This window comes from Gigantopelta aegis, chromosome 2 (assembly GCF_016097555.1).
Source record: "Gigantopelta aegis isolate Gae_Host chromosome 2, Gae_host_genome, whole genome shotgun sequence".
Classification (NCBI taxonomy): Eukaryota; Metazoa; Mollusca; class Gastropoda; order Neomphalida; family Peltospiridae; genus Gigantopelta; species Gigantopelta aegis.
Genome location: NC_054700.1, coordinates 29,762,348 through 29,834,436, shown reverse-complemented (window position 1 = coordinate 29,834,436; position 72,089 = coordinate 29,762,348). Strand labels below are relative to the sequence as shown.

Sequence of the window (72,089 nt, the reverse complement as noted above, 5' to 3'; positions counted from 1 at the left end):
GGTGATCTTAACGCTAAGATAGCTTCGTAAAACAGTGCCCTGGTGTTTAAATAATTCCCTTATTCACTACGCTTATTTTCGTGCTTTTAAAGGTTAAAGCACACTATCCTGGGCACACACCTCAGCTATCTGGTATGTCTGTCTAGAACAATGGGTTAGTTGTTAGTTTTTAGCGAGAGAGAAGAGGTTGTAGTGGTCTTACACCTACCCACTGAGTCGTTAAAACTCGCTCTGGGTGGAAGCTGGTACCGAGCTGTGTGTAAATTATATTCACAACGACGTACAATTAAGGTTTAATTAATCAATGTAATCATGTCTAACACGAAGAACCTTGTTATTAATTTTTAGGGTCGTACCCAGCAGCGCCGTGTCCCTGATGATGACGAAAACATCGGCGACGACGAAGTGTCGGTCGTGTCTCACCACGGCGTCCACCACTACCCCACACACAGCGAGACGCACGGAAAGCAGGTGGGTGAGGCAGGGTATGGTCAACTTAACGCGAACACCTAACACCATCACTTAGTTCGAGTCACCTCGATATTGATATGAAGGGGAAGGCTAGAGGAAACGTTATGTAATGTTTTGGCAATCGTCAACAACAAAATGGTCGCAGGCTTCTGTGTCTACAATACAAATTTTTCACTAAATCTGATGCCACAGAGCTTTAGTTTGATTATTCCAGAGTCCAGTCATGACATTAAATTTACATGTTGTTAACCAGTACCAACGTGTCACGTGGGCTCTACGTCACCACAAGAAAGTACAGCGCAAGTTAGTTTCGCATAGAGGCGTCGGGTTTCTGCATGTAACGTTGGTACTGGTTAACAACATGCAGGTTTATGTCATGACTTGACTCGAGAATAAATTAAAGCTATGTGGCATTCCTCTAGCCTTCCCCTACATATCAATAGCACTAAATGGGAGGGGTGGACGTGACTCGAGCTAACCATCGCTGTGTGGTCAGCGATTCATGACTGAATGCCACCACAATTAACTAACCACTCTCAACCAGTGAGCTCTTTCGGGGCCAAACTTAGATTTATTTCTCAAACCAGACATGTGACTAACAGATCTCCCACAAAGTAGGGAGAACGCAGTGATCCGTGGAATGACAGACATCCTGTTGCAGCTGACAGTGACCTGGTTAACATCCATGATGGATATATCTGTGGAATGACAGATATACTGGTGCAGCTGACAGTGACCTGGCTAACATCATGATGGATCTATCTGTGGAATGACAGACATCATGTTGCAGCTGATACTGACCTGGTTAACATCAATCAGGATCTATCTGTGGAATGGCAGACATCATGTTGCAGCTGATACTGACCTGGTTAACATCATGATGGATCTATCTGTGGAATGGCAGACATCATGTTGCAGCTGATACTGACCTGGTTAACATCATGATGGATCTATACCTCGGGTCGACCTTCATAAAAACCAGTGGTAATGTAAGGTCAATCTAATCGATCGGATGATCACGCTAAGTTCCTCTTTGTACAACCTGTTTAAACTTACTGAGAAATGGCATTTTAAATTTGGTTTTTTCTTTGGCTTCTTTGGGTTAATTCATGGAGTTATTGTTTTATTTTCCATATATTCCTGTCACTGATGTCTGCATGATACCCGCAGTATCATATCTTCATGATGTATTACGTACTTTCAACACAGCTTCCAGATGCAGATAATAGTATCTATTATACCATTTGTTTTAAACGCAGCAATATGAAATAATTATATTAAGATTATCCTACTTTATTTATAGTAAAAACAAACTGTATTTTATTGAAAAATAGCACCATCCTACTAAAATCATTATAAGGGTTTGAGGAAGAGGAGTCCTGTCTTTCTGTCACTGTTTGTGTTTAATTAGGATGTTATCATGTAATCATTGGGCAGTCCTGTCTTTCTGTCACTGTTTGTGTTTAATTAGGATGTTATCATGTAATCATTGGGCAGTCCTGTCTTTCTGTCACTGTTTGTGTTTAATTAGGATGTTATCATGTAATCATTGGGCAGTCCTGTCTTTCTGTCACTGTTTGTGTTTAATTAGGATGTTATCATGTAATTATTGGGCAGTCCTGCCTTTCACTCTTTATGTTTAATTAGGATGTTATCATGTAATTATTGGGCAGTCCTGCCTTTCACTCTTTATGTTTAATTAGGATGTTATCATTTAATCATTGGGCAGTCCTGCCTTTCACTCTTTATGTTTAATTAGGATGTTATCATGTAATTATTGGGCAGTCCTGCCTTTCACTCTTTATGTTTAATTAGGATGTTATCATGTAATCATTGGGCAGTCCTGCCTTTCACTCTTTATGTTTAATTAGGATGTTATCATGTAATCATTGGTGAGTCCCGTCTTTCTGTCACTGTTTGTGTTTAATTAGGATGTCATCATGTAATCATTGGGCAGTCCTGCCTTTCACTCTTTATGTTTAATTAGGATGTTATCATGTAATCATTGGGCAGTCCCGTCTTTCTGTCACTGTTTGTGTTTAATTAGGATGTCATCATGTAATCATTGGGGAGTCCTGCCTTTCACTCTTTATGTTTAATTAGGATGTTATCATGTAATCATTGGGGAGTCCCGTCTTTCTGTCACTGTTTGTGTTTAATTAGGATGTTATCATGTAATTATTGGGCAGTCCTGCCTTTCACTCTTTATGTTTAATTAGGATGTTATCATGTAATCATTGGGCAGTCCTGCCTTTCACTCTTTATGTTTAATTAGGATGTTATCATGTAATCATTGGGCAGTCCTGCCTTTCACTCTTTATGTTTAACTAGGATGTTATCATGTAATCATTGGGCAGTCCTGCCTTTCACTCTTTATGTTTAATTAGGATGTTATCATGTAATCATTGGGGAGTCCCGTCTTTCTGTCACTGTTTGTGTTTAATTAGGATGTTATCATGTAATCATTGGGCAGTCCTGCCTTTCACTCTTTATGTTTAATTAGGATGTTATCATGTAATCATTGGGCAGTCCTGCCTTTCACTCTTTATGTTTAATTAGGATGTTATCATGTAATCATTGGGCAGTCCTGCCTTTCACTCTTTATGTTTAATTAGGATATTATCATGTAATCATTGGGGAGTCCCGTCTTTCTGTCACTGTTTGTGTTTAATTAGGATGTCATCATGTAATCATTGGGGAGTCCCGTCTTTCTGTCACTGTTTGTGCTTAATTAGGATGTTATCATGTCATTATTGGTGGAGTTTCTTTCACCGTTTGTGTTTAATATGAGTAGAGTGTTATGTTGTGTCGTTCTGTTTAATTAGGATGCATACAACGAGGGAAGTCTTCAAGCTGTTCTCGAACATCTGACGAGTGAAATCCAGTCTGAGGTATGAGACTTCTATTTTTGAAATATAAATGTGTATAAACGTTTGAGCTGTGATATTACACAATACATACAACTGTTGTGTTTATCAAACTAGTGTTATAATACTGTCCGCAAAATTTTTATATTTAAAAAGTATAAGTAAAAAACAAAACAAAAAACCAATCTAACCATTCATTCATTGTATTTCGACTAATACAGGATACACGGATTATCAAATCAACAGGCAGAGGCGGATCTAGGGAGGGGCCCACCCCGATACACTCACCGCCCACCCCGACACACACACACACACACCTAAATTTCGCGACAATTATAATTTTATTATATATTAATTTTCATTGTTTTTACGATCCCCCTCCAAACCTCCCCCAAAGTTCCCTTGACATTCCGCCTCATGCCATTGCCCTACCCCCCCCCCTCCTCCAAATGGATTTTCTGGATCCGCCACTGACAGGCATTTTTTAAATGTCAATATACCACTCGGTAAAGGTTCTGTGTGTTACATATAGCTAGTAGGCCTATCCTCGTTAATAGAAAAAACACGTGTCACAAAAGTTGTTAGCATTGAGTTCAACGTTGAAATATTTTTTTTAAAACATGCTTTTAGAGTAAGTAAATTATTTTGGCTTTCTTCGAGCAACAGCTGACATCGTAATACTTTCTAAACATAGTTTGGGCAACCATGAGCATATCGCACATATTTTCTACTACTACTGCTACTACTACTACTACTACTACTACTACTACTACTACTACTACTACTACTACTACTACTACTACTACTACTACTACTGCTGCTGCTGCTACTACTACTGCTACTGCTGCTACTACTACAACTACTGCTGCTACTGCTGCTACTACTACTGCTACTATTACTACTACTACTACTACTACTACTACTACTACTACTACTGCTACTGCTGCTACTGCTACTACTACTACTGCTGCTACTGCTACTGCTACTGCTACTATTACTACTGCTACTAATATTACTGCTGCTACTACTACTACTACTACTACTACTACTACTACTACTACCGGTACTACTACTATTTCTATTACTAATATTAGGCTATTATTATTACTACTACTACTACTACTACTACTACTACTACTACTACTACTGTTTTTATATTATTATTATTATTATTATTATTATTATTATATGAGGAGGAGAGTTCAAATAATGACAGTACTCAATCATCGGTTCCGAAGAGAAACACCAATAAACGGTTTGCTCCGAAAAATGAGCGTCACCTTTGGGATAAAGGAATTGTACCCTACGTCTTCACGACTCAAATCAGTGAGTAAATACTGTAAAAATATGTGATACTGATCAGAGAAAACAAGATCAGTCAGTTCCTAGAATTAGAAAATATAGGCAACAGAAAGTAAAATTTACAAAATAGTCACTCTAAATTATTTGTACGTACAGTATGTATAAAATTGTGAATACAATTATATAAAAACAATAATATAACATCTTCAATATTTGCTATGCATTTACAGTGTGTAGAACATCTTAGACTAGTACAAAAATATAATTATATGAGTATTAGCTCATTGTCGCGATTAAATGAAAAACGATAACATTTTTAAATTCTTTATTTAAATGACAAAGTTTGATATCTCTCAGCGAAATAACAAATGCAAGTTCGTTAGGCGGGAGTACAAACCAATATAACTGAGTTAATTAGACCATAAAACTATAAAACTGCTGAAATTATAATTAAAGGAGAGAGAGTGTGTGGGTCAGACACACTGACAGACAGCCATATATATATATATATATATATATATATATATATATATATATATATATATATATATACTGAACAAAATAAGAAACTTCCGCTAACTTTGCTTGAACATAACTTGATGAAAACAAACCGGGGGAATAATTGTTATATATGCGTTTAAAGAGTGTTCCATGATGCATCGTTTGGTGCAAAAATCATGGCCATAGGTTAACAGAAACCGGGAGAAATTTTGACCAAGTGTGGTAGGAGTTAAAAAAAACTCCACCCACTTAATAACGGGTATGACCACCTCTTGAATTGACCACTGCAGTGCATCGCAGGCGCATAGAATTGACTAAAGTGTTGATTTCTGCCTGTGGAATATTGTTCCATTCCTGAATGAGCGCTTGACGAAGTTCGTTGACGTTAGCGGGTGGGTTGGGACGACGCCTCAATGTCTGTCCAGACTATCCCAGACATGATCGATGGGGTTGAGATCAGGACTTTTAGCGGGCCAGTCATCAATGAAATCAATGTTATTTGTCCTAAGAAATTTACAGTGTCTCTAGCTGTATGAGAGGTGGCATTATCATGCTGAAAAATTGAGATGTTGGCGTTATTATGAAACAGAGGAATGACGTGATGAGCGAGAACGTCATCGCGGTAACGTTGAGCATTTAAATCAATGACGACTAGTGGTGAACGATAACCATGGACAATGGCTGCCCAGACCATGACACAACCCCCACCCCCGAAATAATCTCGTTCAAGAACACAACAGTCAGCATAGCGTTCATTTCTCCTACGGTAGATGCGCACCCTGCCACCACCACGTTGTAAAGAAAATCTGGATTCATCCGAAAAAAGAACGGCATTCCAGCGTCGCCGTATACAACGAGTGTGTACACGTGCCCAATTAAGACGATTTAGACGATGACGTTGCGTTAAAACGCATCCAACGTAAGGACGTCATGCATGTAAACCGTTCTCCCGCAGACGATTACGAACAGTTTGCCCACTGATTCGGTTATTATAAAGTCCTGGTGTGTTAGCAGCAGTAGCAGTGGCAGTTTGGAATCGATTGCGTAAATGCGTGTTCATGATATAGCGGTCTTGACCACGCGTTGTAACACGCGGACGTGGCAAGTTGTTGGTGCTTCCTGTCGTTCGAAATCTTACGCGAAGATTTCGTATCGCTCGACTAGAACTCCCAACATGCCTTGCAACGTCTTCTGTCGACATGCCAGCATCAAGCATGCCAATCGCCCGTTCGCGTAAATTATTGGGTATTCTTGGCATACTCAAAATGCTACAATGTAAAAAATTGACCAAATACTACACGGGAAATGTCGAACAATGCATGCACGTGCAAATTGAATTTCACGTTGTCGACGATTAACAGTGCATAATTAATCGATAAAATTCATGAATCCTGATAATACAGCTCAAGGCTAATACTACCTATATAATTTCATTACACAATGAATTCTTTAACACAACAAATACTATATGTACAAATTGGAAGTTTCTTTTTTTGTTCAGTATATATATATATGAAGAGTTCAGGCGCAAAACGCGATATAAACCATTTTCTTTCTTGTTTTTAGTTAAAGCCATTATTGTATGTCAGTAAGGGCTAATCGTAGGCCCGCTGATTTGGCGCAAAACGCGATTGATCCTTATGAGATTGCATTGGGTAAATCCCGTTTTTTCTTATCAAAACGCGATATACGTCAATTAAAAAAATCACTTTTACTGAAAATGAAAAATGGATATATCGCGTTTTGCGCCTAAACTCTTCATATATATATATATATATATATATATATATATATATATATATATATATACTCTTCAAAAAAAGAAACGCAAAAGGGTACAAATGGGTTATAACTCCGATTTTATGTTTCCTACCGGTTCATGCTTTGTGAATATAAGGTCATTGCATGTCCCAAACACATTCCCACGGTTACATTCGATAAAACGCAGCTACTGTACAATAAAGTTCCAAAATGTGAATATTCGCAAAAACGCAGCCACGTGCAAACCATGTCACCACTGCACGTGCGTTGTCTGCACGTGCAACATGAACACCGAGAGTATAAAAGTGCAGGGTGTTCGCTTGCCTGGCCTCTGTATCTGGCCGACAGTTGACAATCCAGGACATGCCACGTCTCAGTGAACCGCAGAGAAACAATGCCATCGGCCGACTAGACGCAGGCGAATCCAGAACGGCCGTTGCCAGGGCATTCCATGTGTCCCCAAGCACCATCTCCAGACTGTGGGACCGTTACCAGCAACATGGATCAACACGTGACCTCCCTAGATCCGGTCGACCACGGGTCACTACCCCCGGGCAGGACCGCTACATCCGGGTACGCCACCTTCGGGAACGATTGACTACTGCCACCTCCACAGCCGCAGCAATACCAGGTTTGCGCAGGATATCCGACCACACCGTACGGAACCGCCTACGTGAGGTAGGAATTCGTGCCAGACGTCCAGTTCGAGGTGTCATCTTAACACCACAACACCGTCGACTCCGACTGCAGTGGTGCCAGATTCATCGACAATGGCCTCAACTGCGATGGAGACAGGTGTGGTTCAGTGACGAGTCCCGATTTCTGCTCCGACGTCATGATGGAAGATGTCGCGTGTATAGGCGTCGTGGTGAACGTTATGCGGCAAACTGCGTGCAGGAAGTGGACAGATTCGGCGGGGGTAGTGTCATGGTGTGGGCAGCCATCTCACACACTGGCAGAACTGACCTGGTCCACGTGCAGGGCAACCTGAATGCACAGGGCTACATTGACCAGATCCTCCGGCCACACATCGTTCCAGTTATGGCCAACGCCAACGCAGTGTTCCAACATGACAACGCCAGGCCTCACACAGCACGTCTCACAACGGCTTTCCTACAGAACAACAACATTAATGTCCTTCCTTGGCCATCGATATCACCGGATTTGAACCCAATTGAGCATCTATGGGACGAGTTGGACCGACGCCTCCGACAGCGACAACCACAGCCCCAGACCCTGCCCGAGCTGGCAGCAGCCTTGCAGGCCGAGTGGGCCACCATCCCCCGGGACGTCATCCGTACTCTGGTTGCTTCAATGGGCAGGCGGTGCCAGGCAGTTGTCAACACACGCGGAGGCCACACCCGGTATTGACTCCAGATGACCTTGACCTTGGTGGTGTGTCCTATCACTTACTCACAATGGACTAGAGTGAATTGTGAACAATCCTGCAACATTTGGTAATTATCGGACTCGCCATTCAATAATTAAATCAATTCTCCAAATGTTACGACAATGTGGTTTTGCGTTTCTTCTTTTGAAGAGTATATATATATATATATATATATATATATATATAGAGAGAGAGAGAGAGAGAATATCAGAGAGAGAGAGAGAGAGAGAGAGAGAGAGAGAGAGAGAGAGAGAGAGAGAGAGAGAGAGAGAGAGAGAGAGAGAGAGAGAGAGAGAGCGACGGAGAGGGAGCCATCATTTTGTATAGGCTGGAAAGTACAAATACTCCGACAATGTTCTATCACACATTAGACAGATAATCTATCACTAAACTGTTCCCCACCACCACCACCACCAACAACAACAACAACAACAACTACCGCGCCTCCGTCCTTGTATAAGTATTAAATGATGAGTTTTGTGTTCACAGGTGAGAATGACATCAATGAAATTCTAGCCGCTATGAGAGAGTTGGAGAAACACACCTGTCTCCGATTTGTCCCGTGGGTGAAAAACGAAACGAAACACAAACACGGACTAGAAGACGAAAGTCATCTCAACTTTGAAAAGTGGCACAAGTATGCAGGGAACATAAATTAAAAAAAAGAAGAAAGAAATGTTTTATTTAACGACGCACTCAACACATTTTATTTACGGTTATATGGCGTCAGACATATGGTTAAGGACCACACAGATTTGGAGAGGAAACCCGCTGTCGCCACATAGGCTACTCTTTTACGACAGGCAGCAAGGAATCTTTTATTTGCGCTTCCCACAGGCAGGATAGCACAAACCATGGCTTTTGTTGAAACAGTTATGGATCACTGGTCGGTACAAGTGGTTTACACCTACCCATTGAGCCTTGCGGAACACTCACTCAGGGTTTGGAGTCGGTATCTGGATTAAAAATCCCATGCCTCGACTGGGATCCGAACCCAGTACCTACCAGCCTGTAGACCGATGGCCTAACCACGACGCAACCGATGCCGGTAAAAAAAATTAAGTTGAAATGAATAAATGAATATAATACGCTGTTGTCGCCTGTTACAACGTTAGAGGCCTGTCAAATAATATGTAACGCTCTAGGGTGGGTGTGAGTGTAGGTCCAAACGTTATGTCGCGTTACAGGGGGTGGGTGTCGGTGTATTTAACAGCGTTACGTAACGTCTTTTTCATTTTGTATTACTAAAATCGTTTCATAAACGTTGGTAGTTACGACTAGACGTATTACACAAGGATTATAAATCGAGTTGACATGTGTATAGATCTGCTCTTCGTTTTATTTCATATCTTTCTTGATGATTTAGGGGCAGGACGTAGCCTAGTGGTAAAGCGTTCGCTTGATGCGCGGTCGGTCTGGGATAGATCCCCGTCGGTGGGTCCATTGGGCTATTTCTCGCTTCATCCAGTACACCACGACTAGTATATCAAAGGCCGTGGTATGTGTTATCCTGTCTGTGGGATGATACATATAAAAGATCCCTTCCTGCTACTCGAAAAGAGTAGCCCATGAAGTGGCGTCAGCGGGTTGCCTCTCTCAATATATGTGTGATCCTTAACCATATGTCCGACACCATATAATCGTAAATAAAATGTGTTGAGTGTGTCGTTAAATGAAAAATGTACTTCCTTTCTTCTTGATTATTTGTATTATGGTTGCTTGTATTTTTCGTGTGTTTTCTCCTTACTAGTGTTACTTTGTTCTTTCGTTCCTGGTTTTGTTCTTGTAGTCACTGGTGTGTTTGTTTTCTTAGTCTTCTTTCGGTTTTGTCATATTAAGCATTAAGGAAGTCAGTCCATACATTTTTGAGTATACATTGTAGTATCGTATCCTCTGGTAACTGTACATCTGAAATATCAGCCATTTTAGGTTTGGTTTGGATGACGCAATATGACATCATATTTGCGTCATGACGTCATAGGTGCGTCATACTATATTTTTATTAAGATATTTTTATGCTTTGGTATCATATTTCTATCTATCTAGGATCTAAAATCAACCGTTTAGGAGATATAGGGTCTCAAATTCGGTGTTGGTGCCATATTGGATTTATGCTAATTAGCACCTTTCCCGGTGTCAGATTTGGGTCAGCTTAACAATATAAAACAAAAATACCTTTCTGTTGTAATTTGTTCTAGGTTCAGTCCTATTTTTACTGGACTATATTCCTATATGGGGCGAGATTTAGCTCAGTCGGTTGAGTGCTCGCTTGAGGTGATTGCGTCGCAGGATCGAACCATCTCTGCGGATCCATTCAACTGATTGGGTTTTCCTTGTTCCAACCAATTTACTATAACTGATCAAAGGTCGTGGTATGTGATTTCCTGTCTGTGGGAAAGTGCTTACAAAAGATCTCTTGCTGCATTAAAAAAAAAATGTAGCGGGTTTCCTCTATCGACTAGTCAGAATTACCAAATGTTTGATATCCAGTTGCCGATGATTAATATATCAATGTGTTCTAGTGGTGTCGTTAAACAAAACAAACTTTACTTTATATTTCTTTATTCTCGCCAAAGTCTTCTTTATGCTATTTATTTATTTTATTTTCGTTTTTTCTCTTCTCCTTCATATTCTGTTTTCAAGTTCTTCTCAAGTCTTCTTTTGCTGCTGCTGCTGCTGCTGTTGCTGCTGCTGTTGTTGTTGTTATTATTATTGTTATTGTTGTTGTTATATTACTATTATTAATTGCAGTTGTGCTTCCGTTGTTGGTAATGTTCACTCGTCTAAGGGACAGGGACTGTCCTGTTGCGGTAGGGTAAGTTTGTAATCCTCTTTCTCACACACTCGTTGGTAAGAACACCATGCATTAATTTTTATAACACATGGGTTGTTAACACACGTGTATTAACAATTTCAAGACTTACGACTGGCTGCTGCTAGGTGATGACCAGGTCACCAGTGCCATGCATCCAATAAAAACCGACACGGTTGTAATATATTACACTGTGACGTATATAGTAACCTGACAATCATGTGTCTGTGACGCGTAAGTTAGCTACAAGTGCAAATTTGATTAAAACCTGGTTTTTGAGGATATGTCAGAAATAAAATAATGCATTCGTGTCCGTTAGATACCATTTATCTCACAACTCGTTGTTTAAAAACGTATCAAACTCGCTTTTTCGCTCGTTAGATACATTTTAAAACAACTCGTGAGATAAATGGTATCTAACGGCCACTCATGTTCTATTCTCTATTTATGTACAGATTATTAGTGAACCTTATAAACAGGACACTGTTAAAGTTAAAGTTTGTTTTGTTTAACGACACCACTGGGGCACATTGATTAATTAATCATCGGCTATTGGATGTCAAACATTAGAGGAAACCTGCTACATTTTTCTATTATCAGCAAGGAGTGTTTGATATACACTTTCCCCACCAACAGAAAAAACACATACCACGGCCTTTGACCAGTTGTGTTGCTTTGGTTGGAAAGGGAAAACAGCTGAATGGATCCACCGATGTGGTTCGATCCTGCGACGCAAGGACCTCAGGCGAGCACCCAACCGGCTTAGCTAAATCCCGCCCCCGAATACTGTTAACGTTTTACAGATACTCACACTAGGGCCTCCACAAGTCCAAAATATTGGACTCGACTACTTGAGGGTCAAACTCGACCCGGACCGGAGTACCCGACACTAGATAATAACGAGACTACGGAATAAAGTAAAATAGTACTGTGCAGCTTAATTCCAACGCTGAATATGGATGCCAAATCATGCCATTGATACAATGGCCCATTATATTGCATTCCACACTGTGACATTCTGCTTTTCTTTTCCCTCCATGTCTCATACCTCTGTAATATAATCGGCGGCAAGCATAATATGACAAAATGACGTACAAAATATAATTAAATGAGAGTGCTCTTCCTTGCACGGGTACACGAGTCCTGTGAACGGACTCGAGTCTTGCTAGACTCGACCCGTTCCCGAGTACTCGAGTACTCGTGGAGACCCTAACTCACATATATTTATTACAACAGAAAGAAATTTGGTCATTGATATATTTATTGTTCATTGTTCCTGGGGAGCGGGACGTAGCTCAGTAGTACAGAGCTCGCCTGATGCGCGATCAATCTAGGATCTAGGATCGATCCCCGTCGGTGGGCCTATTTGGCTATTTCTCGTTCCAGCCAGTGGCGTAACAAAGGCCGTGGTATGTACTATCATGTATGTGGGATGGTGCATATAAAAGATCTCTTGCTGCTAATCGAAAAGAGTAGCCCATGAAGTTGTGACAGCGGGTTTCTTCTCTCAATATCTGTGTGGTCCTTAACCATATGTCCGACGCCATATAACTTTAAATAAAATGTGTTGAGTGCGTCGTTAAATAAAACATTTCCTTTGTCCACTGTTCCTGTTATCACCTTCATCATCAGCATCATCACATCATAATCATCATCGTTTACTGCAACATCAATCGCCTGATATTTATGGTATTTTAGGGCACCTGTCTGCATGAACTAGGGCACTCTTTAGGGTACACCCACGGACAAGAGCATCCTTTACGTCATGGCTGGACCCGAATCAACTGGAACTTTATAGATAAAAGTAAGATGAGTGATATCTACATTGTGTAACATCATAAAATTACTCCAGTGTCCAGAGAGAGAGAGAGAGAGAGAGAGAGAGAGAGAGAGAGAGAGAGAGAGAGAGAGAGAGAGAGAGAGAGAGAGAGAGAGAGAGAGAGTTGTAAATAAATTTTAAAAAACTATGCATGAGAGACAACTCCTATTGAGGCAATACTGCAGTGTTTCACTAAGAGTTTGTTCCCCTTTCTCTATTACACCGTTCCGAAACGAATCAACGGCCTCGGTGGTGTTGTGGTTAAGCCATCGGACATAAGGCTGGTAGGTACAGGGTTCGCAGCCCGGTTCCGCCTCCCACCCAGAGCGAGTTTTAATGATTCAATGGGTAGGATTAAGGCCACTACACCTGTTCTCTCTCACTAACAACTAACAACTAACCCACTGTCCTGGACAGACAGCCCAGATACCTGAGGTGTATTCCCGGGACAGCGTGCTTGAATCTTAATAGGATATAAGCAAAACAATAAGTTGAAATGAAATGAAAACGAAAGTCGTTTTTATGTAGTGATGACATGTCTGTAGAATTGATGCTTTACACCTCGACTGAGCCATATGTGTGTGTGTGTGTGTGTGTGTGTGTGCGCGCGCGCGTGTGTGTGTGTGTGTGCGCGCGCGTACATGTGTGTTTATTTATGTATGTGCGTGTGTTTGCGTGTGCATATATGTGCGTGTGCGCATGCACGTGATCGTGCGTGCATGTGAGCGTGCGAGTGTGTATGTATGTGTAAACCTTAGTTCTAGTCTTAGACTACCAAATGACACGACGAATTTGGTCAACTCGCCGATCTCACTGTCCAGTTGCTAGTCTGGGCACTCTTACAACTCGATTCTCGTTAACCCGAGCGCACACGTCGTACGTTGAGGGTGGGGTCAATTTCCACGCAACTGTCAAGTTGGCCAACTCCATCGTGATGTTGATAGTCTCAGACTAGCATAATGGAAAACGCGAAATGCTGATTGTGTTTCAGAAAGCTGGGGACTGAATAGAATTGATAACATCGACTCCAACCTGGTTAACCGCTACGACTTCACTGACAAAATGCATTATCCTGCTTGGGTAAATGAATAATATTAAAGGGACATTCCCGAGTTTACTGCATTGTAAGATGTTTCCGACTAATAAAATAATTCTACGATTAAACTTACATATTAAATATATGTTCTTGTTTACAATATCAGTGTCTGTATATTCAATGTGTTTCTGGTCGTCTTAACATTTGTAAGAATCCCAAACTGGATTTTGTCTTCAAATAATTTTGTACGAACAAAAAATATATATTTTAGGAAATAAAATGAAATTTAAACTAGTAGAAATATTAGAACCATCAGAAACACGTTTAATATACAGCCGCTAATATTTTATGCAGGAAAATATATTTGATATGTAATTACAATCGTTAAAAAGTCTCTGTTAGTTGATAAAATCTTAAAAATTGCAGCAAACTCGGGAATGTCCCTGGATTTCGTCTCGTCCCTAAATCCAAATTTTGGGATAAATCCTTATAGTTAACAACGAAACACAGTGATAGTATCCCCTAAATCGAAAATACATATATGGCAATAAATATATGTACAAATGATATTATTTTAGAAAATATTTCTTGAGTCTATATTTAAAAGCAGCAGTAATTAGCTATGATCGGATAGCTTTAGGTAATTGATTCTAAAGTACTGGTCCAGAGTAACTGAAAGCATGTTTAAATAGAGGCATTTTAGGTTTTGTAATTAACAGATTTCTATCCTCTACGTTTCGAAGGTTGTAGGGATTGTTTTCTCCAACATATATTAATAAGTTTGAAAGATAGTTTGGGGCTTCATTGCAAAGACATTTATAAATTCGAGTTTCCGTTGTCATCCATTTTAACTGTTTAAATAGTGGGGTAGATGGAGTAATAGCATTTACATCTAATATCATCCTTGCAGCTCTCTTTTGCAGTTTTAGTAAACGTTCTAATCCATCCTGATTACAGTTTCCCCAAATTACACAGCAGTAATCGATGAGTGGTAAAATATACCCATCGTAGAACAGGTTTTTTTTGCATCTAAATTTAAATACCTAATGGTTTTCAATAAAAGATACATACGTTTAGAAATCGAGGAACACAAATGTTTAACCTGATTTGTCCATTTTAAATTATTATCAACTTTGAATCCTAAAGGTTTTTCACAATCAGTGTGTTGCAGACGTTCTGAATTTAAGAGAAATATAATTTTAGATAGTATCTTTTTGTCTTATTCCTATAGTCATATATTTGATCTTTTTTGTGTTTCTGAACATTTTATTATAGAATAAATACTTGATACCAGATTTATGAAACTAGCATAACGTCTGAGACTGTGACTGTATTTTCTGATAGGAAACTAGCATAACGTCTGAGACTGTGACTGTATTTTCTGATAGGAAACTAGTATAACGTCTCAGACTATGATTGTATTTTCTGATAGGAAACTAGAATAACGACTGAGACTGATTGTATTTTTTGTAGGGAAAACGTCCTTTTTACTCCGTGTTGTTTAAAGAACTGAGCGGCTTACCAGGAGACAACACGCATTACTTCTACATGACGACAGCTCAGGCTTACCGCTGTGCAGGTATGTCAGTGGTATATTACTTCTACATGACGAAAGCTCAGGCTTACCGCTGTGCAGGTATGTTAGTCGTACATTACTTCTACGTGACGACAGCTTACCGCTGTGCAGGTATGTCAGTGGTACATTACTTCTACATGACGACAGCTTACCGCTGTGCAGGTATGTCAGTGGTACATTACTTCTTCACGACGACAGCTTACCGCTGTGCAGGTAAGTCAGTGGTACATTACTTCTACACGACGACAGCTTCCCGCTTTGCAGGTAAGTCAGTGGTACATTACTTCTACATGACGACAGCTTACCGCTGTGCAGGTATGTCAGTGGTACATTACTTCTACACGACGACAGCTTACCACTGTGCAAGTAAGTCAGTGATACATTACTTATACATGACGACAGCCCAGGCTTACCGCTACAAACATATGCCAGTGATATATTACTTCTACATGACGACAGCTCAGGCTTACCGCTGTGCAGGTATGTCAGTGGTACATTACTTCTACACGACGACAGCTTACCGCTGTGCAGGTATGTCAGTGGTACATTACTTCTACACGACGACAGCTTACCGCTGTGCAGGTAAGTCAGTGGTACATTACTTCTACACGACGACAGCTTACCGCTGTGCATGTAAGTCAGTGGTACATTACTTCTACACGACGACAGCTTACCGCTGTGCAGGTAAGTCAGTGGTACATTACTTCTACACGACGACAGCGTACCGCTGTGCAGGTATGTCAGTGGTACATTACTTCTACATGACGACAGCTTACCACTGTGCAGGTAAGTCAGTGGTACATTACTTCTACATGACGACAGCTTACCGCTGTGCAGGTATGTCAGTGGTACATTACATCTACACGACGACAGCTTACCACTGTGCAAGTAAGTCAGTGATACATTACTTATACATGACGACAGCCCAGGCTTACCGCTACAAACATATGCCAGTGATATATTACTTCTACATGACGACAGCTCAGGCTTACCGCTGTGCAGGTATGTCAGTGGTATATTACTTCTACATGACAACAGCTCAGACTTACCGCTGTGCAGGTATGCTAGTGGTACATTACTTCTACATGACGCCAGCTTACCGCTGTGCAGGTATGTCAGTGGTACATTACTTCTACATGACAACAGCTCAGACTTACCGCTGTACAGGTATGTCAGTGGTACATTACTTCTACATGACAACAGCTCAGACTTACCGCTGTGCAGGTATGTCACTGTTACATTACTTTTACATGACAACAGCTCAGACTTACCGCTGTGCAGGTATGTCAGTGGTACATTACTTCTACATGACAACAGCTCAGACTTACCGCTGTGCAGGTATGTCACTGGTACATTACTTCTACATGACAACAGCTCAGACTTACCGCTGTGCAGGTATGTCAGTGGTACATTACTTCTACATGACAACAGCTCAGACTTACCGCTGTGCAGGTATGTCACTGGTACATTACTTCTACATGACAACAGCTCAGAGTTACCGCTGTACAGGTATGTTAGTGGTACATTACTTCTACATGACAACAGCTCAGACTTACCGCTATGTAGGTATGTCAGTGGTATATTTTCAACAAGTGTACAGTTATTGTGTTAAAATATATTTTGTAATTTTGGGCTCATAGTCTTAGAGGAAACCGGTTGTATTTCTGTGTATAATAAATACGCAATCTTCAAAGCTTTATGAAATTGGGCTAGAGTGCCATATGCTCTGGAACTACATATAAGCGACACACTATGTTCGTAAGATGTATTTCCTCGGCGTGATTACACAATATGTGTGTATCTGTGTGTATGTAAATGGCATTGGTAGTAAATCTTAAGCCAAAGATGAATTTTACTTGTAGAGTTCAGGAAATTGCATTCCAGGACATCCAGTGTACACAAATGTGCGGGGAAACATAGCTCCGAACCCAAGAACCCCATAGTCACTTTGCTTTGCTCCCTCGATGCCATGTCTACATTTTGTCCTCGTGTCTGGTACTATCTGTAATATAAGCATGTGTCAATGTTATTTTAGATTTCTTATATGTTGCATTTTAAAAATATTTAGCGCGTCTTTTGTTATACATTGTTAAATTATTATATTATATGCTATTACAGAAATGCACTGTCCCTATTTCGACATGACGTGTAAACATGACGGATTCGTGTCGGTGGTCGAAGGGAAATGCCAGTGCGTGTGTCCGCCAGGGTTAGACCCGGCTACAGGTTGCAACACAGTGACGAAACAAAGTACGTATTCCGAATCTTGGTTTAAACAATATTTATTGTCGTTCAAAAACAGTAGCGGTCTGGGGATTGGCCAACAAGCGTTAGCCTATGTTAAGGCCTCTTTCAACATTTTACAATGTTAATATTTTACAAGCAATGAAAATAAAACATGATTATAACTTGTTCCAAATTTACTAACAATGAGAAGAAACAGAAGGAAAAAAAGGTAAAAAGGATGAGCATTTTACATTATTTAGAATCAGATGTCAGAAGAGAGAGAACGAATGTGACTGGTTAATTTATTAAACGTCTTAAACCTGTGCCATTTAAATGTGCAATATCCAGCTTCGTTAGGCAAATAACCACATATTGCATCTTCCTCTGGGAAGAAGTACGTCAGAGCAGTTGATCTGTCGACTTAGTCTTGAGAGTGGCACTCGATACAATAGAATCTTTATTGCAGTCATTGTATGTGTACACTGGTTAAAGGGACATTCCTGAGTTTGCTGCAATTTTTAAGATGTTATCGACTAACAGAGACTTTTTAACGATTGTAATTACATATCAAAAATATTTTTCTGCATAAAATATTAGTGGCTGTATATTAAACATGTTTCTGATCGTTCTAATATTTGTATTAGGTTAAATTTCATTTTATTTCCTAAAATCCAAAATTCAGTTTGGGCTTCTTACACATTAATACGACCAGAAACACATTGAATATACAGACACTGATATTCTAAACAAGAAAATATATTTAATATGTAAGTTTAATCGTAGAAATATTTTATTAGTCGGAAACATCTTAGAATGCAGCAAACTCGGGAATGTCCCTTTAAAGTGACAGATTCCCATTAAAAGAGAAAAACCAAACATATGAACTAGTTATAACAACAGTAAACAACAGAATGACGTAGGAAGGATGCATCGACCTGGGGAGTCGTTGTCATATAGTCGAAGCACTTCACCATAAGCGTACGAGACTGCTGGAGCAAAACCTCAAATTTCGGCAAAATGTATACAGATATTCGGGCAAAATGTGCTAACCTGAGACCTTTTTACCATGTATTTCCATCATTCTACCCTCACACTCAGTTGTAATTCATGTAAAAATGTGTAGTGATTCGTTTACAACCCAATATAGATGTTTCGCAGTAATGCTAATATGGATTATTGTTGTTTTCCAGATTCTGTCATTTTGGTTTAATTCGGGGAAAAGCCAGTCTACCCCCTATACAAATGGGAGCACGTACGCCTTTTCACTCCACAAATGCATAGGAGCATACATTGTCGAACAATCACTTTGACTAACTTATGCAGAGATATAAACTTATATTTAAGTCACTTAATCCACATTCATTGATGTGTTTTCCTACATGATGACTTGCGAGATAACTTGTCAAATGACATCCATGTAGAAACAAAAGGGGTAGATTAGCCGACGACTGTGGATTTCTTCTGAATATACGTCACGTTGTCTCAAGGGACGGGACGTAGCTCAATGGTGCAGCGCTCGCCTGACGCCTAATGGGCTATTTCTCGCTCGAGCCAGTGCTCCACAACTGGTGTAACACAGGCCGTGGTAAGTACTATCCTGTCTGTGGGATGGTGCACATAAAAGATCCCTAGCTGCTAATCGAAAATAGTAGCTCCTGAAGTGGCGACAGTGGTTTCCTCTCTCAATATATGTGTGGTCCATAACCATATGTCCGACGTCATATAACCGTAAATTCAGTGTGTTGAGTGCGTCGTCAAATAAAACATTTCCTTCGTTATCTCACGAATGTACAATCCTTATTAAAACTCCTAGCTTAGACAAGGCACTAGACAGAGGTTCATAGAATCAACCACTATTTTGCCAAATGCCTATTCGACTCTACATTGTACAGAGACACGGCCTCGATCACGTATTGCTGTTTTGTCGTTTATATATTTACCGACCCATTCAGAATAGCTAGCTAGCCGTATTGTGTACTACTGTCACCTCTAGCCGTTCTTAGTGAGCACACGTAGGTCAATTGCAAATGAAAGTTTGAGAAATTGTTTTTTTTAACGACATTAACTAGTATATTTTATAATTATTTATGTTTATGCTTATATCCTATTACGGTTCACGCAATGTTCTGGGCACGTATCTATATATCTAGTCTATCTGGGTTGTCTGTCTACGACAGTGGGAGAAACAGAGAGAGAGAGAGAGAAGAGAGAGAGAGAGAGAGAGAGAGAGAGAGAGAGAGAGAGAGAGAGAGAGAGAGAGAGAGAGAGAGAGAGAGAGACAGAGAGAGAGAGCGAGCGAGCGAGAGAGCGAGAGAGAGAGAGAGAGACAGAGAGAGAGAGAGCGAGCGAGAGAGCAAGAGAGCGAGAGAGAGAGAGAGACACACAGAGAGAGAGAGAGAGCGAGAGAGAGCGAGAGAGAGAGAGAGAGAGAGAGAGAGAGAGAGAGAGAGAGAGAGAGAGAGAGAGAGAAAAGACGGTGTAATAGCCTTAAACCTACATACTTAGTCGCGTTCTGTGTGGGAGCCAGTACCGGGATCCGAACCCAGTACCTACCAGCTTGAAATACTATGTGTTGATCACTACACCACCGTAACACTTGTAATACTTGTATTTTAATGTTATAGTAGAAGACGCACCCAAGCTGTGGCCATCTGGGAAATACGCGATGTTGCAACCAGCCAGTGGTTGTCCTGGGAATAAGGAATTCCGCGAGGGCACACGGAAACAATGGAGTGACGGAAACAGCTGGAAGGGGAGTGATTTTCACCTCAAAGGCGATTTCAACAAAAACTTCTTCCAGTACCATTTCTGTGTCAAAGAGAATGATGTGCCACGAAGGTGGAGAACTGTTGCATCCTGGGAAAGGGGCCGCTACTGTATATTAAGAAAAGGTGGCGTTTGTCCCGAAGGTAAGAATCAGTGATTGTGCTTTGGTTTCTTGTTTCTATATCTATTTTCTGTTCACGACTGCTGTTTGTGACACAGACCTCTTGCGGCTATCCCGCGATCCAGACGGACATGACTGGTTACTGGTAACGATGGCGATGTAACGGTATTGAGGTTACTGATAGAGATGGCGATGTAACGGTACTGTGGTTACTGATAGAGATGGCGATGTAACGGTATTGTGGTTACTGATACAGATGGCGATGTAACGGTATTGTAGTTACTGATACAGATGGCGATGTAACGGTATGGTGGTTACTGATAGAGATGGCGATATAACGGTATTGTGGTTACTGATAGAGATGGCGATGTAACGGTATTGTGGTTAGTGATAGAGATGGCGATGTAACGGTATTGTGGTTACTGATACAGATGGCGATGTAACGGTATTGTGGTTAGTGATAGAGACGCCGATGTAACTGTATTGTGGTTACTGATAGAGACGCCGATGTAACGGTATTGTGGTTACTGATACAGATGGCGATGTAACGGTATTGTGGTTACTGATACAGATGGCGATGTAACGGTATTGTGGTTAGTGGTAGAGACGCCGATGTAACTGTATTGTGGTTACTGATAGAGACGCTGATGTAACGGTATTGTGGTTACTGATACAGATGGCGATGTAACGGTATTGTTGTTACTGATAGAGATGGCGATGTAACGGTCTTGTGGTTACTGATAGAGATGGCGATGTAACGGTCTTGTGGGTACTGATACAGATGGCGATGTAACGGTATTGTGGTTAGTCATAGAGATGGCGATGTAACGGTATTGTGGTTACTGATACAGATGGCGATGTAACGGTATTGTGGTTAGTGATAGAGATGGCGATGTAACGGTCTTGTGGGTGCTGATAGAGATGGCGATGTAACGCCCTTGTGGGTACTGATAGAGATGGCGATGTAACGCCCTTGTGGATGCTGATAGAGATGGCAATGTAACGCCCTTGTGGGTACTGATAGAGATGGCGATGTAACGCCCTTGTGGGTGCTGATAGAGATGGCGTGGTAACGGTCTTGTGGTTAGTCATAGAGATGGCGATGTAACGGTATTGTGGTTACTGATACAGATGGCGATGTAACGGTATTGTGGTTAGTGATAGAGATGGCGATGTAACGGTCTTGTGGGTGCTGATAGAGATGGCGATGTAACGCCCTTGTGGGTACTGATAGAGATGGCGATGTAACGCCCTTGTGGATGCTGATAGAGATGGCAATGTAACGCCCTTGTGGGTACTGATAGAGATGGCGATGTAACGCCCTTGTGGGTGCTGATAGAGATGGCGTGGTAACGGTCTTGTGGGTACTGATAGAGATGGCGATGTAACGGTCTTGTGGGTGCTGATAGAGATGGCGATGTAACGCCCTTGTGGGTACTGATAGAGATGGCGATGTAACGGTCTTGTGGGTACTGATAGAGATGGCGATGTAACGCCCTTGTGGGTGCTGATAGAGATGGCGATGTAACGGTCTTGTGGGTGCTGATAGAGATGGCGTGGTAACGGTCTTGTGGGTACTGATAGAGATGGCGATTTAATGGTTTTGTGGTTAGTGAGAGAGAGGATCCTGTAACTGTGTTGTGGTTAATGATAGAGACGCCGATGTAACTGTGTTGTGGTTAATGATAGAGACGCCGATGTAACTGTGTTGTGGTTATTGATAGAGACGCCGGTGTAACTGTGTTGTGGTTAATGATAGAGACGCCGATGTAACTGTGTTGTGGTTAATGATAGAGACGCCGATGTAACTGTGTTGTGGTTAATGATAGAGACGCCGGTGTAACTGTCTTGTGGTTACTGATAGAGACGCCGATGTAACTGTGTTGTGGTTAATGATAGAGACGCCGGTGTAACTGTGTTGTGGTTACTGATAGAGACGCCGGTGTAACTGTGTTGTGGTTAATGATAGAGACGCCGGTGTAACTGTCTTGTGGTTACTGATAGAGACGCCGATGTAACTGTGTTGTGGTTAATGATAGAGACGCCGGTGTAACTGTCTTGTGGTTACTGATAGAGACGCCGGTGTAACTGTGTTGTGGTTAATGATAGAGACGCCGATGTAACTGTGTTGTGGTTAATGATAGAGACGCCGATGTAACTGTGTTGTGGTTAATGATAGAGACGCCGGTGTAACTGTCTTGTGGTTACTGATAGAGACGCCGATGTAACTGTGTTGTGGTTAATGATAGAGACGCCGGTGTAACTGTGTTGTGGTTAATGATAGAGACGCCGATGTAACTGTGTTGTGGTTACTGATAGAGACGCCGGTGTAACTGTGTTGTGGTTAATGATAGAGACGCCGATGTAACTGTGTTGTGGTTAATGATAGAGACGCCGATGTAACTGTGTTGTGGTTAATGATAGAGACGCCGATGTAACTGTGTTGTGGTTAATGATAGAGACGCCGATGTAACTGTGTTGTGGTTACTGATAGAGACGCCGATGTAACTGTGTTGTGGTTAATGATAGAGACGCCGATGTAACTGTGTTGTGGTTACTGATAGAGACGCCGGTGTAACTGTGTTGTGGTTACTGATAGAGACGCCGATGTAACTGTGTTGTGGTTAATGATAGAGACGCCGGTGTAACTGTCTTGTGGTTACTGATAGAGACGCCGATGTAACTGTGTTGTGGTTAATGATAGAGACGCCGATGTAACTGTGTTGTGGTTACTGATAGAGACGCCGGTGTAACTGTGTTGTGGTTAATGATAGAGACGCCGATGTAACTGTGTTGTGGTTACTGATAGAGACGCCGATGTAACTGTGTTGTGGTTAATGATAGAGACGCCGATGTAACTGTGTTGTGGTTAATGATAGAGACGCCGGTGTAACTGTGTTGTGGTTAATGATAGAGACGCCGATGTAACTGTGTTGTGGTTACTGATAGAGACGCCGATGTAACTGTGTTGTGGTTAATGATAGAGACGCCGATGTAACTGTGTTGTGGTTACTGATAGAGACGCCGATGTAACTGTGTTGTGGTTAATGATAGAGACGCCGATGTAACTGTGTTGTGGTTAATGATAGAGACGCCGATGTAACTGTGTTGTGGTTAATGATAGAGACGCCGATGTAACTGTGTGTGTTACTGATAGAGACGCCGGTGTAACTGTGTTGTGGTTAATGATAGAGACGCCGATGTAACTGTGTTGTGGTTAATGATAGAGACGCCGATGTACCTGTGTTGTGGTTAATGATAGAGACGCCGATGTAACTGTGTTGTGGTTACTGATAGAGACGCCGGTGTAACTGTCTTGTGGTTACTGATAGAGACGCCGATGTAACTGTGTTGTGGTTACTGATAGAGACGCCGGTGTAACTGTCTTGTGGTTACTGATAGAGACGCCGGTGTAACTGTGTTGTGGTTACTGATAGAGACGCCGGTGTAACTGTGTTGTGGTTACTGATAGAGACGCCGGTGTAACTGTCTTGTGGTTACTGATAGAGACGCCGGTGTAACTGTCTTGTGGTTACTGATAGAGACGCCGATGTAACTGTGTTGTGGTTAATGATAGAGACGCCGATGTAACTGTGTTGTGGTTACTGATAGAGACGCCGATGTAACTGTGTTGTGGTTACTGATAGAGACGCCGGTGTAACTGTCTTGTGGTTACTGATAGAGACGCCGGTGTAACTGTCTTGTGGTTACTGATAGAGACGGCTCGCACTCTGTCTGGGTGGAACCGATGTAAACGAAATGCAAGTCCGTAGAACATTTACTATTACTAACATTACTACAAGTACCATTACCACCACCAACACTAACCACTAACATCTAAACCACAGACAGCCCAGATTGATAAGGTGTGTGCCCAGCACAGCGTGCTTGAACGTTAATTGGATATAAGCACGAAAATAAGTTGAAATGAATTAATAAAGCATAGATAAGATAGTATAGTACAACTGAACCTGGTATTTTGTTTACGACGGGGGGGGGGGGGGGGAATGGACAGTGGTGTTCAATGGGTAGGTGTAAGGCCATTACACCCTCTTCTCTCTCACTAACCACTTGCCAACTGACAGCTAACCCACTGTCCTGACAGACAGCCCAGTGGTAAAGTGTTCGCTTGATGCGCGGTCGGTTTCGGATCGATCCCCGATGGTGGGCCCATTGGGTTATTTCTCGTTCTAGCCAGTGCACCACGACTGGTATACCAAAGGCCATGATATGTGTCATCCTGTCTGTGGGATTATGCATATAAAAGATCCCTTGCTACTAATGAAAAACATATGGCAAGGTTTCTCTCTAAGACTGTCAAAAATTCCAAATGTTTGACATCCAATAACCGATGATTAATAAATCAATGTACTCTAGTGGTGTTGTTAAACAAAACTTATTTTTCCTTTTCTTTTTTGTTTCAATCATTTCATGTGAACTTATTTTCGTGCTTATATCCAATTAAGGTTCAATCTCGCTGTCCTGGGCACACACCTCGGCTATCTGGACTGTCTGGGCAGGACAGTGGGTTAGTTGTTAGTTGTCAGTGAGAGAGAAGAGGGTGTAGTGGCCTTACACCTACCCAATGAGCCCTTAAGAACTCACTCTGGGTTGGAGCCGGTACCGGGCTGCCAACCCTGTATCTACCAGCCTGTAGTTCGATGACTTAACTACTGCGCTACCGGTTAAGGTTTAAGCACGCTGTCCTTTTTGTTTCCGCCGTGTGCAGGTTTCCAGGACGGATTCATCCAGTATGACGACGCGGAGCAGACGACGGACAGACGTAACAGCGCGCGCGGAGTTCTTCCAGACGGGGAGTTTGACGACGACACTCTGTTCAGGTTCTGTTGTCGTGACGACGGCTTCTCCGGGACGCCTATTCACCTGCCCATTGACAAACCGTTCGTCCTCTTCAACAAGCAACGTGATCACTGCCAGCGTGTTGACGGTACGGTCCTGCCAATCTGAACGTTTCCTTTCTTTTGTTTAATGCTAGTTTCAGACTATCAACCTGCACGACAAAGTTGGAAAACTTTCAGCGACTGTCCAGTTGCTAGTCTGGGCGCTCTTACAACTGGATTCTCTTAGTATAGCCCACTAGTTGTTAATCTGAGTTCGGGAAATTACAACGCAAAACCGTCGTCGAGTTGGCCAACTTCGTAGTGACAGTTGATAGTCTGAGACTAGCATAACACCATTCCATCTGTATATGTGGTAGTTTTCGAAGTATTTTTTTTTTAAACCTGCTCACTTGAATTTTTAGGCATTGTCAAAATATATATCCGGTTATTACAGCTGTTATATCGTTAACTTACACACTGCTTATATAATCTGCTTAAACAGGAACGGCGGAAGAAAGTAGACATGAGCTGGGGTGGGGGTGGGCGGCTGACTGAGATCGAAGGCGCAAAGCAAAGTTTCTACGGGGTTCGAGAATATGCTCCCCGTACATTTTTTAAAACAAGATGTCCTGAAATACAATTTCCTGCATTCTACAAGTAAAATTCATCTCTGCTTTAAGATTTACTACCAATAATATTTTTTATCCTAAATTATTTGGGAGGCTAGAGCCCCCTAGTACACACACCACACACACACACACCTGCTCCGCCATGCCTGTTAAATTATCGAGTTTTGCACAACCAAATCTGAACGATAAAAACATATTTCGTGATCAGGGCATTTGGCAAAATAGTGGTTGATTCCATCAATCTCAACCTAGTGTCTCGTCTATAGGAGGACAGCCATTCCCGCCATAAAGAGGACTGCCACTCCAGACCAGTGACTTCCAATTCCAAACTAGTTCTGGTTGTACGGGAGCGTGTAGGCTATAATCAGCCAGGGCACTATTACAAAACACCATATTTGTTTTGGGGGGTTTTCGTAATCAACATAGCTTCTTATTACGGCCATTACACATACATTGTATGAGAAAATAAAACTGGAATATTGCATACACTTTCTCGGAAACAAACCTTTTGTTTCCCCCTTCTCCTTAATACCTGCAGGCATGTACAGTCATCAGGGATTTGTGTCTTTCGACGTTGACGAGCAGAACGGGCTGTCGGCACGGAACGGATCCATTCCGTATTTTATCACCTGGGAAACTAACTACGAACCACGGTTTTGCCACTACGTTCCACTTAAGAAAGGTAAAGTGTTATCAGGAATCCATAAGCGTACGGGACAGGTGAGCGGGGGGGGGGGGGGCAATTTGCTCCAGCGCTAGAGGAGGCAACTACCCCCCCCCCCCCCCCCCCCCAGTGCTGGAGCAAATAATCAAATTAGGACAAAAACGGTAGATGTATTCGGGTAAATGTGTTAAGCTGAGACCTTTTTAACATCTATATCCATCATTTAACACGCAAAATGTGTTGTAATCCATGGGGAAAATGGTATAGTGATTCGTCTGTAACCCTATATAGCTGTTTGGTGTTTTTTCTTATATAAATAAACGTTGTTATCCAGATTCGAACATTTTCGTTTAATTCGGGCAAAAACCAATCTCCGTCTCACCCCCCCCCCCCCCCCCCCACACACTTACAAAAATGGAGGCCCGTACGCCTATACAGAAATCTAGCACCAGTCAACACTCAGCGATAGTTAACACACATTAACTAATATGCATCACTGATGAAAGGGGTTAGTAGATATGTGCCACCACGTACCATCGACGACCACAGTATGGGTCAGTAACCGTATTATTACATTTGTCAATGGCGGATCCACAAAATCCATTTTGGGGGACCCCAGTGAAACGTTCCCGAAGGGATTCCTCGGATTTTGCAACGTAAAAAAATTAAACAAAAAACTGAATTTAGGGGAGGGCGCTTTGATCCGCCACTGTTGTTTGACTTAAGCATGTTACATAGTCCAGGTTACGTTTTTCTTTTGACACGTCTTTCTTTGATCAACGTCCCCCTCTTTCCAAATCAATACCATGCTGCTCGTCTGGTTTCCAACATGTCTGCATCAGAGCCAGTCTGGCTTACTCAGATTGATAGTTATAGGATATTAAACGATCTGCCATTCTGTATCGTATTTATGTCCCGAGTGAAAAATATTGCACGAGTGAAATATAGATATTATTATACGAGCTAGTGTGTCGTACTGATTTTACGAAACGAGTGTCAGGATTATTGTATCGCCTGAGCGAGATCGAGGGTGATATATGAATCCTGACACGAGTTTCGTAAAATCAGTACGATTCACACGCAAGTGTAACAATTTCTTTATTATCCACATTTTCCTAAATATTATTTTCGTGAATAACAAGCTAGGACCATGTCAAAACATTTCAAACGTAACCAAAAAGAGACGACAAAACGACGTCATTTTGATAAGCGGTTACACTGTAGAAGGTAATTAAGTTATGACGTCGCTTCACAAAATTATGTCATTCGCCGTGCACGTGAAATCATTATGACACACGTGGGTCATACTGGTTATACTTCCCTGAATATCTTCAACTATGTGGATAATAAAAACATGTACGAAATGGTAGCGAGTTTAAGATCATATTTATTATCCACAATCACTTTTATATTACTCAACTCGTTTGACTGACTTTGCGGTAAGGTCGTAGTGCCCCAACCGTGTGCCATCATAAGACTTAACATTCTAGTGGAACGTAATACTTTGATGTCAACTAAGATACTTTTATGGGTAATAATTCCTTGTTATTATCCATATGGATCAACATAACCAAGTTAATAATAGTCATACGAAGCACACGTGTAAGAACAAGTGTAATGACGTAATTGTGGGAAGCGACGTCATAACATGACGCATAATAAAGAAATTATTACACTCGCGTGCGAATCGTACTGATTTTACGAAACGAGTGTCAGGATTCATGTATTACCTCGATAATACAAAATACGGGTAATACAAAAATCCTTACACTCGTTTCATAAAATCAGTACGACACACAAGCTCGTATAATAATTTCTACTTATCTCGTTGGTAAATAAAATTCACAAATATATTCATTAAAATCCTCATTTATCAACGTCAGACACCCACAGAGAACGCACCAACTGTATGATACAGAGTTTGTGCAGCTATCGCTTTTCACAAGTGTTAAACACAGAAAGTCAATGTCCCTCTCTCTACGAAAAAACAGGAAACAAGAGTACAGATTGCCCTTTTTAGCTTAAAGTACCCCGTATATGTATTGTATTATACTTTCCCCACAGCTCCTTACACTGTGTTTTTACATAATTATATAAATAATAGTTTCATATACTTACCATTTGTGACACCCAATGGTCGATATGTATGTTTGTGCTGGGGTGTCGTTAAAATATTCATTCAGTCATTCATTAAAGTGCTACATTAGTCACTAATAGTGGCGGCTCTAGAAAATCCATTTATTCAATGACAAACGTTCCCGATTGGATTGTTTTCGGATTCTCCAACGTAAACAAAAACAGAAAGATAAACCCAGCAAAATTTAAGGGGGCCCTTAGATTCGCCTCTGACTAATACGGTCCTGTTTTCCGTCCCGTCCCCACCACCTCCTTAGTTATTTTAGGCGAGGAGCGGCCATGAAATTGTTATAACGTGGCTGACAGCATTTGAAAAAAAAATCGTTTGCAGATTGTGGAGGAGAAATATACCTTTCACAACGGCAACCCAGAGCCGTGTTCACGAGTCCCCGATACCCCAGGAAGTACGATAACTTCCTAGAGTGCAGCTGGTTTATAAAGGTAAGTTTTAAGAAAAGAAGTTTGTTTTGTTTAACAACACCACCAGAGCGCATTGATTTATTAATCATCGGCTATTGGATGTCAGACATTTGGTAATTATGACATATAGTCTTAGAGAGAAAACCTGTTATATTTTTCCATTAGTAGCAAGGAATCTTTTTATATGCATCATCCCACAGACATGATAGCACATACCACGACGTTTGATACACCAGTCGTGGTGCACTGGCTAAAACGAGAAATGGCCCAGGGATCGATCCTAAACCGACCGCGCAGCAAGCGAGTGCTTTTCCCCTGAGCTACATCCTACCAGAAAAGTTTAAAGTTTGCAATACAAACGTGTATTAGCAAATTTAAAGGGACATTCCCTGAGTTTGCTGTATTGTAAGATGATTCCGACTAATAAAATATTTCTACGATTAAACTTACGTATTAAATAAATTTTCTCGTTTAAAATATCAGTATCTATATATTCAATGTGTTTCTGGTCGTCTTAATATTTGTAAGGAGCCAAAACTGGATTTTGTGGTCAGATAATTTCGTACGTACGAGAAAAACATATTTTAGGAAATAAAATGAAATTTAACCTAGTACAAATATTTGAACGATCAGAAACACGTTAAATATACAGCCACTAATATTAAAATTGCAGCAAACTCGGGAGTGTCCCTTTAATAATTACCTGGTATAATCATTATTTTCAGTTAGCCCATAGACAGAACGGCACATACCAAATCCTCTCGTATCCTCTGTAGTCGGTCTGCTCAGCGGATCTTGCCGTGTGAATTTTCTACTTCGGGACATTTTTCCAATTATCATAGTTTGACAACCAATAGCCGATGTATTGTTTGAGCTGGGGGTGTCGTTAAACATTTATTTATTCATTCATTCATTTATTCATTCATTTTTTTATTCGTTCATTCATTCATTTCATTCCTTCATTCTAACTGGGCACTGCATATGTACAGCTCGCTGTGAAACATGTCACATATCACATCAGGGAAACACTATCGCCGTATCCGTTCCTCGAAAATTGTTAAACCTCATACAAGGGGGTGCAGCGCCCTAACCCACCACGCTCGACTAAGGATACTAGCATTTTTGCTAAATCATAGATACATGAGATGGGAAAAGGAGCTTGCATCACCCTACCTACCACACTCGACTACTAGGGGAACTAGTATGTTTCTAAATCATAGATATATGAGATGTGGAAAGGGTGTGCATCACCCTTCCCACCACGCTCGACTAGCCGAGTTAATTTTGCTAAATCATAAATATGTGAGATGGGGAAGGCGTGCCATCACCCTACCCACCACGCTCGATTACTAGGGCAGTTAGCATTGTTCTAAATCATAGATATAGGCTATGAGATGGAGAATGGAAAGTGCAGATGTAGTTCTAAACGTAAACTTTATGATCCGGCTATTAATGGGAATTTAATTTAATTATTTTCAGTTTCGTTTTCTTTGACCATTTCCTAATTCCTATACAGTCTTGTCATTTTGTATTAAGTTGTCTGTCCAGCACATCCTAGTATTATGTTACTCATACTATTATTACTATTATTGTTATTACTATTATTATTGTTGTTGTTGATGATAATGATGGTGACGGTGGAGATGATGATAATGATATGATGATGATGATGATGATGATGATGGTCGTGGTGGTGGTGATGATGATGATGATGATGATGATGATGGTGATGATGGTGATGGTGATGATGATGATGATGATGATGATGATGATGATGATGATGGTGATGATGATGATGATGATGATGATGATGATGATGATGATGATGATGATGTTTTATATAATTATTATCTTTGTTTGCTGACATCTGTTTGTTCGATAATATGCAATAAATTGAACTAAATTGAATTTTGCTTTATACACTAGACTACGAGAACTTTTCACCATGTATTTCCATTTTTCTTCTCACAATATCAGTTGCAATACATGTAAAAATGCGCAGTAATTTGTTACGGACCCTATATAGCTGTTTGGTGGTAATGTGAACGTTGTTATCGAGATTCAGACATTTTCATTTAATTTGGGTAAAATGTAGCCTTTCCCGTCCAAAATGGGAGCGCGTATGCCTGTGATTTTATGCTACACATAAACAAATCAGGTAACCGTAAACAAATCAGGTCAAATTCCCACTCCTTAGTAAAAAAAAAAAACTACTTCGGCTGTCTATAAATTAAAAACATTGATAATAAGAATACTAATCCTTTCTTTCTTATAAGTAAAAAGAAAAAAACACATCTAAGGATTTTATTATTTACTTTCCAAACAAAAATATATTATTGCAAAACAAATCATACAATTATAACCTCTTTTTTTCTATATTTTTAGGCGCCAAAAAATTCCAAAATTGTTTTGTCTTTTGACGACTTTGACATTGAGAAATCTGGAAAGTCGTGCAGAGATAGTTTGGAAATCCGTTACCTTCTTCTTGGCATGAATTCATACGAGTAAGTAGGACTCAACATGGCGGGTGGTTTGGAAATATGTTATCTTCTTCTTGGCATGACGTCATACGAGTAAGTAGTATACAACGTGATGGATGGTTTGGAAATCCGTTACCTTCTTCTTGGCATGACATCATACGAGTAAGTAGTACACAACGTGGTGGATGGTTTGGAAATCCGTTACCTTCTTCTTGGCATGACTTCATACGAGTAAGTAGGATACAACGTGGTGGATAGTTTGGAAATCCGTTACCTTCTTCTTTAATAATACAGGCAATATATATATATAATTATATTTGTTAGTGGTGTAACGTATATTGGGGGGGGGAGGGGGCAGATGCATCTGGCATCTTTCCAAATCATTTGCCAAAATCTGATGTTCAAAGGCATGATCTTGCATTATGAACACATTGCGGTTAAACATGCAATGACCTATTGTGCTGTAGCTTGTAGCTTAAAGCAATAATATAAAAGAAATGGGCAAAAAAATGTATTTGACCATTTGCGGACGTTGATGCTGGTTTTACTGTCGTAAATTGAGTTTTAACGGTGACGCAGAAAGAACGCAGAGTTAACTAAAACCTGGTGACTACTAGCGTGTTTCGAGTCTTCCGCCTTATAAAATAATTACAGTGCAAGCAATTCAGTTATACGTTTCCAGGTGTAATACAGCTAAATACAATTTAATCGGCTTAAAAGCTGGAGTCTGCTCTAACTCAGAGCGATATTTTAACAGCTCGTGAACGTGCAAGGCTAAAACATTTATTTATCTCTAGGGCGGGAGGTAGCCCAGTGGTAAAGCGCTAGCCTGATGCGCGGTCTGTCTAGGATCGATCCCTGTCGGTGGGCCCATTGGACTATTTTTCGTTCTATCCAGTACACCGCTACTGTTACATCAAAGGCCGCGGTATGTGTTATCCTGTCTGTGGGATGGTGCATATAAAAGATCCCTTGCTACCAATGCAAAAACGTAGCAGGTTTCCTCTCTAAAACTATATGTCAAATATTACCAAATGTTTGACATTCAATAGCCGATCATTAATAAATCAATGTGCTCTTTTGGTATCGTTAAACAAAACAAACTTTTATTTTTTATTTCTCTCTAGTAACCACTGAAATTTAACCACCAATCTACTGTCCAGATCAGACAGTCTCTGGCCCAAAATACAATCACTTTACACAATTTCAGAGCATGCGTTACATGATTTAGTCACATAACAGTCTGCCATTGGTAAATTTCTCCATTTTTAACATTAAAAAAAACTATTATTCCAGATAGAACCATTTAGTAATGTGAAGTTCTAATTAGTCTTTTGTTATAATTTGAAGAGCATTGGTATTTAATCTGTCCTTTTGGGGCTGGATGTATCCCAGTGGTAAAGCGCTCGCTTGATGCGCGGTCAGTTTGGGATCGATCTCCGTCGGTGGGCCCATTGAGCTATTTCTCGCTCCAGCCAGTGCACCACGACTGGTACATCAAAGGCCGTGGTATGTGGTATCCTGTCTATGGGATGGTGCATATAAAAGATCCCTTGCTGCTAACTGAAAAGAGTAGCACATGAAGTGGCGACAGCCGGTTTCCTCCTTCAATATCTGTGTGGTCCTTAACCATATATCCGATGCCATATAACCATAAATAAAATATGCTGAGTGCGTTGGTAAATAAACCATTTCCTTCCTTCCTTCCTCCAAGACTAAATGTCAGAATTACCAAATGTTTGACATCCATTAGCCGATGATTAATGAATCAATGTGTTCTAGTGATGTGGGTTAAACAAAACAAACTTTTAATCTGTCCTTTTGTATTTTTATTCTATGTAATAAAAATCACCATGGAAACTTTGTTTTTCTTTTCAGAATAGAATTGCGATTACAACATGAACAGAAAATAAACACACAAGAATAACTAAAACAGCAAATACGTTTCATTGTTTAGGTACTGTGGCGATGGAGAGGATGAATCGTTTACAAGTCTAGAAAACGTCATGACTGTCATATTCCGGACTGACCACAAGAATCAGAGAAGAGGCTTTGTGGCATGGGTCAAAATGGTTTCTCGTAAGTCGGTGTCTGGTAGTTGGACTGTAATAATGATAATACCGGTCTCGGTGGTGTCGTGGTTAAGCCATCGGTCATAAGGCTGGTAGGTACTGGCTTCGCAGCCCGGTACCGGCTACCACCCAGAGCGAGTTTTATCGACTCAGTGGGTAGGTGTACGACCACTACACCCTCTTCTCTCTCACTAATCACTAACAATTAACCCACTGTCCTGTCTGCCCAGATAGCTGAAGTGTGTGCGTGTCCAAGAAAGCGTGATTGAACTTTAATTGGATATAAGCACAAAGATAAGTTGAAATGAAATGAATGTAATGATAATAAAATGTTAGAAAAGTAACGAGGGGTAGGACAAAAAACAAAAAAAAGATCTCGGTTTTGTTTATACATTATAACGATACTTCAACCAGGGTTCAAAAAATCCACCAGCACTCGGTCCCGGCCAGTGGATGTTTTTGGTCTGGGCTAGTCAAAAATTATCAAGGTTTCTATAAGGGCTGGTGACTTTCTCAAACATTTGTCAAACATTTGTCACATGCATTTTTTCCGAAAAAACTGACGAACCTATGCGTTAATCTACTGACAAGTAGTACACCAAACCTATATAAAATGTTTAAACGTGTATAGCAGAAGACATAGCATTTATAACGACTATGAATGTCTCACTAGAATGATTTATTTCACACCGTATCTCTGCACAATATGTTAAGATAGAGTCGTTGATGTAAGCAGCCATCACTCACTGTCACATAATCATACTCTGCCTTCAAAGCTGATATTCATTTCAACTCGTTTCCGTGCTTATAATCCAATTAAGGTTCAAGCACGCTGTCATGGGCACACACACACACACACACACACATCCCAGCTATCTGGGATGTTTGTCCAGGATAGTGGGTTAGTTGTTAGAGAGAAGAGGGTGTAGTGGTTTTACACCTACCCACTGAGTCTTTAAAAATTCGCTCTGGGTGGGAGCCGGTACCGGGCTGCGAACCCTGTACCTACCAGCTTATGTCCGATGGCTTGAGCACACCACCGAGGTCGGTAAGCTGATATTTATTCTACTCTCATATTAGAGTTTGTACTTGGGAACTATATGCATTGCGTCATAGTACACTGCTGTGGTGGTGTGTCGTATACCAAAAGTGCGCGATGGCGCCAACAATGTCTTTCAACAGATGTTTTTAAACTAAAGGTAAATCGATAATTTTAGTTTTTTATAATAAAAAGGTTACTTGTATTAATTATCAATAGAAAATATTGAGCCACGTCTGTATTCCTAATGACTGATTTTAGCTGCAGATTATTGCTATAACATGGACGATGCTGGATTGAGCTACAGGGGTCACGTGAACTTCACGAGAGACTTTCAGCCGTGTCTGCCGTGGACTGATGTCACAAACTGCAGTCATCACATGTTCAACCCACAGTAAGAGAAATATTTTTCTTATACACCCGTTGGTGAGAACATCATTCGTTATTTTTGATAACACATACTTGTTAACACATATACGTGCGTTAACATTTTAAAAACATACGACTGGCTGCTCAGGTCACTATGAAAAAAAAAGTACTAATCAAAACTATACCCAGGGGTTTTTCCAGTCTTATATATTAGTTATGAAAATCCCTGGAATACAAAATATAAAAATGTGTCAGTATTATCATGACCTGTTATGGTATTCAAACAACCGGTACAAAAAATGACAATAAATGACTGTTATAGATAGAAATATGAGATGTATTTACAATTTTACTGCAAAACATATGTAATTTGAAACAGACTATAACACCCATGTTGATATTGATTACACCTTGGTATATTTGTTTTTAATGCCATACCATCCTATGAAAAAAGAACGGTCGAATTGATCACTCCGTGACGTACAAGATAACCTGAAATTGACTCGTATGTGACGCACAAGTTAAATTTAAGCGCAAGGGCCGTAAATAGGTTTTTGTTGGAAAAAGGCATTTAAATTTATTTTAAAACTATTTTTTCAGGATATGTAAGAAATAGAATACAACATTCGTGTCAGTTAGACACCATTTATCTTACAACTCGTTGTTTAAAAACGTGTCCAACTCGCTTTCGCTCGCTAGATACGTTTTAAAACAACTCGTTGTAAGATAAATGGTATTTAAGGGTCACTCGTGTATTATTCTCTATATTATCATCCAGTCCGTCAAATCAACAAATTACCGTATATATTTAACTACAGACCGGTTGTCTTAATTCCATAAAATACTTAATGTTCACTTCAATTGATTGGATACTTACTAGTCTCGAATATAGTTCGGATAAATCTAGCGTGAAGATATCAAAGTTAGGGCAGTTTTATAATAATTGTTTCCTCGCTATTGAATAGGGATAAAACTGAATGGAATATCTTTAATATCAATCCATTCACAATAGACTTTCTCAAAGATAATTGTTTCCAAACTGATTATTTTATTGATAGAGACGTTTCTCATTTATGTAGTTTAAAAGTGATATGGTGTTTATATATATATATAACTGAAATTAAAGGGACATTCCTGAGTTTGCTACATTGTAAGATGTTTCTGACTAATAAAATATTTCTACGATTAAACTTACATATTAAATATATTTTCTTGTTTAGAATATCAGTGTCTGTATATTTAATGTGTTTCTGGTCGTCCTAATATTTGTAAGAAGCCCAAGCTGGATTTTGTCTTCAAATAATTTCGTACGTGCGAAAAAATATATTTTAGGAAATAAAATGAAATTTAACCTAGTACAAATATTAGAACGATCAGAAACACATTTAATATACGGCCACTAATATATTATGCAGAAAAATATATTTAATATCTAATTACAAGCGTTAAATAGTATCTGTTGGTCTTAAAAAGTGCAGCAAAATCAGGAATGTCCCTTTAAATTAATACCACAACCGCTCGTGTGTCTTATACAAGTGTATGTCTTATGTATATCATTTGTTATAGGTACTCACATAACTTATTTCTTTGTTATTCGTAGAGATTTTGAAGATGGATTGAAGGAAAACTTTTGTCGTAATCCTGACCAGTCTGTGAAGCCGTGGTGTTACACAAATGTGGAGGGAGACCAGTGTGACAGGAACTACTGTGACGTCTGTTTGAAAGGTCACGCGATGTCTTACGTCTCTAGTGTAATGTAGAATAATTGTAAATGAGAAAATAGAAATCTAGAAGCCAAACAGAGCCTGTACATTATTAATTACAATCTTATTCTGTTTCGTCTTTTCTTTTTCTCTCTTTTTTCTTTCTTCCATGCTTTAACTTTTTTCTGTTATTTCAAGTTTCCACTGTTAACCCCATTTATCATAGAATTTGTATGTATTAATATGTCCATGTATAATATATTAGTACTGTTGTAATATGCTATAATTACCGTATATATCTATATTATTCATATTTTACAGAATCATTTGTCATAACATGACTCTAAGGTAGTGGTTCAGGGCCCCATCCCTGACACTATCATATTTGTTTCTGGGGTAATAAACTTGTTTTAAAATAAAATAAAATAAAATAAAATAATTAATAAAAAGATTACAATTTTATATTATATTCAGTCACAAGCTTGTAATTCTTTTTTTCTAAATGAAATGACAGACACAAGCGACAGCTGACGATTACTCTCAAGAATACAGTTCGAACTTACGAAATTCAAAACTTCTGTTAGCAACATACACTGTCAAGGGCTGCGTATTTGATGATTTGTCGGTTATTTGATATATATTCGTGGTATATGCTATCCTGTCTGTGGAATGGTGCATATAAAAGATCCCTTGCTACTAATGGAAAAACGTATCGGGTTTCCTCACTAAGACTAAAATGTCAAAATTACTAACTGTTTGACATCCAATGGCTGATGATTAACAAATCAATGTGCTCTAGTGGTGTCGTTAAACAAAACAAACTTTAAAGCAAAAAAACTTTGATATATATTAAAAATCTAATTTTATCATTTATTTATTTTATATAATTTATTTATTTATTTTGATTTTTCATTTGTTCTCTCATAAACTCGCTTTAGGTCTCACTACCCAGATCACTTCCGGGTGAGAGTTCAATGATCATGATCCACTATAGTTCCTAATTGTGACACAAGTTATGGTTCACATATTCACTTCTAGGTAATGGTGAAGAATTAAAACAATATGTATGTTTAATGGTAAGCCTTCTGGCTGTCTTTTACCCATGTTATTTTGTAATATAGTGCATTGACCTTTTGGGACATAGATGTATAGCGCAAGAGACAGGCCGAAGTGAATCGGTTAATGAACCACCTGTTCGGACCGGTACTACAGCCAGATGCGGTCATATAGCAACAACAAAACAACTGAGACGGAAATGTTCTCAATTTTGGAGTGAAAATAAATGCTTATATAATGTATGTTCGCAATGGTGTATGTTGTTAGTGCCAATGAGAACCCATTCTATTCACAATCTTCATTTGAAGTTGGGCAATTTAACATGGGTTTTAATGGCAGATGACATCTGTGTAGTGAGACCTTGGTCATCATCCATCCATTTATGCATTATATGTTTCTTTCTCTTCGTTATCTGAATCATTTTAATATCTATCTGCATTGTGTATAATGTTTGGTATTTTAAACTTCAGAAACGAAGTTTGATAATTCTGATTCGTGTAAAGAATTCAAAGCGGAAGGTCTTTGTGAAAAACATCCAGTCGAAGCTTTATCGAAATGTGCCAAGACTTGCGATGTCCCACTTCCTTCAGTAGTTGCAGGTATGTCGTGTTATTTCACTCCGCATCTCGAACATTTTGGTTATGTACAATTATAAAGGTACGAGACAGGGGACAGGGGGTACAACTGGCACCCTAGTACTAGAGCAAAACATCAAATTCGGGCAAAAATTATACAGATATTCGGGCAAATTGTGTTAACCTGAGACCTTTTTACCATGTATTTTTATCATTCTATCTTCAAAATTTGTTGTCATCCATGCAAAAATGTGTAGTGATTCGTTTGCAACCCTGTATAGCTGTTTTGTGGTAACGCTAATATGAATAAATGTTGTTATGCAGATTCGGGAATTTTCATTTAATTCGGGCAAAAGTCAACCTGCCCCCCCCCCCCCCCCCCCTCCACACACACACACACAAATGAGAGCCCGTAAGCCTTTGTGTACAATACATTTTAATGAATTAATATAACAAAAATAAAATTTAACAAATAGCTTTTTATTTGCTAATAATAGGAGAACATTAACTCATCACAAGTATCCAGAAGGCAAGCACCATGGTGATGATTAAATCAAGGAGTTTTGTTCTTTATTAAAAATGGAGCTGTGCGTCAATCTAATTAAAATTAGCTCCACTATTACATGTGGATCTAAAGACAGCCAGTTGGAGCTCATGTCCACCAATCAAAACCTTACTTGCAGAATCCTGCCAGTGATTTAAAAATAATTTGAAAACATTCCGAATTATCCTGAGGGTATACGACATGTTTCGTGTGAATTACGAATGCCTTAAAACATGTTTTATTTTATAAAATAAATAATTTGTAATGTAAAACTGAAGATTGATTTAGTTTGGGGTTTTTTATAAATAAATAAATAATTTTGGTATGGTTCGCTGTACTGCGGCCATTAAAATAGACTCGCCCGATATTTTTAGAATTTGTATGCTCCCAAATAACGTTATAAAAGGCGAAGTGTGATTGGTCAATATTTAAATTATTATTTACAGACGAAATGTTACCTGGACATTGGGGACTACGCAGTGTTGTTATTTTTAAATCACTGGCAGGATTCTGCAAGTAAGGTTTTGATTGGTGGACATGAGCTCCAACTGGCTGTCTTTAGATCCACATGTAATAGTGGAGCTAATTTTAATTAGATTGAGCTGTGCGTATATCAAGGAGTTTTGTTCTTTATTAAAAATGGGGCTGTGCGTATATCAAAGAGGTTTGTTCTTTATTAAAAATGGAGCTGTGCGTATATCAAGGAGTTTTGTTCTTTATTAAAAATGGGACTGTGCGTATATCAAGGAGTTTTGTTATTTATAAAAAATTGGGCTGTGCGTATATCAAGACGTTTTGTTCTTTATTAAAAATGGGGCTGCGCGTATATCAAGGAGGCTTGTTCTTTATTAAAAATGGAGCTGTGCGTATATCAAGGAGTTTTGTTCTTTATTACAAATGGAGCTGTGCGTACATCAAGGAGTTTTGTTATTTATAAAAAAATGGGGCTGTGCGTATATCAAGGAGTTTTGTTCTTTATTTAAAATGGAGCTGTGCGTATATCAAGGAGTTTTGTTATTTATAAAAAATGGGGCTATGCGTATATCAAGGAGTTTTGTTCTTTATTAAAAATGGAGCTGTGCGTATATCAAGGAGTTTTGTTATTTATAAAAAATGGGGTTGTGCGTATATCAAGGAGTTTTGTTCTTTATTAAAAATGGAGCTGCGCGTATATCAAGGAGTTTTGTTCTTTATTAAAAATGGAGCTGTGCGTATATCAAGACGTTTTGTTATTTATAAAAAATTGGGCTGTGCATATATCAAGACGTTTTGTTCTTTATTAAAAATGGGGCTGCACGTATATCAAGGAGGTTTGTTCTTTATTAAAAATGGAGCTGTGCGTATATCAAGGAGTTTTGTTCTTTATTACAAATGGAGCTGTGCGTATATCAAGGAGTTTTGTTATTTATAAAAAATGGGGCTGTGCGTATATCAAGGAGTTTTGTTCTTTATTAAAAATGGAGCTGTGCGTATATCAAGGAGTTTTGTTATTTATAAAAAATGGGGTTGTGCGTATATCAAGGAGTTTTGTTCTTTATTAAAAATGGAGCTGCGCGTATATGAAGGAGTTTTGTTCTTTATTAAAAATGGAGCTGTGCGTATATCAAGACGTTTTGTTCTTTAATAAAAATGGAGCTGCGCGTATATCAAGGAGTTTTGTTCTTTATTAAAAATGGAGCTGCGCGTATATCAAGGAGTTTTGTTCTTTATTAAAAATGGGGCTGTGCGTATATCAAGGAGGTTTGTTCTTTATTAAAAATGGAGCTGTGCGTATATCAAGGAGTTTTGTTATTTATAAAAAATTGGGCTGTGCGTATATCAAGACGTTTTGTTCTTTATTAAAAATGGGGCTGCGCGTATATCAAGGAGGTTTGTTCTTTATTAAAAATGGGGCTTTGCGTATATCAAGGAGTTTTGTTCTTTATTAAAAATGGAGCTGTGCGTATATCAAGGAGTTTTGTTCTTTATTTAAAATGGGACTGTGCCTATATCAAGGAGTTTTGTTATTTATAAAAAATTGGGCTGTGTGTATATCAAGACGTTTTGTTCTTTATTAAAAATGGGGCTGCGCGTATATCAAGGAGGTTTGTTCTTTATTAAAAATGGAGTTGTGCGTATATCAAGGAGTTTTGTTCTTTATTAAAAATGAAGCTGTGCGTATATCAAGGAGTTTTGTTATTTATAAAAAATGGGGCTGTGCTTATATCAAGGAGTTTTGTTCTTTATTAAAAATGGAGCTGTGCGTATATCAAGGAGTTTTGTTATTTATAAAAAATGGGGCTGTGCTTATATCAAGGAGGTTTGTTCTTTATTTAAAATGGAGCTGTGCGTATATCAAGGAGTTTTGTTATTTATAACAAATGGGGCTGTGCGTATATCAAGGAGTTTTGTTCTTTATTAAAAATGGAGCTGTGCGTATATCAAGGAGTTTTGTTATTTATAAAAAATGGGGTTGTGCGTATATCAAGGAGTTTTGTTCTTTATTAAAAATGGGATGCGCGTATATCAAGGAGGTTTGTTCTTTATTAAAAATGGGGCTGCGCGTATATCAAGGAGGTTTGTTCTTTATTAAAAATGGGGCTGTGCGTATATCAAGGAGGTTTGTTCTTTATTAAAAATGGGGCTGTGCGTATATCAAGGAATTTTGTTCTTTATTTAAAATGGGGCTGTGTGTATATCAAGGAGGTTTGTTATTTATTAAAAATGTGGTTGTGCGTATATCAAAGAGTTTTGTTATTTATTAAAAATTGGGCTGTGCGTAAATCAAGGAGTTTTATTATTTATTAAACATGGGGCTGTGCGTATATGAAGGAGTTTTGTTATTTATAAAAAAATTGGGCTGTGCGTATATCAAGACGTTTTGTTCTTTGTTAAAAATGGGGCTGCGCGTATATCAAGGAGGTTTGTTCTTTATTAAAAATGGGGCTGTGCGTATATCAAGGAGGTTTGTTCTTTATTAAAAATGGGGCTGCGCGTATATCAAGGAGTTTTGTTCTTTATTAAAAATGAAGCTGTGCGTATATCAAGGAGTTTTGTTCTTTATTAAAAATGGAGCTGTGCGTATATCAAGGAGTTTTGTTATTTATAAAAAATGGGGCTGTGCTTATATCAAGGAGTTTTGTTCTTTATTTAAAATGGAGCTGTGCGTATATCAAGGAGTTTTGTTATTTATAAAAAATGGGGCTGTGCGTATATCAAGGAGTTTTGTTCTTTATTAAAAAATGGGGCTGTGCGTATATCAAGGAGTTTTGTTCTTTATAAAAAATGGGGCTGTGCGTATATCAAGGAGGTTTGTTCTTTATAAAAAATGGGGCTGTGCGTATATCAAGGAGGTTTGTTCTTTATTAAAAATGGGGCTGTGCGTATATCAAGGAGTTTTGTTCTTTATTAAAAATGGGGCTGTGCGTATATCAAGGAGGTTTGTTATTTATTTAAAATGGGGCAGTGCGTATATCAAGGAGTTTTATTATTTATTAAAAATGGGACTGTGCGTATATCCAGGAGTTTTGTTATTTATAAAAAATTGGGCTGTGTGTATATCAAGACGTTTTGTTCTTTATTAAAAATGGGGCTGCGCGTATATCAAGGAGGTTTGTTCTTTATTAAAAATGGAGCTGTGCGTATATCAAGGAGTTTTGTTCTTTATTAAAAATGAAGCTGTGCGTATATCAAGGAGTTTTGTTATTTATAAAAAAATGGGGCTGTGCTTATATCAAGGAGTTTTGTTCTTTATTAAAAATGGAGCTGTGCGTATATCAAGGAGTTTTGTTATTTATAAAAAATGGGGCTGTGCTTATATCAAGGAGTTTTGTTCTTTATTTAAAATGGAGCTGTGCGTATATCAAGGAGTTTTGTTATTTATAACAAATGGGGCTGTGCGTATATCAAGGAGTTTTGTTCTTTATTAAAAATGGAGCTGTGCGTATATCAAGGAGTTTTGTTATTTATAAAAAATGGGGTTGTGCGTATATCAAGGAGTTTTGTTCTTTATTAAAAATGGGATGCGCGTATATCAAGGAGGTTTGTTCTTTATTAAAAATGGGGCTGCGCGTATATCAAGGAGGTTTGTTCTTTATTAAAAATGGGGCTGTGCGTATATCAAGGAGGTTTGTTCTTTATTAAAAATGGGGCTGTGCGTATATCAAGGAATTTTGTTCTTTATTAAAAATGGGGCTGTGCGTATATCAAGGAGGTTTGTTATTTATTAAAAATGTGGTTGTGCGTATATCAAAGAGTTTTGTTATTTATTAAAAATTGGGCTGTGCGTAAATCAAGGAGTTTTATTATTTATTAAACATGGGGCTGTGCGTATATGAAGGAGTTTTGTTATTTATAAAAAAATTGGGCTGTGCGTATATCAAGACGTTTTGTTCTTTGTTAAAAATGGGGCTGCGCGTATATCAAGGAGGTTTGTTCTTTATTTAAAATGGGGCTGTGCGTATATCAAGGAGGTTTGTTCTTTATTAAAAATGGGGCTGCGCGTATATCAAGGAGGTTTGTTCTTTATTAAAAATGGAGCTGTGCGTATATCAAGGAGTTTTGTTCTTTATTAAAAATGAAGCTGTGCGTATATCAAGGAGTTTTGTTCTTTATTTAAAATGGAGCTGTGCGTATATCAAGGAGTTTTGTTATTTATAAAAAATGGGGCTGTGCGTATATCAAGGAGTTTTGTTCTTTATTAAAAATGGAGCTGTGCGTATATCAAGGAGTTTTGTTATTTATAAAAAATGGGGTTGTGCGTATATCAAGGAGGTTTGTTCTTTATTAAAAATGGGGCTGTGCGTATATCAAGGAGTTTTGTTCTTTATTAAAAATGGGGCTGTGCGTATATCAAGGAGTTTTGTTCTTTATTAAAAATGGAGCTGTGCGTATATCAAGGAGTTTTGTTATTTATAAAAATGGGGTTGTGCGTATATCAAGGAGGTTTGTTCTTTATTAAAAATGGGGCTGTGCGTATATCAAGGAGTTTTGTTCTTTATTAAAAATGGGGCTGTGCGTATATCAAGGAGTTTTGTTCTTTATTAAAAATGGGGCTGTGCGTATATCAAGGAGTTTTGTTCTTTATTAAAAATGGAGCTGTGCGTATATCAAGGAGTTTTGTTATTTATAAAAAATGGGGTTGTGCGTATATCAAGGAGGTTTGTTCTTTATTAAAAATGGGGCTGTGCGTATATCAAGGAGTTTTGTTCTTTATTAAAAATGGGGCTGTGCGTATATCAAGGAGGTTTGTTATTTATTAAAAATGGGGCAGTGCGTATATCAAGGAGTTTTGTTATTTATTAAAAATTGGGCTGTGCGTAAATCAAGGAGTTTTATTATTTATTAAAAATGGGACTGTGCGTATATCCAGGAGTTTTGTTATTTATAAAAAATTGGGCTGTGTGTATATCAAGGAGGTTTGTTATTTATTAAAAATGGGACTGTGCGTATATCAAGGAGTTTTGTTATTTATTAAAATTGGGCTGTGCGTATATCAAGTATGACTACACCAAATAAAATCCCATAAGCGACCATGTTAACGTTTGTGCTTAAAAAACACTATATGCAATATATCAACCAAATTATGACCCATAAATATCTCAAGGTATAAACTGGAGAAAATGGTACCTTTCATGGCTCGTTTTCTGCATAACCAGATGTTTTTACAACACCCCTAGTTTCGCACAAAATTTTAGTACTTTTTGTTACAGGTACCCCATGCATATAATCAAGCAGTGGTACTAGATGAAATAAAATTGTATACATGTTTAGCACAGATGAAACTAAAATTTTTTACAACCAACACGCTGACATTTATAACCAATTACAATGGCTCTGTATTTCAGCTAATGGATGTTACAGACCAGAGGTTAGTAAGGACTCTATTCCTTTGAATATGCGTAAGTACATCTACAGTGTTGGTGAAACGGTTGCCCTGCGGTGCAAAAGTAGTTCCGTGATCGTGACTAGACGATGTCTGAGTGACGGCTCGTGGTCGTCTGGTGGATACGTCTGTGGAGGTAACTCTTCTCACATCTCTGTTTTTAAATATCGCTATATATAGCATTATTTTAATAATTGCATTCTACACACAAGAATGCAGTTACCACATTGCTGTGTTTTTTCCTTCTAGCCAGTGCTCCACAACGTGTGTAATAAAGGTCTTGGTATGTACTATCCTGTTTGTGGGATGGTACATATAAAGTATCATTTGTTGCTAATCACAAAATGTAGACCATAGACTGGCAGCAGCAGGTTTCCTCTTTTGTCATTCATCATCTGTTCGACGCCATAAAGCTGAAAATAAAAATGTGTTGAGTAAATCGTTAAATAAAATACTCTCTCTCTCTCTCTCTCTCTCTCTCTCTCTCTCTCTCTCTCTCTCTCTCTCTCTCTCTCTCTCTCTCTCTCTCTCTCTCTCTCTCTCTCTCTCTCTCTCTCTCTCTCTCTCTCTCTCTCTCTCTCTCTCTCTCTCTCTCTCTCTCTCTCTCTCTCTCTCTCTCTCTCTCACATCATTCTCTAGAGCAATGTGAACACTTTACATAAAAACGAGATGGTGTTTGTTTTGGTTGTTTTGTCTTGAAATAGTGTAATAGAGAAATGGGAATTAACTCTCGGTGAAGTATTGCATTATTAGCAGTTGTTTCCCTTGCATCTCTCTATCGCTCTCTCTCTCTCTCTCTCTCTCTCTCTCTCTCTCTCTCTCTCTCTCTCTCTCTCTCTCTCTCTCTCTCTCTCTCTCTCTCTCTCTCTCTCTCTCTGTATATATGTGTGTGTGTGCGTGTGTGCGTGTGTGTGTGTCAGGCCAAATGACCCTACTACTACTACTACTACTACTACTACTACTACCACAACTACAACTACAACTACAACTACAACTACAACTACAACTACAACTACAGCTACAACTACAACTACTACTACTACTACTATACTACTACTACTGTTACTACAACTACTACTACTACTTCTACTTCTACTTCAACTACAACAACAACAACAACTACTACTACTACTACTACTACCACTACCACTACCACTACCACTACTACAACAACTACTACTACTACCACCACTACCATCACCACCACCACCTCTATTACATTGTTCGTAGGTTGTCCCACTGGGTGGTCGGCGTTTAACCGGTCCTGTTACAAGTACTTCCCCTCTCACAAGACGTACCGTGAGGCTGAAGGGCACTGCGCCGCGCCTGGTGGGACGGTGGCCACCATGGCCAGTAGAGAAGAGATGGACTTTGTAGCCAGTCTAGGGCAAGTACTCTTCTAAACTGATGCGTGGTCGGTCTAGGTTCGATCCTCGTCGGTGAGCTAATTAGGTTATTTCTCGTTCTAACAGTTTCGTTTTCTATAGTGGTCTGCAGTTCTTTTTAATAAGGGAGCGGGACGTAACCCAATAGTAAAGCGCTCGCCTGATGCGCGGTCGGTCTTGGATTGATCCTCGTCGGTGGGCCCATTGGGCTATTTCTCGTTCTAACGGTTTTTGGTTTCTAGAGTCATCTGCAGTTCTTTTTAATAAGGGAGCGGGGCGTAGCCCAGTGGTAAAGCGCTCGCTTGATGCGCGGTCGGTTTGGGGTCGATCTCCGTCAGTGGGCCCATTGGGCTACTTCTCGAGTTGTGTCAGCCAGTGAACCACGAATGGTATATTAAAGGCCGTGGTATTTGCTATCATGTCTGTGGAATGGTACATATAAAAGATTCCTTGCTACTAATGGAAACATGTATCGCGTTTCCTTTCTAAGACTATATGTCAGATATACCAAATGTTTGACATCCAATAGCAGACGATTAATAAATCAATGTGCTCTAGTGGTTTCGTTAAACAAAACAAACAAACAAAAATCAGCTAAACTGATCAACGTTTTTGGATATCGAACTCGATAGCTCATTGTTAATTATGAATTTTTTTTATGTGAGATCGATTCTTTTGTAATTATTTATCATACCAAAAACAATATCAATATGTGATACAATTTTGAACATGCACCTTTAATACGGAATGTACAATTACAGACATAAAACGTGGAAGATGTGGGTTGGTGCGACTGACCGAGCTGTAGAGGGAGAGTTTCTGGGAGCCGATAACTTGCCTTTAACATGGGACAATTGGAACGAAGGTATGGTTTTGTGCGCTTAAAGAGATAGATACAGGCCTACTCATTAGCACCATGGCAATTTTTTGGTGGGTTTTTGTTTTTGTTTTTTTTGTGTTGTTTTTTTAGGGGGTGTTGCATTCATGTTTCAGATTTTTATAAAGTAGATAACTGATTTGTTTTGTTTTGTTGTTTTTTTATGTGGTTTTTTAAGGTATTTTAAAGCATTGGTGAAAATGTGAAATGCATCTAAAGTTTCTCATGATTTTGATGGCAAACAAAGATGTGTTGCCAATTTTGAAATATGGTTAATTAAATAAATGAGCATGTTTGTACAAAACTTTGATAGCATGCACTCACCTCACGAATGTCTGTCAACAATAGGCAATGCTAAATATGTATCAGTGTAAAAGATGGACACGTTGGAGTTTTTATTCAAAAATAAAATCAGAAAATCCTGTCTAGAAAGATTACATGACATTTTAAAATTAAAGTTTAAGGTTGAAATGTATTTTATTCTGTAGATTAGATATTTAACAGCCGCCTATTAAATAGTGTACTAGGGTGTCATGAAAGAAACTGTTCATTAATTTTAGGCGAACCCAATAACCAAGGCAACGAGGACTGCGTGGTAGCGAATGGAGAAGACAAGAACGTGAGCTGGATCGACGTGCCGTGTTCAGGGACATACAGCTACGTCTGCGAGCTTTCTTCTACATGTGATAACACGGCTGTTAATGTCGGTCAAACCAGACGTTATATTCGCTATAGTAAGAGTTGATAACACGTGTGTTAATATGGGTCAAACCAGACGTTATATTCGTTATAGCAAGAGTTGATAATACGTGTGTTAACGTGGGTCAAACCAGGCGTTACATTCACTATAGCAAGAGGTGATAACACGTGTGTTAATGTCGGTCAAACCAGACGTTATATTCACTATAGCAAGAGGTGATAACACGTGTTGATGTGGGTCAAACCAGACGTTATATAAGAATTGTTTCTCATTTTTTAGGAATTAATCGATGTATAAAAGTCACAAATGGTATAAAATCGCGTAGCGTAGCGAAGCGATTTTTTACTATATTTGTGACTTTTATACATCGATAACGATAACGTGTGTTAATGTGGGTCAAACCAGACGTTATATTCACTATAGCAAGAGTTGATAACACGTGTGTTAATGTCGGTCAAACCAGACGTTATATTCGCTATAGAAAGAGGTGATAACACGTGTGTTAATGTGGGTCAAACCAGACGTTATATTCGTTACAGCAAGAGTTGATAATACGTGTGTTAATATGCGTCAAACCAGACGTTATATTCGCTATAGCAAGAGGTGATCACACGTGTCTTAATGTGGGTCAAACCAGACGTTATATTTTCTATAGCAAGAGTTGATCATATGTGTGTTAATATGCGTCAAACCAGACGTTATATTCGCTATAGCAACAGATGCTAATACGTGTGTTAACGTGGGCCAAACCAGACGTTATATTCACTATAACAAGAGGTGATAACACGTGTGTTAATGTCGGTCAAACCAGACGTTATATTCGCTATAGCAAGAGTTGATAACACGTGTGTTAATGCGGGTCAAACCAGACGTTATATTCGTTATAGCAAGAGTTGATAATACGTGTGTTAACGTGGGTCAAACCAGGCATTACATTCACTATAGCAAGAGGTGATAACACGTGTGTTAATGACGGTCAAACCAGACGTTATATTCGCTATAGCAAGAGTTGATAATACGTGTGTTAATGTGGGTCAAACCAGGCGTTACTTTCACTATAACAAGAGGTGATAACACGTGTGTTAATGTCGGTCAAACCAGACGTTATATTCACTATAGCAAGAGGTGATAACACGTGTTGATGTGGGTCAAACCAGACGTTATATTCGCTATAGCAAGAGTCGATAATACGTGTGTTAATGTGGGTCAAACCAGGCGTTACATTCACTATAGCAAGAGGTGATAACACGTGTGTTAATGTGGTACAAACCAGACGTTATATTCGCTATAGCAAGAGGTGATAACACGTGTTGATGTTTGTCAAACCAGACATTATATTTACTACGACAAGAGGTGATAACACGTGTTAATGTGGGTCAAACCAGACGTTATATTCACTACGACAAGAGGTGATAACACGTGTTGATGTGGGTCAAATTGACGTTATATTTACTACAGCAAGAGGTGATAATACGTGTTAATGTGGGTCAAACTAGATGTTATATTTACTACACCAAGAGGCGATAACACGGGTGTTAATGTGGGTCAAACCAGACGTTATATTCGCTATAGCAAGATGCGATAACACGTGTTAATGTGGCTCAAACCAAACGTTATATGCACTATAGCATGAGTTGTTTGCTTTAGGAAGATCTCTAGGTTGAATCGAAGGCGGGATTAGGAAAAACAGAAGTGGAGGAAGAATAAAGGAAGATGAGCAAAAACAAGAATTATAGCCACAAACAGAAATAACTTGATCCAAGCTACAATTTACTACAAATGTGACTTATCCTAAGCATTATTTTAATCTTGCATACACGCTAACCTGTCAGTGGTTAATTTACTTGAATCTACCTGACAGTCCATTAATGCTATAGCCACCATCTTGGTTACTGAAAAACCCGTGGTGTACTGGCTGGAGCGAAAAATAGCCCAATGGGCCCACTGACGGGGGTCGATCCCAATATATTCGTATATGGCGTCTTGTTATTATTTATATTCATGGTTACAGATACACAGCATTATATTCGTATATGACGTCGTGTTAATATGTATATTCATGGTTACAGATACATAGCATTATATTCGTATATGACGTCGTGTTATTATTGATATCCATGGTTATAGATACACAGCATTATATTCGTATATGACGCCGTGTTATTGTTGATATTCATGGTTACACATACACAGCATTATATTCGTATATGACGTCGTGTTATGATTGATAGTCAATGTTACAGATACACAGCACTATATTTGTATATTCAGGCTGTCCGGAAGGTTGGCTCTATCACGAAGGCTCGTATTATATCTTTCACGACATCAGCTTAGACTACTCAAAGGCGGAAGATGAGTGTCGCCGAGCAGGCGCAGTTGTGACAACTGCAAAATCGAAAGAGGAACGGGATGCCATTCTCTCCATCAGGTAAAAACCCTTTGCCCACCCCAATACGCCTACAAACGGATGTGTACGTGTACCCTGTTAAGTCTATCTTTGGGTATTTGCTATTCGTTTGCAGGGTCGTACGTAGCATGGGATGGAGTGGGTGGGGGTGTTGTACTACACACACACACACACACACACACACACCCCCCCCCGCTTGGTGTCTAGCTGGAGAAAAGCTAGCTAATATAATTGCCGTTATTTTTTTTTATTTTTTTTTTTTTTTTTTTTTTTTTTTTTTTTTTTTTTTTGACTCCCCTACTTTTCTACTTTAATTCAGACTAGTACGGCTCTATCACATCGGTCGCATTGTCCTGGAGATTTTAACTTAATTCTCAGCCTTTTATTCAAGCAATCTCTCGTGACATGCAGTTCATTAGCATCGGTCACTTAGGACAGGTGTTGATGTTCAAAGCTGTTAATGGGTTGGTGTTGAACGTGAAACAAAAGAAGCCTCAGTGTCAAATTATTTTAAAAGCTAAAGTAGAGACCGGAATGTAAATGATCTCACTAAGGAGTTTTGTTTTCACGAGTCCATCCATCATGTACCAGTCTTAATTGCAGTTGCTAACTGTTTTGCGTTACTGACAATACACAGATACAATAAACATCATCGTCTAGTTGTGCTGATTGTTAGATACTGATGGGTATAAGAAGTTAAACATACATCATAGTTAGTGGCCGTCAGATGAACTTTGTTATCATTCAGGGATGTTTTGTTTTGTTTTGTTTTGTTTCTGGCCTGTTTCTCCTTGTCTGTCTGTCCGTCCACCCAAACGCCGTCTCGCCAGCCTGTTTGCCGTCTCTGTCTTTATGTCTTGTCTGTGTACGTTATCTGTCTCTTTGTATTAACAGTTCTGTAGCTGACAGTATTTGGATCGGGGCAACTGATCAGGACGTGGAAGGTCACTTCCGGTGGCCAGACGGGTCAGCTCTCACTGGATCTAACTGGAACAAAGGTATTCCTTACCTTCCATTTCCCCATAACCCATTTCGGCACCAAGCCATTTTACCTACAACCCATATACATGTAGATACTCCTACTAAAAGAGAAAAACGAAACTAGTCTTATAAAATTACTTTTGTTAAAAATAAAAAGGTCTTTACCATTGTGATTGTACATGTTTTGTTTTAGTGAGCGACTTGTAGCGTCCAGAAACTACACAACTTGGAGGAGGGGGTAGCGTCGTGTTTGTTTAAACGAGTAGGGGACGTGCATATAGACTCCCTGTTGCCTTATTGATAGTCTATTTTATTTACACATTTTATTGATTTTTTTAACAAATGGATTATACACGAGTTTTCCAACTTCCTAGGCTTTCTCTCTCCATATGGCCAGTGCACTGGTATATCAAAGGTCGTGGTATGTACTACCCTGTCTGTGGGATGGTGCATATAAAAGATCCCTTGCTGCTAATCGAAAAGAGTAGCCCATGAAGTGGCGACAGCGGGTTTCCTCTCTTAATATCTGTGTGGTCATTAACCATATGTCTGACACCATATAACCATAAATAAAATGTGTTGAGTGCTTCGTTAAATAAAACATTTCTTTCTTTCTCTCTCCATATGATGGACACCAAACGGCCATTTTGGCTAACATTAAGCCTTTGTGCAACAATTTGTTTGTGAATTTCCATCTTGGAGCCAGTTAAGACCATAACACTATCTTCTAACGTCATAGTCCCACGATGCATAACAAATTTCAAAGTTGTATCAAGCCGTATGTAAAAATTATTCACATACAGCAACATTGCCAAACAACTTCTTGTGCTTTCATGTTCATTACAATTAACTATCTACACAAAACATATCGCTGCGTGTATTTGATATAAAATGGGGTCTCTTTTGTTATTTTTTTGTAAATTTTATCCGAACCATCGGTGCCACAAATGCAGACATTAAGGATTTGTATTTGCATTTGCCTGTTGGGCACATACACAGTCTTCGGCGTTACAACTGAACATTCTGTTGTGGTCAGTGGGGCAGGGCGTAGCCAGTGGTACAGCGCTCGCTCGATACATGGTCGGTGTGGGATCGATCCCCGTCGGTGGGCCAGTTGGGTTATTTCTCGTTCCAGCCAGTGCACCACGACTGGTATATCAAAGGCCTTGATATGTACCATCTGTGGGATGGTGCATATAAAAGATCCCTTGATGCTAATTGAAAAGAGTAGCCCATGGAGTGGCGACAGCGGGTTTCCTCTCTTAGTATCTATGTGGTCCTTAACCATATTATGTCCGACACCATATAACCGTAAATAAAATGTGTTGAGTGCGTCGTTAAATAAAACATTTCCTTCCTTCCTTCTGTTTCGGTCGGTATAATGGCATCCACAGGACCAGTAAAACGTCTGGCTTTAATGGGTATCCGGTTAGAGAGATTGTTCTGTACTGATGATTAAAAGGGACATAGAGAAAAATGCCCAGTTTTGGAAGAATTCTATTTTAGTGAGTATATATACATGTATATGTTTTGTCCTGAAGGTGAACCCAACAACCGTGGCAATGAGGACTGCGTGTTAATGACTCGAGACGGTAAATGGAACGATTATCCATGCACGCGCAAAAACAAGTTTGTGTGTAAACGAACTCCAACGGGTAAATATGACAGTTTCACAAATCAAAACCTTTACCAGTTGTTTATATAGTTTTATTACCTATATGGGCTCAAATATATGGGGTAATTTGTTTTTTTCGACAATTGCACAGTACGCTGATTGCTTCTGCATCCACTGATTGGCTGGCTTAAAAATTATGACGTTTGGTTGGTTGTTTGCCATGGCCGTAATCTCACTTTCATTCAATTTCACATACGTTATACGATTTGCAAAGATTGCAAAGATTTACAGGAGAATGTTTTGCTCATTTGTTTCATAAACACGAAATGGTATATTTTTTATAAGCAGTGGCTTTAATGGTATAGAAAAATAATTATTTTGTAATGCAAACACAGTCGTATAGTTTTAGATTGAAAACATTCAGCTGTTAAAATAACGCCTTTATGCCATAACGTCTCTTTTAATCCATTAAAGGCTTTTGTAGGAGATATCGCTAGGACTATAATTTGCGATATCTCCTGCGATATTCTCCTAGGAGCTAAACCTATCATTAGTGACGTCACGCCACTGTCGGTTTGCTAGTTAACGAGTCTACCGCTGCCAAATATAGTGAAATTCAACCCACATTACTAACATTGTTTACACTTGTCGCAAATGAAAATAATGATAATGGATGATAAAATGAATAACACCCCCCCCCACCCCCACCCCCCACCCCACCCCACCCCCCTCCCTCGTGTATTGTGATATCATAATTTATCAGCACTCGTTGATAAAAGTATAGAAATCCTCGGCAAGTCTCGTATTTCATACTTTTATCAACTCGTGCTGATAAATTATGATATCAAAAGACACTCGGGGAGTATCCTCTGTAATATGCGTAATGACTGATTGCTTTGTTGTAGACAGCAGAGTAATTTGTCTTATTATTAAAAACCAGTTAAAATTGGCAATGGGTAATAAAGATAATAACCAACTCGCTACGAGGAGTTACGAATGATATGTCCCGAATGAATGGATGTTGTAAACCGAGCCTCTGGCTCGTTACTTATTCACTAAGTAATGATGCATTACTCTATATTCTCTCCCGTGTTTTTGTGTGCTTTTTTTTTTTTTGGGGGGGGGGGGGGGGTGTAAATAGTTTCAGTTTGGTTTGATGTAAGAAGAAAAGTAAAAGTGTTTTGGAAATAACAAAAACATACTATTTTTGTGTGCAATTTATAAATCAGTCGGCTCAGAAATAAATAACTTGTAGTAAATTTCATAGTAATATAAAAAAAAGGCGATCCCTGTGGGACGGACTCATAGAGTATATGAGTATACGCACTTTATATGTCACTACAGTGGAACCTGCTGTTGAAGCCGGATCGCCGGTTTGTAGGATGGCCAAAGTTTGTTTCGTTTAAGGACACCACTCTACAGCACAATGATTTCTTAATAATCAGCTACTGACATACTCACAGAGGAAACACGTTAAATGTTTCCATTAGTAGCAAGGGATCTTTGTATGCACTTTTTAACGGACATGAAAGCACATATCACGGCTTTTGATATATCAGTCATGGGACACTGGATTGACTGGATTGTCAAAGTTTAATAACACATTAAGTTATTTTATGACTATGTTGAAATATCCCACAATTTCGTAACCACATTGCAATGTTAAATCTTGTTTAGGATGTCACTGTTTGTATATTCATTGTGTTTAAGTTCGTCGTAATATTCTGTAATCTCGTAACTACATTACAATATTAAATATTGTTTAGGATGTGAGTGGCTGTTTATTCATTATGTTTATTCACTGTGTTTATTCATTGTACGTACGAAACAAAAATGTATGTTAGAAATGTTTCAGCTACTACATACATCAGGGCTATCAAAAACACACTAAACGTTTACACGCTAATATTCCAAAGAATAACACGAAAAAGTGTTTAATATATAATATGTAACTGTGGTAGTTAAAATAGCTCAATTAGTCAAAGCTATGACGTTTAAGGGGGGGGGGGGGGAGAGGGGATACATTTCAGTTTCTCGAGTGTTCGCATTAGGTGCTGGCGTCGCAGGATCGAACCTCCACGCGAATCCATTCACCTGGTTGCTTTTTCCCGTTCTAACCAGTGCACCACAACTGCACAAAGGCCGTGGTATGTGGGAAAGTGCATATAGAAGATCCCTTGCTGCATTAGGAAACATGTAGCGGGTTTCCACTGATGACTATGTGTCAGAATATGTTTGACATTCAATAGCTAATGATTTATTAATTAATGTGCTCCAGTGGTGTCGTTAAACAAAGAATTTTTGTTAGGAAAACGAGGGGGTTGATATTACGAATATACCCCGCCCTCTGCTTACTGTTAAAATACTGACAGTCTATCATTTACTTTATTAATCGATGTGATGTATTAAAATTAACAGTGTTATGTTTCTGGTCCAGCCTGCCTGCCCGGATGGACGTTGTACCAAGGAGGATGTTACAAACACCACGCCGAGGACGCGGTGTACGACGACGCGCAGGCTGTATGTGACGACGAGGACGCCGTAGTGTCCCCAACACAGAGCATTGGCGAACTCTCCTTCATAATGTCTCTCAAGTAACAACCCACACACATCACCATATCACTGTACATCACTCCTTCATCATGACTCTCAAGTAACAACCCACACACACCACCATATCACTGTACATCACTCCTTCATCATGACTCTCAAGTAACAACCCACACACATCACCATATCACTGTAACACTCCTTCGTCACCCAGTAACAACACCCACACACACCACCATATCACTGTACATCACTCCTTCGTCATGACTCTCAAGTAACAACCTGCACACATCACCATATCACTGTACATCACTCCTTCGTCATGACTCTCAAGTAACAACCCACACACATCACCATATCACTGTACATCACTCCTTCGTCATGACTCTCAAGTAACAACCCGCACACACCACCATATCACTGCACGTCACTCCTTCATCATGACTCTCCAGTAACAACACCCACACACACCACCATATCACTGTACATCACTCCTTCGTCATGACTCTCAAGTAACAACCCGCACACATCACCATATCACTGTACATCACTCCTTCGTCATGACTCTCAAGTAACAACCCGCACACATCACCATATCACTGTACATCACTCCTTCATCATGTCTCTCAAGTAACAACCCGCACACGTCACCATATCACTGTACATCACTCCTTCGTCATGACTCTCAAGTAACAACCCGCACACGTCACCATATCACTGTACATCACTCCTTCGTCGTGACTCTCAAGTAACAACCCGCACACGTCACCATATCACTGTACATCACTCCTTCGTCGTGACTCTCAAGTAACAACCCGCACACACTACCATATCACTGTACATCACTCCTTCGTCGTGACTCTCAAGTAACAACCCGCACACGTCACCATATCACTGTACATCACTCCTTCATCGTGGCTCTCAAGTAACAACCCACACACGTCACCATATCACTGTACATCACTCCTTCATCGTGGCTCTCAAGTAACAACCCGCACACGTCACCATATCACTGTCCATCACTCCTTCGTCTTGATTCTCAAGTAACAACCCGCACACATCACCATATCACTGTACATCACTCCTTCGTCATGACTCTCAAGTAACAACCCGCACACGTCACCATATCAGTGTACATCACTCCTTCGTCATGACTCTCAAGTAACAACCCGCAAACGTCACCATATCACTGTACATCACTCCTTCGTCATGACTCTCAAGTCACAACCCACACACATCACCATATCACTGTACATCACTCCTTCATCATGGCTCTCAAGTAACAACCCACACACACCACCATATCACTGTACATCACTCCTTCATCATGGCTCTCAAGTCACAACCCGCACACATCACCATATCACTGTACATCACTCCTTCATCATGACTATCCACTAACAACACATACACACATCACCATATCACTGTACGTCACTCCTTCATCATGTCTCTCAAGTAACAACCCACACACATCACCATATCACTGTACATCACTCCTTCATCATGGCTCTCAAGTAACAACCCGCACACGTCATCATATCACTGTACATCACTCCTTCATCATGTCTCTCAAGTAACAACGCGCACACATCACCATATCACTGTACATCACTCCTTCATCATGGCTCTCAAGTAACAACCCACACACACCACCATATCACTGTACATCACTCCTTCATCATGGCTCTCAAGTAACAACCCGCACACATCACCATATCACTGTACATCACTCCTTCATCATGACTATCCACTAACAACACATACACACATCACCATATCACTGTACGTCACTCCTTCATCATGTCTCTCAAGTAACAACCCACACACATCACCATATCACTGTACATCACTCCTTCATCATGGCTCTCAAGTAACAACCCGCACACGTCATCATATCACTGTACATCACTCCTTCATCATGTCTCTCAAGTAACAACGCGCACACATCACCATATCACTGTACATCACTCCTTCATCGTGTCTCTCAAGTAACAACCCGCACACGTCACCATATCACTGTACATCACTCCTTCATCATGACTCTCAAGTAACAACCCGCACACATCACCATATCACTGTACATCACTCCTTCATCATGACTCTCCAGTAACAACCCACACACATCACCATATCACTGTACATCACTCCTTCATCATGACTCTCAAGTAACAACCCGCACACATCACCATATCACTGTACATCACTCCTTCATCACGTCTCTCAAGTAACAACCCACACACATCACCATATCACTGTACATCACTCCTTCGTCATGACTCTCAAGTAACAACCCGCACACATCACCATATCACTGTACATCACTCCTTCGTCACGACTCTCAAGTAACAACCCGCACACATCACCATATCACTGTACATCACTCCTTCCTCAAGTAACAACCCGCACACATCACCATATCACTGCACATCACTCCTTCGTCACGTCTCTCAAGTAACAACCCGCACACATCACCATATCACTGCACATCACTCCTTCGTCACGTCTCTCAAGTAACAACCCGCACACATCACCATATCACTGCACATCACTCCTTCGTCACGTCTCTCAAGTAACAACCCGCACACATCACCATATCACTGCACATCACTCCTTCGTCACGTCTCTCAAGTAACAACCCGCACACATCACCATATCACTGTACATCACTCCTTCGTCACGTCTCTCAAGTAACAACCCGCACACATCACCATATCACTGTACATCACTCCTTCGTCACGTTTCTCAAGTAACAACCCGCACACATCACCATATCACTGCACATCACTCCTTCGTCACGTCTCTCAAGTAACAACCCGCACACATCACCATATCACTGCACATCACTCCTTCGTCACGTCTCTCAAGTAACAACCCGCACACATCACCATATCACTGCACATCACTCCTTCGTCACGTCTCTCAAGTAACAACCCGCACACATCACCATATCACTGTACATCACTCCTTCATCGTGTCTCTCAAGTAACAACCCGCACACATCACCATATCACTGCACATCACTCCTTCATCACGTCTCTCAAGTAACAACCCGCACACATCACCATATCACTGCACATCACTCCTTCATCACGTTTCTCAAGTAACAACCCGCACACATCACCATATCACTGCACATCACTCCTTCATCACGTCTCTCAAGTAACAACCCGCACATCACCATATCACTGTACATCACTCCTTCGTCATCACTCTCAAGTAACAACCCACACACATCACCATATCACTGCACATCACTCCTTCATCATAACTCAAAAACTCACTGGGGACAGTAGAAAAATGAAATGAGCAGGATCGTGCCTATCCTAACATCACTGGGAACAGTGGGACATGAAACACAGCACAGTAATGTTTAGGTTTGTTTTCAGCTAGACAAAACGTTACATCTAAATTGAAAGGATTTTTTTCACTTGTTTGGGGTGGGTGGTGGTGGGAGGTGGAGTTACCTCTTCCGCTCTGCTATGTGTGGCACTATATAGGATAGTATATCATTATATATAATTTTTTAACAGTGTTCATTAGTTTACTAGTATGAAATCTTCTTTATTTAGACGTAATGATGGAAGGATGTGGATTGGACTAACTGACGTGCTAAAAGAAGGATCGTTTGTGTGGACAGACGGATCGACGCTCGATTGGACTAACTGGGCCAAAGGTATAGGGCTTTGCATCTTTTAATACAACACTTGATTTACTCAAGTCAATCTATATTACTTCAGATACAGCATCTGTCTCATAGATAGGTCAAAGGTATAGAGCATGACACCTTGTAATACAACACTTGATTTATTCAAGTCAATCTATATTCCTTCAGCCCCAGCATCTGTCTCATAGATAGGTCACAGGAATAGAGCGTGACACCTTCTAATACAGCACTTGATTTATTCCAAAAAAAAGTAAAGTTTGTTTTATTTAACGACGCCTCTAGAGAACATTGATTTTTATCTTTTCATCGGCTATAGGACGTCAAACATATGGTCATTCTGACATATTTCTTTAGAGGAAACCCGCTGCCGCCACATAGGCTACTCTTTCCGATAAGCAGCAAGGGATCTTTTATATGTACTTTCCCACAGGCAGGACAGCACATACCACGGCCTTTGACGAACCAGTTGTGGATCACTGGTTGGAACGGAAAATAGCCCAAACTGCAAATGGGTCTACTGAGAAGGATCGATCCGATGACCGACCGCTTCACAGGCGGACACGCTACCGCTTGAGCTACATCCCGCTCCCTTGATGTATTCAAGTAAATCTATATTCCTTCAGCTCGACCATCTGTCTCATAAATACATCAAGTCCAGAGATGTGTACCAATGAAGGGATAGTTCAGTTCAGTTCAGTTCAACTTATTTTCGTGCTTATATCCAATTGAGGTTCAAGCACGCTGTCCCGGGCTAAGTTATCAGGGCCGTCTGTCCAGGACAGTGAGTTAGTTGTTATCTGTTATTGGTTAGTGAGAGAGACAAGGGTGTGGTGGTCTTACACCTACTCATGAATCGTTCAAATTCACCGGCCTCGGTGGCGCCGTGGTTAGGCCATCGGTCTACAGGCTGGTAGGTACTGGGTTCGGATCCCAGTCGAGGCATGGGATTTTTAATCCAGATACCGACTCCAAACCCTGAGTGAGTGCTCCGCAAGGCTCAATGGGTAGGTGTAAACCACTTGCACCGACCAGTGATTCATAACTGGTTCAACAAAGGCCATGGTTTGTGCTATCCTGCCTGTGGGAAGCGCAAATAAAAAATCCCTTGCTGCCTGTCGTAAAAGAGTAGCCTATGTGACGACAGTGGGTTTCCTCTAAAAAAAAAAAAAACAGTGTCAGAATGACCATGTGTTTGACGTCCAATAACCGATGATAAGATTAAAAAAATCAATGTGCTCTAGTGGCGTCGTTAAATAAAACAAACTTTACGTTCAAACTTGCTTTGGGTGGGAGCCGATACCGGGTTGCGAACCCTGTACCTACCAGCCTTATGCCCGATGGCTCAATCACGATGCCACTGAGGCCGGTTGGAATGAAGGGATATGGATGGTCTTGTTTATATTGGTTTTGTAGTCGCATCATCACTGTTTAAACCTCACCTAGATTGGAGCTTCTACAGTTATGCGACTGTATACGATAACAGTTATATCTTTGAAAAATAATACTTTAGGCCGTGCTAATTTTATGACGATCGCGAACTTTGTTTTCCAGGTCACAATCAATGACTCACAGACAAGAGTTGAGATGTAAACAAATAACAGTTCTTTCCTGACCTTTTTTTTCAGTCAAGGTCATGGTTAATACATTTTCACACTGATACAAGGATAAGTTTGTTCGGGCAGTTTTTTTGCTGTACACTAATTGTCCCAAATGGCGGAGCGAAGAGTAAATAAACTACTGTTGCTTGATTTCTTCCCCAGGTGAACCGAACAGTTACGGGGGAGATGAGGACTGCGTGCTCCAGACAGACAGGGGGTGGATCGACGTGTCTTGTACAGCAGCCCCTTACCAGTTTGTGTGTAAACACAGGTCCAGAGCACTTCCTCTAACAGGTATGGTTTACTGTGTGTGTAAACACAGGTCCGGGGCACTTCCTCTAACAGGTACGGTCTACCAGTCTGTGTGTGTAAACACAGGTCCGGGGCTCGGGGCACTTCCTCTAACAGGTACGGTCTACCAGTTAGTATGTAAACACAGGTCCGGCGCACTCCTCTAACAGGTACGGTCTACCAGTCTGTGTGTAAACACAGGTCCGGCGCACTTCCTCCAACAGGTACGGTCTACCAGTTAGTATGTAAACACAGGTCCGGCGCACTTCCTCTTAACAGGTACGGTCTACCAGTCTGTGTGTAAACACGGGTCCGGGGCACTTCCTGTAACAGGTACGGTCTACCAGTCTGTGTGTACATACAGGCCCGGGGCACTTCCTGTAACAGGTACGGTCTACCAGTCTGTGTGTAAATACGGGTCCGGGGCACTTCCTGTAACAGGTACGGTCTACCAGTCTGTGTGTAAACACGGGTCCGGGGCACTTCCTGTAACAGGTACGGTCTACCAGTCTGTGTGTAAACACGGGTCCGGCGCACTTCCTCTAACAGGTACGGTCTACCAGTCTGTGTGTAAACACAGGTCCGGCGCACTTCCTCTAACAGGTACGGTCTACCGGTTTGTGTGTAAACACAGGTCCGGGGCACTTCCTCTAACAGGTATGGTTTACTGTGTGTGTAAACACAGGTCCGGCGCACTTCCTCTAACAGGTACGGTCTACCAGTCTGTGTGTAAACACAGGTCCGGGACACTTCCTCTAACAGGTACGGTCTACCAGTTTGTGTGTAAACACGGGTCCGGGGCACTTCCTCTAACAGGTACGGTCTACCAGTCTGTGTGTGTAAACACAGGTCCGGCGCACTTCCTCTAACAGGTACGGTCTACCAGTCTGTGTGTAAACACAGGTCCGGCGCACTTCCTCTAACAGGTACGGTCTACCAGTCTGTGTGTAAACACGGGTCCGGGGCACTTCCTCTAACAGGTACGTCTACCAGTCTGTGTGTGTAAACACAGGTCCGGCGCACTTCCTCTAACAGGTACGGTCTACCAGTCTGTGTGTAAACACGGGTCCGGCGCACTTCCTCTAACAGGTACGGTCTACCAGTCTGTGTGTAAACACGGGTCCGGGGCACTTCCTCTAACAGGTACGGTCTAGCAGTCTGTGTGTAAACACGGGTCCGGGGCACTTCCTCTAACAGGTACGGTCTAGCAGTCTGTGTGTAAACACGGGTCCGGGGCACTTCCTCTAACAGGTACGGTCTACCAGTCTGTGTGTAAACACGGGTCCGGGGCACTTCCTCTAACAGGTACGGTCTATCAGTCTGTGTGTAAACACGGGTCCGGGGCACTTCCTCTAACAGGTACGGTCTATCAGTCTGTGTGTAAACACGGGTCCGGGGCACTTCCTCTAACAGGTACGGTCTATCAGTCTGTGTGTAAACACGGGTCCGGCGCACTTCCTCTAACAGGTACGGTCTACCAGTCTGTGTGTAAACACGGGTCCGGCGCACTTCCTCTAACAGGTACGGTCTATCAGTCTGTGTGTAAACACAGGTCCGGGGCACTTCCTGTAACAGGTACATGTCATATCATCTAGGTTTAATAACATTGTTTCTGTAATTACTGTACACATTATAATTTGTATATAAACGGACCGGGATGGCCACTTGTCATATTTTGTTACTACTGAGTGTAATGTTTCAGTCATGTAAACAAACTGTTGTCATGGCAACCATGGTCGTGATTGTATTGCAGGACACCGCTACATCTGTGCTGACCGACGATCGGACTGCGTTTCCAGGGATCGCAGATTTAGCGCATGCGCCAAACAGCGAGACTTCGCGTGGTCCCAGTGTAGAAAGACGTGTGGACTCTGCTAATAAAGGCACAGATCTTTACTGACCTAGTCTCGTTCTTGTTCTTTGTTAAACAGGGTGAGCTAAGTCCACCCCCAGGCTAAGCAGTCACTGGGTAGTTCCTTGGTGGGGCGGAACGTAGCCCAGTGGTATAGCGCTGGCTTTGTGCGCAGTCGGTGTGGGTTCGATCCCCGCCGGTGGGACCATTGGGTTATTTCTAGTACCAGCCAGTGTACCACGACTGGTATACCAAAGGCCGTGGTATGTGCTACCCTGTCTGTGGGATGGTGCACATGATAGATCCCTTGCTACTAATGGAAAACATTTAGTGGATTTACTTTCTAAGATTATATGCCAAAATTACCAAATGTTTGACATTCAGTAGCCGATGATTAATAAATCAATGTGCTTTAGTGGTGTCGTTAAACAAAACAAACTTTAGTTCCTAATAATAGACCTAGTTTCAAAACTAGTTCCTAAATTGTCGGAACGTCCCATCTAAATTATGTTCAGAGAGGCGTGTAAAATACGTTCAAAAGTTAAAGTTTGTTTTATTTAACGACACCACTAGAGTTCGTTGATTTACTAATATGATATCAAACATTTGGTAATTCTAATATTTTAAGAAAACCCGCTACATGTTTTCCATTGGTAATAAGCATTAACGGATGTTGATAACAGTATGTAACAAAACTGTTCTGAGAAAATATCGACTATCAAATACCAAATAGAATATTTTTAAAAAACAGTGGCACTTTACATGTAATCTAAGACTACATAAATTTAGAGGATTTAAAGAATATTTTACTTACAACCGTCCTTTTGTAAAACAAATTTAAAATAGAAAAAAAGTTTTAAAAAGCCCTATATACTATAATCCTATACTGACGTCTACATATTCCATTAGTTCGTTACCGATACGAATTTCGTCAAAAACCACACACACACACACACGCACGCACGCACACACACACGTACACACGCATACATACTCTCTCTCTCTCTCTCTCTCTCTCTCTCTCTCTCTCTCTCTCTCTCTCTCTCTCTCTCTCTCTCTCTCTCACACACACACACACACACACACACACATACACACACACATACACATACACATACACAAAACCTACAACATGGCATTATTGCATGCTGTTTGTAACTTGAACTTGTGTGTTCCTTCCCAGCCCTAGCATGTGGTAAACGTTTTCACGTTAGAAGGTTTCAGTGGTTTTTCAAGGACATGCATAATGGTGGTCGTGTTGATGGACTGGGGCCGGCAGAATTCACACAACACGGACCTGATCAGCGAACGATCTACGTCTGCACTGGTATAGATCTCCAGCCAGACAGTTCCACAGTTTTCATTGGCTGTCAGTCTGACAATGTTCTCCACGTGGGCCATCAGGTGGTGTCGTAAATATATGACGTCACTGCCAAACACGTCTAGCTGATATGCGATGCAACTAGAACACATGTAGTATGACCCTATTGTCAGAAGCGAATAGATGACGTCATTCCACAGACAGTCGGCAGACAGGCTCGCCAGCGCCAGTGACGTGGACGACAAAATGTGGGAGATATTTGTAGAGAGCAGTTTTAACGGTACCCAGTCAACGACAATCGTGTTGTGCGGAAATAGGTACTTGCAAGTTGCTGGAGATGAAAACAGATTCTCGAATGCCACGTGGTCAAGAAGTTGTAAGCCCGGACTCGAATCGAGGTGAAGTTGGCAGACATCACTGATCTGGAACTTGTAAGAACTGACAGTCTGAAAGTTAACGTATAGTTTAGTAAACGAACAAACAAAATCAATCTCAGTGTATTTTTAATATTTATATGAGCAGACCCGAAGTTACGAGATTTGTAGGCCCACTGGACCCATATTCACAAAAAAAGTGTAAATTTACGTCTACGACTAGCACTTACGTGTGCCGTAGATTTACGTTTACGTGCAAGAAGCACCTTATTCTCAAAGATGGTCGTAAATATAAACGTAACTTAGTTGGACGTAAATCTACGATTTAACATTATCACTGGAGTAATTAATAAAAACACATTACAAACGATGGCTACCGGGTAAATAACAAACGCGCAAAACGCAATTTTGTTTGTCGTCTGCTAACAATAACATTGCGAACAGTGAACCATGGCATTTTGGTATTGGTGGAGATCCGCGTTTTGGTACGAACTTGAGGACATTTCTTAAAAAGGAAAAGATAACTCAGGAGAAATTGGCCAAGTCGAAAACATCCGTCCGATCACGAACAAAAATATGTTCAATCCGTGGGCGTTCGCCATAGCAAACTGCTTCATTTATTGGAAATGCTGCTGGTTTCCGTAAATAATAGTAAATAACGGCGATCGTGCTTGATTGATTATATGTACACAACTTACGTACAGCGTTAGTTGCAACCTGAGGCACTCTTATATTTACGTCCAACTTTACACGTAACTTACGTTTTCGTTGTTTCGTGAATAGCTCTTCAGTCGTAGATTTACGTTTACGTGTAAAACCAGGCTTACGATATTTTGTGAATATGGGTCCTGATGTGGTGTGTGTGTGTGTGGGTGGGGGGTGGGGGTGGGTCTCATGAAATTGACTTAGCTACTACAGAGACCAGGATCCATATTCACAAAAAGGTGTAAATTTACGTCTACGACTAGCATTTACAGCTGCCGTAGATTTACGTTTACGTGCAAGAAGCACCTTATTCTCAAAGACGGTCGTAAATGTAAACGTAACTTAGTTGGACGTAAATCTACGATTTAACACTCTCACTGGAGTAATTAATAAAAACACATTACAAACGATGGCTACCGGGTAAATAACAAATGCGCAAAACGCAATTTTGTTTGTCGTCTGCTAACAATAACATCGCGACTAGTGAACCATGGCATTTTGGTATTGGTGGGGATCCGCGTTTTGGTACGAACTTGAGGACATTTCTTAAAAAGGAAAAGATAACTCAGGAGAATTGGCCGAGTCGAAAACATCCGTTCGATCACCAACAAAAATATGTTCAATCCGTGGGCGTTCGCCATAGCAAACTGCTTCATTTATTGGAAATGCTGCTAGTTTCCATAATAATAGTAAATAACGGCGATCGTGCTTGATTTATTATATGTACACAACTTACGTGCAGCGTTAGTTACAACCTGAGGCACTCTTATATTTACGTCCAACTTTACACGTAACTTACGTTTTCGTTGTTTCGTGAATAGCTCTTCAGTCGTAGATTTACGTTTACGTGTAAAACCAGGCTTACGATGTTTTGTGAATATGGGTCCAGGATGGACAGAAACACGTTAGAGTTGCTAAAACACACTTTAAGAAAATTATGTAAATAATATGAAGTTTAGCGAAACAAAAATATGTAATCGCCAACAATGTTTTAATCATTAAAACATCAAATAATTGGGATTTTTTAGTCATTTAAAATGGATCATCAACATTGGGAGGGTAGTAGTCCACCCCCGCTCGATACGGCCCTGCCATTACAAACTATTCCCTGTCCACCCCCGCTCGATACGGCCCTGCCATTATAAACTGTTCTCTGACCACCCCTGCTCGATACGGCCCTGATATTACAAACTGTTTCCTGACCACCCCCGCTCGATACGGCCCTGTCATTACAAACTGTTCCCTGCACACACCCGCTCGATATGGCCTTGCCATTACAAATTGTTTCCTCACCACCCCCGCTCGATACGGCCCTGATATTACAAACTGTTCTCTGATCACACCCGCTCGATACGGCCCTGCCATTACAAATTGTTTCCTCACCACCCCCGCTCGATACGGCCCTGGTATTACAAACTGTTCTCTGATCATCCCCGCTCGATACGGCCCTGACATTACAAACTGTTCTCTGATCAATCCCGCTCGATACGGCTCTGATTTTACAAACTGTTCTTTGCCCACCCCAGCTCGATACGGCCCTGCCATTACAAACTGTTCTCTGTCCACGCCCGCTCGATACGGCCCTCTTATTACAAACTTTTCTGTCCACGCCCGCTCGATATGGCCCTCTCATTACAAACTTCTTTGTCCACGCCCGCTCGATATGGCCCTCTCATTACAAACTGTTCTCTGTCCACGCCCGCTCGATACGGCCTTCTCATTACAAACTGTTCCCTGACCATCCCACTCGGTACGGCCCTACCATTACAAACTGTTCTCTGTCCCCGCCCGCTCGATACGGCCCTGACATTACAAACTGTTCTCTGACCATCCACGCTCGATACGGCCCTGACATCACAAACAGTTCTCTGACCACCCCCGATCGATACGGCCCTGACATTACAAAATGTTCTCTGACCACCCCCGCTCGATACGGCCCTGACATTACAAACTATCCTCTGACCACCCCCGCTCGATACGGCCCTGACATTACAAACTGTTCTCTGACCATCCACGCTCGATACGGCCCTGACATCACAAACAGTTCTCTGACCACCCCCGATCGATACGGCCCTGACATTACAAAATGTTCTCTGACCACCCCCGCTCGATACGGCCCTGACATTACAAACTATCCTCTGACCACCCCCGCTCGATACGGCCCTGACATTACAAACTGTTTCCTTCCCACCCCCGCTCGATATGGGCCTGACATTACAACCTGTTTCCTGACCACCCCACTCGATACGGCTCTGCCATTATAAACTGTTCCCTTCCCACCCTCTCTCGATACGACCCTGCCATTACAAACTGTAGACGAGGGTATTTACGATACATCAAGACCGTTAACGATTCTCTCGGTGTTGCAGACACGAGTTCGTCAGACTACAGTTGTGGATGTGGTTTTCATTAGTAAAGCGGCGAAGGAAGATAAGTGACAATTTCCATCTTCTGATACACTATTTTCAAAACATGTCTCCGATAATCCGCCGTCCACCATGGAATTTTTATCAAGATAAATAGATATTTGGAAAGGAAACCCTTTGCATGCATGTATTTTGTTTTAAGCATAATCCTACGAGATAGGGGGTAGGGTGTGGCAACTCCTTACATTCAGGCAGAAACGATATAGTTAAACAGTTTGTTTTGTTTAACGACACCACTAGAGCACATTGATTTATTAATCATCGGCTATTGGATGTCAAACATTTGGTAATTTTGACATAGTCTTAGGGAGGAAACCCGCTACCATTTTGTATTAGTAGTAAGGGATCTTTTATATGCACCATCCCACAGACAGGAAAAACGATAGAGGCATTCGGGCAAAATGAGCTGACCTGAAACCTTTTCACCATGTATTTCCATCCACATTATTTGTAATCCATGTAAAAATGCACAGTGATTTGTTCGCAACTCTGTTTAGGTGACTGACAGTAATGCTAATATCAATATGAACAAACGTCATCATTCAGATTCGGGCAGTTTCATTTAATTCGATTAAATATCAGCATGCCCACTATAAAAAGGGGAACACGTACGGCTATGGTTTTAAGACTGAACTGTAACGAAATGTAAATTTAATTTTACTTCCTTCCAAGTCACTGGCAGCAGAGAATTTCTTGTTCTTTAATCCTAACCCTGAGGAAACATAGAGCTGAGGGAACATAGAGCTGAGGGAACATAGAGCTGAGGCAACATATAACTGAGGAACCCTAACCATAACCCTGATGGAACATAGAGCTGAGGAACCCTAACCCTAACCCTGAGAGAACATAGAGCTGAGGAACCCTAACCCTAACCCTGAGAGAACATAGAGCTGAGGAACCCTAGCCCTAACCCTGAGGGAACATAGAGCTGAGGAACCCTAGCCCTAACCCTGAGAGAACATAGAGCTGAGGAACCCTAACCCTAACCCTGAGAGAACATAGAGCTGAGGAACCCTAACCCTAACCCTGAGTGAACATAGATCTGACGGAACATAGAGCTGAGGAACCCTAACCATAACCCTGATGGAACATAGAGCTGAGGAACCCTAACCATAACCCTGATGGAACATAGAGCTGAGGAACCCTAACCCTAACCCTGAGAGAACATAGAGCTGAGGAACCCTAACCCTAACCCTGAGTGAACATAGATCTGACGGAACATAGAGCTGAGGAACCCTAGCCCTAACCCTGACCGACCACCCCTGCACGATACGGCCCTGACATTACAAACTATTCTCTGAGAACCCCCCAAAAATACCGCCCTGACATTACAAACTGTTCTTTGACCACCCCCGCTCGATACGGCCCTGCCATTACAAACTGTTCTCTGACCACCCCCACTCGATACGGCCCTGCCATTACAAACTGTTCTCTGACCACCCTCACTCGATACGGCCATGTCATTACAAACTGTTCTCTGGCCACCCCCGCTCGATACGGCCCTGACATTGCAAACTGTTCTTTGACCACCCCCGCTAAATACGGCCCTGCCATTACAAACTGTTCTTTGACCACCCTCGCTCGATACGGCCCTGATATTGCAAACTGTTCTTTGACCACCCCCGCTAAATACGGCCCTGCCATTACAAACTGTTCTTTTACCACCCCCGCTCGATACGGCTCTAACTTTACATATCTGCCCACGCACGCTAAATACGGCCTTGACATTGCAACCTGTTCTCTGACCATCTCGCTCGATACGTCCCTGCCACTACAAACTGTTCCCTGCCCACCCCCGCTCGATACGACCCTGCCATTACAAACTGTAGTCGAAAGTATTTACGATACATCAAGGCCGTTAACGATTCTCTCGGTGGTGCAGACACGAGTTCGTCAGACTACAGTTGTTGATGTGGTTTTCATTAGTAAAGCGGCGAAGGAAGATAAGTGACAATTTCCATCTTCTGATACACTATTTTCAAAACATACTTCCGATAATCCGCCGTCCACCATGGAATATCTTCTCAAGATAGATAGATATTTGGAAAGGAAACCCTTTGCATGCATGCATTTTGTTTTAAGCATAATCCTACGAGATAGGGGGTAGGGTGTGGCAACTCTTCAAATTCAGGCAAAAGCGATAAAGTTAAACAGTTTGTTTCGTTTAACGACACCACTAGAGCACATTGATTTATTAATCATCGGCTATTGGATGTCAAACATTTGGTAATTTTGACATAGTCTTAGGGAGGAAACCCGCTACCATTTTGTATTAGTAGTAAGGGATCTTTTATATGCACCATCCCACAGACAGGAAAAACGATAGAGGCATTCGGGCAAAATAAGCTGACCTGAAACCTTTTCACCATGTATTTCCATCCACATTAGTTGTAATCCATGTAAAAATACACAGTGATTTGTTCGCAACTCTGTTTAGCTCACTGACAGTAATGCTAATATCAATATGAACAAACGTCATCATTCAGATTCGGGCAGTTTCATTTAATTCGAGTAAATATCAGCATGCCCACTATAAAAAGGGGAACACGTACGGCTATGGTTTTAAGACTGAACTGTAACGAAATGTAAATTTAATTTTGCTTTCTTCCAAGTCACTGGCAGCAGAGAATTTCTTGTTCCTAATCCTAACCCTGAGGAAACACAGAGCTGAGGGAACATAGAGATGAGGAAACATATAGCTGAGGAACCCTAACCATAACCCTGATGGAACATAGAGCTGAGGAACCCTAACCCTGAGAGAACATAGAGCTGAGGAACCCTAACCATAACCCTGATGGAACATAGAGCTGAGGAACCCTAACCCTGAGAGAACATAGAGCTGAGGAACCCTAACCCTAACCCTAACCCTAACCCTGAGTGAACATAGACCTGACGGAACATAGAGCTGAGGAACCCTAACCCTAACCCTGAGTGAACATAGATCTGACGGAACATAGAGCTGAGGAACCCTAACCCTAACACTGAGTGAATATAGATCTGACGGAACATAGAGCTGAGGAACCCTAACCCTAACCCTGAAGGAACATACAGCTGAGTGAACATAGAGCTGAGGAACCCTAACCCTAATCCTGAGTGAACATAGAGCTGAGGAACCCTAACCCTAATCCTGAGAGAACATAGAGCTGACGGAACATAGAGCTGACCCCCTTCAAAATAAGTACACTCCGCCCCTTTATTTCAAAATTAAGTACCTTAGAAAATCTCTCCGTAAAGATTTTTTTGAATTTGTTATTGTGTTTGCCGTAGTTGATGTCGCTGGTGGTGAACGTTTCGTGTTCCACTCGTCCTTGGAGGGCTATCTGTTTGCGGACAAGTTGTTTTATCTGGCCGTACACGCCCTTACCTCGACAGTCCGACCGAACTCGGCCTGCTCGCGTCACCAACGTCGTACCGTCGTCGACGATGCAAGCAATTATAAACGCCACCTGATAATAAAGAATTATTGAGTAAACAAAAATCACAAAACCAATATATTAGTTTAGAGGTAATTCCGTAAACAAATATTCGAAAAAAAATTATTTTGTTTAACGACATCACTAGAGTACATTGATTTATTAATCATCGGCTATTGGATGTCAAACATTCGGTAATTGCGAGATGTAGTCTTAGAGAGAAAACCCGCTACATTTTTCCATTAGTAGCAAGAGATCGTTTGTATGCACCATCCCACAGACAGGACAGCACATATCACGGCCATTGATGTACCAGGCGTGGTGCACTGGCTGGAACAAATATTCACTTTATATTTTATTTTACGTTTTGTCTTTGTGTGGGTTGCAGGAGCATGTGCAGGGGGTTGGCGAATTAGGGGTTCCACCCGCCGCTCCAAGTAAACACTTTTTTTTTATTTATTTATTTTCCGGAGTAGCATGACAGACCCCCTAAAATTTCGCTCGCCACAGTTTAAACACCCTTCCCGGAACAATTTTCTGCACAATTTATTAAAACAGTCCAGGGTGTGACGGTCTTTCTACAGACGAAAGACTGACTGACTGAAATCTTTTTACATGTTCATATACCACTAAGGTTTCGAACACGCCTGTCCCGGGCTTAACCTCTGACATCACCAGTGATTAAGTCCGAGCCAGGATGGGGAGAGGGGCGGAATTTGGAATAAGAATTTAGTAGTTAGGTACCGGCCTCGGTGGCGTCGTGGTTAGGCCATCGGTCTACATGCTGGTAGGTACTGGGTTCGGATCCCAGTCGAGACAAGGGATTTTTAATCCAGATACCGACTCCAAACCCTGAGTGAGTGCTCCGCAAGGCTCAATGGGTAGGTG

The 72,089-nt window shown here is 40.6% G+C and overlaps 3 protein-coding genes across 3 annotated transcripts; all 3 read left to right on the top strand.

Moving 5' to 3' along the window:
* Nucleotides 1-45,049: 45,049 nt before the first annotated feature.
* On the top strand, nt 45,050-48,046 carry LOC121388157 (alpha-N-acetylgalactosamine-specific lectin-like). Its single transcript, XM_041519398.1, has 4 exons — nt 45,050-45,175; nt 46,270-46,426; nt 47,186-47,289; nt 47,862-48,046. Exons 1-4 carry the CDS (start codon nt 45,052-45,054, stop codon nt 48,044-48,046), a joined length of 570 nt encoding a protein of 189 aa, XP_041375332.1. The 5' UTR covers nt 45,050-45,051.
* Nucleotides 48,047-50,134: 2,088 nt separating this feature from the next.
* On the top strand, nt 50,135-55,602 carry LOC121388146 (CD209 antigen-like protein C). The gene is made up of 4 exons (XM_041519386.1): nt 50,135-50,429; nt 51,303-51,406; nt 52,931-53,044; nt 55,442-55,602. Exons 1-4 carry the CDS (start codon nt 50,236-50,238, stop codon nt 55,600-55,602), a joined length of 573 nt encoding a protein of 190 aa, XP_041375320.1. The 5' UTR covers nt 50,135-50,235.
* A 3,414-nt stretch (nt 55,603-59,016) lies between these two features.
* LOC121378990 (echinoidin-like) lies at nt 59,017-62,998 on the top strand. Its single transcript, XM_041507423.1, has 3 exons — nt 59,017-59,230; nt 60,982-61,113; nt 62,864-62,998. Exons 1-3 carry the CDS (start codon nt 59,107-59,109, stop codon nt 62,986-62,988), a joined length of 381 nt encoding a protein of 126 aa, XP_041363357.1. The 5' UTR covers nt 59,017-59,106; the 3' UTR covers nt 62,989-62,998.
* The last annotated feature ends 9,091 nt before the right edge of the window (nt 62,999-72,089 follow it).

Bases quoted from the DNA above. Each gene is read 5' to 3' on its own strand.
- LOC121378990 (XM_041507423.1), top strand. From the start codon at position 59,107: ATGAAATCTTCTTTATTTAGACGTAATGATGGAAGGATGTGGATTGGA. The intron at 59,231-60,981 runs GTATAGGGCTTT...TTTCTTCCCCAG, and splicing joins TTGGACTAACTGGGCCAAAG to GTGAACCGAACAGTTACGGG. The intron at 61,114-62,863 runs GTATGGTTTACT...ATTGTATTGCAG, and splicing joins CAGAGCACTTCCTCTAACAG to GACACCGCTACATCTGTGCT.
- LOC121388146 (XM_041519386.1), top strand. From the start codon at position 50,236: ATGTTACAGATACACAGCACTATATTTGTATATTCAGGCTGTCCGGAA. The intron at 50,430-51,302 runs GTAAAAACCCTT...TTGTATTAACAG, and splicing joins GATGCCATTCTCTCCATCAG to TTCTGTAGCTGACAGTATTT. The intron at 53,045-55,441 runs GTAAATATGACA...TTTCTGGTCCAG, and splicing joins GTGTAAACGAACTCCAACGG to CCTGCCTGCCCGGATGGACG.
- LOC121388157 (XM_041519398.1), top strand. From the start codon at position 45,052: ATGCGTAAGTACATCTACAGTGTTGGTGAAACGGTTGCCCTGCGGTGC. The intron at 46,427-47,185 runs GCAAGTACTCTT...GTACAATTACAG, and splicing joins GACTTTGTAGCCAGTCTAGG to ACATAAAACGTGGAAGATGT. The intron at 47,290-47,861 runs GTATGGTTTTGT...CATTAATTTTAG, and splicing joins ATGGGACAATTGGAACGAAG to GCGAACCCAATAACCAAGGC.